A 72,089-nucleotide genomic window follows, 5' to 3' on the forward strand; every position below is an offset into this window, starting at 1 on the left:
CAGTGTAATCAATTATGGTGGCAGGCCTTTGGGTGATATATGTCTGAGAAGGAGGCCGGTCCCCTGAAAATCTTCCATTCAATACTCACAATCCCAGTGTGGTTAGAAGGGAGACTAGGTGGGAGCCTTGGGTATTGTTACGCCTTTAGGTCAGAACTACCTGCTGTGGAATGTTCCATACTTCGTTTTGTGATGTGACGTTTTCATCTATGGTGTACATATGAAAAAGATTTAGGTTAAAGTCCCCTGTAATTAGCATACGGTAAGTATTGAGGTCCTTCATCAGGTTGTTCATGACTATTTCAAGTTTTGAGATAACAGCAATTTTTTCCCCTGAATGCTGGGTTTATGTATATATTAATCAGAATACATGGCCATATATCTCCAGTGTGCTTAATTTGTAAAAATGTAAGTGCCAGGGCCCTTGTCAGGCGGCCATTGGCACATGCACTACCCATTACGCCTACCAGTGCTTCCAAAGACAGCACCAATACAACTTCTAAATATCACACCCTACAGTTGTGACAATTCAGACGATTCCGGGTACCCAAACCTAAGCAATGGCTTGGGTGGCAGATAATAGTCATTTTTAGGTCGCGCCTGTAACAGCGCGCATGCGTTGTTCTGGCGAAGACTTCATGTAGGGGCTTTGGAAAGGCCTGACTTGCTAGTGCTCTCGTCTTTTCTGCTGAGGATCCAGTTACAGTAAGACTGGCCTCTCTCTTTTGAAAAATAACTTGCCATGGACCCAGTAGACTCTGTCTGAGAATCCGTACTGCACGAGCAGATGCTGGCTTTGCGGGAGTAGCACTGTGATTGCCTTGCAGTTAAACATTCCTTGATTTTAGGAGATGTCTGACAGAGTTTTAATTGCATTTTCTTTAGACATACTAAGAAATGGTCATTAACGTCTTTCAGCTATATATTGTTTGTTTTAAAGAGCCTTAGCATTCATAGAACAGCCAGTATTAGTGGCTTATACCGTTTGAGGCACGTTTGTGCTTAGCATTGCTCAGGCAGATGAGATCCGTGTACATCCTGAAATTCACACGTCTAAGCTGGGCCGACTCAGCCTTTCATTCTTACAGATCAATAAAATGCGTCCAGTTTACAAAACTACGGTAATACGCTCTGTATAAAAACATATTATTTGTGCTTTAATCGAACAAACATGATTTGTCACTTCAAGGAAGTGGTTTTGCATTTTTCATTTGTGTAGGTTCTCTATTTGGTGCTACATTTCGAGATAACCTCCTGAAAGATGCCCATGCTAATAATGTTTACTGAAATATGCCTCAGTGTGGAGAGAGATATTTACAGTCATGTACCGTTCAACACTAGTTTCATGGTTACACAGATAAATGCATTACAAAACAAACATTTGAAGAAGTGTACGTCAATGGTGATTGTGAGGCGAAGGGCAGCAGGGTGGCACTGGTGTGGATAAAAATGCCACTTGTTTTTAAAGTCTGTTTTAATAGCCCGCTACCAATGGCTTTACCGGTCGTTTAATGCCATGAACCCGAGTTATAGGCCCAAGCAGTCTGGCATGGAGTGTGAGTTCAGCCTGATGCACAGCATTAACATAGTTTTTACGTTCTTTTTCGCCCCTCTGGTGATGTTTAATTTAATTGAAATCCTACTTAGATTTTTTTCGGAGGCTCCTGAACTGAATATAACAGGGTTCCAAATGATGTCGAGGCCTTATACGGTTTCATTGTTTCAAACCCTGGATTCCCCCCTCCCCTGCAAACCATGAATCATCTGTCACACTTGTCTTTTGAATAAAGCATGTAAGAATAAACGAATTGAAGATAATCGGAGTTGTGAGCAGTGTACCAGTTCTTGAAGGTTGTGAGGACCATTACCCCAATATGCTTTGTGCTTAATGCAAAGTGTTTAGAATTAGATCCTTGATTGCATGCAATCTATGCACATCCTGGCTTTGAGGTTTTTCATCCTTAGCAGGCTGGAAATTAGTGTTTTGGGATAGCAAGCGTATATTGTGTTCCAGCGGCCCAGTTGGGTCGTTAAAAGCACTTGTCTGTTTATTTCCATGGTCAGTTTGAAGGGGTGGGATTATTTTCCAAAGGAAATGCAAAGAGCAATGCAGACAATCTTGAATTGAGTGCACCATGTTGCCTGCATTGTAACTGTATAGAAAACAAGCATTGGCATAGCCAATAGGTCTCGCCTTTGGGACTTTATAAGTATTTAGACATGCAACAGTTCATGTTGTTGCACTAAGGATATTGTGCTGCATAACTAAATACTTATAAGTTCCCAAAAGCGAGACCTATTGGCTATGCTAATGCTTGTTAATATATGTTGTATTAAAGTGTACTTGTGCTCTTCTCTAATTAGACCAACAGTGCCATTTGGCAGAGTGTCATAAGTGCTGCCGTTGTTGTCAATTAAGTGCCAGTGCTCAGCACCGGAAACCACTGGGTCAATTTAAGCATTGTATACCTCCATGTATGCAGTTATCTACTTTAAGGACCTGCAGCTAAGGCTCCTCAAAGTGTAGCTGTCCTACCTTGGCATTCAGGAGTGCTGAGATGTTGGTCGTAAGGCCTCCTTTTGGTCTGCCACTGGAGCTGGTTCTAGTCGCTTGGTTGATGTATTCCAAATATCCCATTAGGGGGACAGAGTTCTCGGCCCAAGTTTCCTGCAAGGTAATAATGTGGAACTTCCTCAAGTATTACTAGTTTCTATGTTGGACATTTTGTTTTGAATGCCTGGGATGTTTCACAAGCAAATTCCCATCATACTCAACGGTGTAGTTTCTGTGCTTGGTCTGTTGGACTTCTAATTTATTTGTCAAGGTGAGGTCTCTCCGGGCACTAATCATGCATCAGTGTGAGGACAACAGGAAGCCAAGATCAACCAGGGTTTGTTGGAGCAGATTGGCTTCATGACTTTATTGAGTCGCTGATTCCCGTGACTAAAGTTGTGGAATTGCTTTTGCTAGTATTCGTGGTGCCACTGACATTTTTCAAGATAGAATATACAGAGCGGATTGGAGTCCTCTTTTCTGACTGGTTATCTTGTATAAATGGTTTTGTTATTCTTTCATTACCTGATGCTCCTAAATAGTGATCTTTTCTAAGTGGTGATGGCGAATGCAGAGACCTCATATAGATTTTCCAAGTGATTTGATCTTGTGCCGCAGATGTGAATAAAGATTGATAGCCTTATCCTGAAAAGAAGAAATTTTGGTATCTGATTTCCAAAAGATTTCTTTATTAGCCAAGACCTTTTGGGCCAAATCAGGAGTCACTAATGATAACAAGGAGGGTTTGGACACTTGTGCTCTCTTACACATAGATTCATCAAGCATTTGTGCGAGCGCAAACGGTGCGAATCGCAAAATTCGGTCGTTTGCGCCCGCAAAAATGGCATTAGAGATTCATCAATGGGCCATGTACTCGCAATTTGAAAAATCGCAAATAATTGCGATTTTTCAAATTGCGATCGCAATTAAGGAATCTCAATTAGAGATTCCTTAAATGCTATTCATGATCCATTTCTGAATTGCGAATTCGCTATTTTTGGCCGCTATTTACCGCGAAGTCTGACTTCGTGATAAATAGCGAAAACTTAGAAAAATGCACTTTAGTGCATTTTTCTAAGTAGGATGTTACACACACACATGTCCTTTGGACATGTGTGTGCGCAACATCAGTCTACATTTTTATTTCAGGGGTGCTACAGGGTGTCCTTTGGACACCCCTGGCACACTTGAAATCGCATCCTCATTTGCGATTAGCAAATTGCTAATCGCAAATAAGGAATAACTCCCCATTCATTCCTACGGGCCAGGATGTTACACACACACATGTCCTTTGGACATGTGTGTGCGCAACATCAGTCTACATTTTCATTTCAGGGGTGCTACAGGGTGTCCTTTGGACACCCCTGGCACCCTTGAAATCGCATCCTTATTTGCGATTAGCAAATTGCTAATCGCAAATAAGGAATAACTCCCCATTCATTCCTATGGGCCTTTAGGCCCATAGGAATGAATGGGGAGTTATTCCTTATTTGCGATTAGCAATTTGCTAATCGCAAATAAGGAACAAGTAGAAATCGCAATTTTTTTGTGATTTCTACATGAATGCCGTTTTGCGAGTCTTTAATAGCGATTCCTTAATAATCGCTATTAAGGACTCGCAAAACGGGACATTAATGAATCTAGGGGCAAGTTTTAAGAAGGCCACTGAAATGATGTCTGAGGAGTAGATACTTTCCAGATTTTCACAGATCTTAAAAAGTTTCATCAAGTTTCTCGATTTAGGAAACCATGCGGCCTCTTAGATGTGCATTGTGGTACAATCAAGAGTTTGCTAGTTAAGGAGGAGCTCTATGATTGTAACGTTGACACCTGGAGGGGGGCAAGTTATGGGCACTTTATAATTCTATTTCTTTATTTTATGTTGCGTCAACTCGACTCAAAGGTATCAGAGCGCTTTACATGAGCACCAGTTGTGCTACAGATGGACACATTCATTTTGTTAAGCACAGGGAGATTAAATGATTTGCCCAGAATCACAGGATGTTGAGCATCCCTGCAGAGACTTTAACCCGGTTCCCCAGCTTTGAGGTCGACCGCTCTAGCCGTTAGGCCACATTGTTACAAGCTGTTAGTTGTGCTGCAGCTTCGAGTGGGATACCATTTAGTGCTCGACTTGCAATGATGGCTACCTTTGGGTCGTTTGTGTGTTCTTGCATCTTGTCTTTGTGTTAAGGCGTCCTGCATAGTCGAATTTACTATTCATGTTGGTGTTTTTCATTCCTTCCTTTGCATAACCTTTTATGTTCCCTCTTAGGCAATGTCTCGTCTTTTCATTTTTATGTTATTGTTCTGGAGTGTGCTCCAGTTTCACCCTGCGATAATTCCCCCAGGCCTTGGGATGTCTGCTCTTATGTGGTTACTAGCATGGTTTCGTCCATCTCACAGGGTGCGCGGGTCACGCCCGAACAGTTTGAGTGTGTGCATCTTCAGGATTCCTTTTATAGGATGCTGTATTGGAGAAGGAGTCTGTTGAGTTATCTGAGACTTGATCTCGCTTAGAGAGAGCCTAGGGTGAGGCGGTTTATTCTGAATTCCAGATGATGAAGGCCTAGATTCGATTTGGGTAGACTTAATGGAGGAGATGGCACTCAATATGCACGACGTTACCTCTGCATAAGTTGTTACAAAGTTGAATTTATTTTGGGAGCCACAGATTCTAGGTTGCTGTACTTGAAGGCCTGTCAATCTGGGAGATAGTCCTCTTTTTTCTGGATGTCATATGGCCATTTTGTTGGTGCGTTTCTCCATTTCTATCCCTAGGTGACTTAGAACTTGAGATAAAATGCTCAGCTTCTGAAGGATTTGTGAGCAATGGCATGTGTTGTAGTCTACATCCAGATTTTTCTGGAACCTTAGTATAAGATTGTTTAGGGCCTCCAAGTTAGCATTGATTCCGGAGATGAATACGGCAAAGGTGTTTAACCCCTTCGGTGCTGATGATGGCTCCCGGCCGTCATGAGTTACGGTGGGCGTGTGCTGATGACGGCGGGGAGCCGTCATGACCACGCCCGCGATCGGAATGTCCCGCACAGGCGCGGATTTCCGGCCGCGGCCAGGGGGTTAATAGGTCGACCTGGATGCCTATTTTGGAAGAATGGAGGTTCATAGTGACAACTGTAACCTGTAACATATTCAAGAGGTTTGCCCAATACGATGTAGGGGTTATTTGTGCCCTCTTTAGAGGGGATGCACTAACTGCTGAGTTTGGTTCTGGGCCTGGAGTCTGCCTAGTTTAGGAGAATCCAAGGATAGTACCATTATGAACACTTAAAATGTGTAAAGATTTGTTCAGCACAACTCGAGGGGTTGAGGCGGTCTCCATATGTGCTTTAATCCTTGTTATTATCACTACAAAGTGTCTTGCCTTGCAAGCCACTTCTAAGTGAAGATTGCGTCATCAGGGTGGAAGGGCTTTCGGGATCGGAGGTCAAACTCTGCTGATGATAGGGTGAAATTTAAGTTTCGGATAAATCTGGATGATGATGGACTTGAGCCATATAGGTTATTATGCGCAGTGCATCATTTTGTGTATGGTCAACCTTACTCGCAGTGTATAAGGGACAGGGAGCCTCCGGGTGAAATAGGGCTTGGATGTCCAAACTGACCCCTACGTCAGATTGACTAGGATACCTTACTAGCTCCTAAGTGCATAGTGTATTATGGTCTGTTGGGGGTGCGCCATGTATCATTGGAGCTGATAGATTGAAAGCTTCAAAACATTCTAAAGCCACCCCTGCTGATGTATCTGATGGGGTTCTTCTTTTCATGGAGGTGGTTTTAAAAAGGAGAACACCGAGGGGAGGTTAGAGCTTCTGAATTTCCATAATCTTGTTTCCAGGTCAAAGGCATGTCTGAGCCTGACTTGAATGATTTACTTCAGCTTGCGGATTTTCACTTTCTTAGTGAAGCTCCAGTTGGGGCAGACCTTATTCTCCTGGACCTCATGAAGCGGGATCTCTGTGGTGGGTGGAGGAGAAGCAGAGTAAGGTGGCAAAAGAGAGTGTGATGGACGCAAGCCGCACCAGTAGCTATACCAGCCGCTTCCGTGATTCAGGTCCTCTACCCCAACACTCAAATGCCTATTGAAAATGGGCTCGGGACCTGCCCACTAAGACAAGTGCTCCTTAGGCCTATCCTCTCAGATTCTGCAAGGCTGTCCAAGGCTGGCAGCAGACTAGCGATGGACTGAACAGCTCCTCAGCGGCAAGAGCTTTTCTCCAGGACACGCAGTTCCTGCTGTTTGGCCGTGCTGGATCTACTAGACTGAGCAAGGCAGGGCTTGTTTTCGTTCTCCGCTCCCAGTTCTGGTCGGGCTTCTTTGCACATCTCCTCCACCTAGGCTCTGCTGCGCAGCTCTCCTCTCCTGCACACAGCCCTCCTCTGTCTACTTTGTTGCCACTCCTTGAGACAAGATGCTGGACTGACCTCACCAGCTCAGCCTCTTTAGGATCCCAAGTGGCTCACAGTTCAGGAACTAAGCTCCAGTCCACCACACAAGGCCAAATGTCAGCACCAGATGGAGCGGGGGGCAGGGCAAGTGGGCTGTGCAGGTAGTAAGGGCGATGTGATTGAACCGGCTGTGCTGGCTTGGTGGCAAAATGGCTGTCCGGCAGCAGGCGGGGTGAGCCAGTCAGGCAAGAGATCCATTTGAATGCCAACCAGGGCTCGATAACACCATGCTCCAGTGGCCGTGATGCCATGAAGCCGGTCTGGCCCTCCCTTCCTACACGAGCCAAGCAAGCACCCTCTGGCCTGGCGGCTTTCTCACAGTGCCTAGCCTGAGCCCCTGAGCTCTGCGTCTGTCATACTCAAGAACGTGCAAACAAGAGACCTGTCAGTACGGCCATTCCTCTACTCTTTCACTATTCCATCCATCGACCATTCAATCTAACCTTTCACCTTTCTATCGTTCATCTTTTCATCTTTCCATCATCTATCCTTTCACCACTCCATTCATTCATCTGTTCACACATTCATCTATTCTTTCACCCACCCATCCATCATTCATCTATCCTTACACTATTCTATCAATTATTTCACCCATCAATTCTTTCAGCCTTTCATCCCTCTATTTATCCATCTTTTTATCCTTCCATCTTTTGACACTTACGTCTTTCTTTTCGCCTTACCTTACTTTCACCCTTCTTTTTCACCTTCCTCCTTTCCTCATACCATACGCCGATCTTTCATTCGTTTATCCCCTCCTTTTTCTTACCTTTTGGGCCTCCTGTTTGCTCTGTTTCCATCACTCTTTACTAATTTCCAAACTTCACTCAATCATTTCCATTTCTCTGTCCCCTTCACTATACTTCGTTAAATTAGCAGCCCTTGAAGGCCATCTCTCAGCCCATGCCCTAGTATTCCTTATGATTGTTATTTACGAACTATAAGCAGACAGAAGAAGTCCACAAAGAACTAAACAATGCTTTAGTGGGATTAACCTTACCAGCCATCTGGACTTAGTGCAACCCTAACCCATCTCTCCACCCTTCCTGCTGTAGCTGATAAAGTGGGGGGTTCACAACACCACTGGCTTGCCGTCTCTGCTTCCTTTAATGTTCCATACAAGACCCCCATAGACTTTCTTCAGAAACAGTAAGGAGCTGGCAAGGGGCATATTTTGGAGCTACAGTGTGCCGGTGGCATGGAACCAGATGCCCCTAGGAAAGCTAGATACACCTCCAGTTAAATCTCCACTAGCTCTTCTCTGCCCGTATAGTTTTAAGTCTTAGTAATATGTGTTGCTTTTGTCCCTCATTAATAGTTTCTTCTGTCCTAATGCAATGTTCAAGAAGCAAGCAATTAATAGTTCTTCGTTCTGCAGTGCCTGAAAAAAACAAATTACCACTAGACCTACATTTTCTTTTCTTTTTAATAAATGTTTTTATTTATTATTTGCAATATAAACATGTAATCAAAAAAATCATGAACACACGATATACATTGGATGGTGCACAATGACATGTGGTACAGAATAAACAATCCAGCACTGCACTCATGAAATGATAGCAAGAGATAAGACATCAATTTCAAAGATGAACATAGGTTGATAATCACATCAAGATTGACTAGGCCTACATTTTTATTAACTTCACTGAGGTTGGCGAATCAGTGGACTAATGTGTCCAGGTTCCCGTGCCAGGTCCCCATCACTGCTGTGACTTCGCTCCAGCCTTGTTTTGCACACTGTGGTTTGCGTTGTCTTGGTGCTGTTTTTGCTTTTGCCGTTTGTTTTCCGCTGTGGCTGCCTTTCTATTATTTTTTTCTTTTCCCTCTGTTTTAACCGACACTCCGCCTGCCCACCTTCCCACCCTTTTTTGTTTCCCTGCTTTATTCCTCCTGCTTCTTGCTGCTAGGAGAGCCCCGCACACTGTCTAGGTCCTACTTATGGAGGCTACAATGCTGCCCTCTGCGGGCACACCACTGGCGCACCAAAGACGCACCAAAGGCAAGCCCGTCTGCGCCTGTCTGCACCTGGACCACGCCCAGTGACAGGAACACTGGTTCTTCCATCCTGCGCAGCTACACCGCTGCTGACCTCTGAGCCCTGGATCTCAGACGCATCAAAAAGAACTACTGCTGCCGGTCATCTCCACGCATCACCAGAAGACAGTACTCCGGCCAACACTGCTGCTTCACCTGCAGCACCGAAGCAACCAACAACACCTGAGACACCACAAACATGACTGCGCCCACCACACCGACCGAGACCGCCACAGCACAACTCCAGTGCATTCTACTCAACTCTCGATCGCTCTGCAAAAGCCACGGATATCAGGGACACAATCTCATCCCTCACCCCTGATGACATCTTCCTCACAGAGACCTGGCTGAAACAGGCTGAACCTCGTCTCTGCGCCAAACATCACCATCGCCATCCCTAAAAGATACAAAATAACACACCAGGACTGAACCAACAAACACGGAGGTGGAATTGTCATAATCTACAAGGACACCATTAGTAGACGTGTGGCGCACACCCCATCCACGTGTCCAGGACTACTCGTACTTCTCTGCGTTGCACGATCTGCACGTTCGATTGGATGCAGTTCGATTGGATGCAGTTCTATGCTCCACACTGCCCTCCATACTACACACTGAATACCTCACCAGGACATTGTCTGATCACAACCCACTGCTGTTTACGGTGCACTGGATGATGGCACAGTCTGCCATCCCCACATGGCGACTACGCCCTGAAACATTAGATGACCCAATTTTCTAGAGGGAACTGGAGGAAGGGATAACACATTACTTTACTGAAAATGCGGGGACGGCGTCCACAAGAGCCGTGGAATGGGATGCCTTTAAAGTGTTAATACGGGGGCTTTGCATTAGTAAACATGTCGGAGTGAGGAAGGTGTTACTACAAGATGTAGACCGTGCTGAGAGCAGGCTGAGAACGGCGGAATTAGCAAGGCCCGGACATCCTGAGAAGCAAGCAGAGGTGGCGGTAGCTAAGGAAGGGGTGGCGGTGGAAGTAGAGCGACTGCGCTGCTTTGACCATAAAACTTACATCACGAAAGCGCACGCTGAGTGAGATAAGGCAGGGACATTACTGGCTTGGATGGCTAATCCGCTGAAGAGGGGCCTACCAATATTGGCACTAGAAGATGAAGATGGGGAGGTGATGTTCACCCAGAGTGAGATATTGAATCGATTCTTGCAATACTATAAAGCATTTTATAGCAGCTCGTTTGTGGCGGAGACCACTGAGATAGACTCCTTCCTGGACGGGATTTTACTTCCGGAGTTGGAAGAGGAGCAAGGGCAATGCTTGGGCCGGGATATAACGATAGAGGAAATTAGAAGTGCTATCAAGCATATGGCCCGTAATAAAACACCGGCAGTAGATGGATTGCCTGTAGAATTCTACTGGCGATATGTAGATTTATTGGCTCCCAGGTTATTAGAGATATATAGGGAGGCGAAGGAAGTAGGTCAACTCCCTGGTCCAATGCGAGAAGCGCTTGTGATCCCACTATTAAAGCCCGGCCGGGAAGGGACAGATACAGCCTCCTACCACCCGCTATCCATGCTGACCACAGATTACAAGATTTTGAGCAGAGTACTGGCGACTCGCCTCTTGATACACATGACTACTTTGATACATGAAGATCAGGCTGGGTTCATCCCATCACGGAACTCAGCCTCTAATGTGAGGAGATTGGTAAGGATATTAGAAGAGGAGCAACCAGGTGCGCTGAAGCCAATGGTTGTTTCGGTGGACATAGAGAAAGCCTTTGATAGTTTGGAATGGTTGTATTTATATAAGATGCTAGGACGCTTCGGAGTGGTAGAGGACTTTGTGGCTTGGACAAAGGTGCTCTACACGACTGCAGTAGCTAGAGTGAAGGTTGGAGCATTGATATCACCACAATACCCAGTAGCCCGTGGGACGAGACAGGGATGCTCGCTCTCCCCTTTATTGTTTGTCCTGGCAATAGAGCAGCTAGCGGCAAAAGCTAGATTGGGAGGGAGTTATGGTGGCCCATCGTATAGGGGGATTCAGCAATATATTTCGCTGTATGCGGATGACTTGTTGATGTTTCTAGGTAATGCGGGGAGTGCACTGGAGGGGGCGGCAGACTTGCTCTCAGAGTTTGGAGATATATACGGGTGAATTGGACCAAGACATGTCTGTTTCCAGTGAAACCCGGGGAGCCACCACCCACCACACCTAGGGAAGTGCGTTGGGAACCGAACTGCCTGGCGTATCTGGGTGTACATATATATCATAGGGCCAATGATATGCTGGAAGGAAACGTAGGGAGGTGCATTAGAGCATTAAAGGGCAGCATGGCCTTTTGGGCTACTCTCCCGTTATCCGTCACAGGTCGAATAGCTTTATAAAAAATGGTAGCACTACCTAGGTTATTATATTTTTTAGAACGTTACCGATATGGATACCGTGGTCGACCTTTAAGTCCTTGATATCCTTGGAATTCCTCTGGGGATCTAGTAGGCGAAGAGTGGCCCAAGCAACAATAATACGACCAAAGGCGGAGGGCGGGCTAGCCGCCCCTGATTTCGAATTGTATTATCTGGCGGCCCAGCTACAGGTATTGACGCAGGCAGTGGCGAGGGAATTCAGAGGCCCTGAACACCTGAGAGGTGAGGGAATACCACGCCATGTTATATCCTACATAGTCATGCAACAAAAACTAGATCTTAAAGATCTATCCACGGAGGAGAAGACACTGAGACTGTGCTGGAATCGCTCACAGTGTAGAGCGGGTGTTCTACATCCCTATGCGCCTGAAATTCCGTTGGGGATGGCTACAGCGCTACCCCATGGAGGAGATTGGACACCTTTACAGAACTGGAAACTAGCGGGGATCCAAGACATTGGGGATTTATATGAAGACGGGGAGTTGTTAACCTACCAAGCATTGCAAGAGAGGTACGATCTGCCTGGTCACACTAGTTCATGCACTACGGATACACTGGAGGGAAGGGATCATCGAACGTAAAGCGACGAAGGCATGCCAATATGTAATGATGGCGGCAGGGACATTTAAAGCGGTCACCTGTCTTTATTCTAGAATGCTGAATGAAGGGCTAGAACCACTAGATACATTGAGAGGCAAATGGGAGCTGGGCATTGGGAAACCCATACCGGAGAAGGCATGGGAACAGATTATACGTAGGGCTTGGAAAAGCACAAGGAATGCGAGATTTCAGCTGGTACATTTCTATATCCTGCACCCAGCATATTTAACACTTGGTAGAGTGAAGAAATATTTTAAGGTGGAGGAAGCAGCGTGTCCCCGATGCGCGAGAGAGGGGGTGGAACTGGAACATATGTTATGGGAATGCCCTAATCTAGGGGGCTACTGGGAAGAGGTGGGCGACACGTTGGCTCTGGCCACGGAGCGACAATTAACTTTTGACATTGCAACATGCATACTGCACTGGTTCCCTCACACGCCTAAGACAAAGGTGACAAACAAATTTGTGGATATGGGGCTACTGCTAGCGAAAAGGGAAATCACCAGGCATTGGAAATCGAAAGACTGGCCTAATAGTAAGAGATGGAAAGCTGAGTTCCTAAAGTGGGCAGCAGGCAGCGAGAGCACCCTTAGGTATCAGCAGGCACGCCGGCTCAATAATGAAAAAGCCCTGGATTCAGCAAATGCATGGGAGGCACTGGTACAATCCTTATCGGATCACCAAGACGAGGAAGAGTAGGCAAGGTGGCCAGGGTACCACACAGTCCTCTCGCAGTCACAGTTACATTATAAGATGCGGTTAGAAGTAGATCCATCACGACAAGAATATGGCACAGACGTCACAAGAATACACACCGGGGGGAGGGTGGGGGAGGGTGGCTAGTTGGGGTTAGGGAGGTGTTTAAGGTTGGACTTAGTAACTGGAGGCCAAGAACTATAGCATGTTTAAGCTTGATTCGTCACTGTACCATCATAATGCTTCCATATATTTTGGGTACTTACATTTGTGATACAATGGGGGAGGGATAGTGGGACACTAGTCATAAGTTGATGCTGAATAGTTGTAACTACTGATTCTTGCACGTCCTAAACCAATAAAATATGTGTTAAAAAAAATCATCTACACGGACACCATCCGCTTCACGACCACCCCAGATGACTCTACCCTGATAATAGAGCATCTCAACTTTCAACTCCACACAGATGGAAAAAGCACCATCAGAGCCACCCTCTACTACAGACCACCAGGACCACGCCTCAGCTTCTGCAACACCATCCATGACCTCATCGCCCGATCACCATCGACTCTGAGCACTACATCTTCCTAGAGGATTTATCTTTCATCTTGATGACCCTAGAGACACCAAAACAACTGACCTCCTGGAAAACATGAGCAACATTGGCCTCAACCAACTTGTGACCAAACCTACTCACATCATAGGACACACGCTCAACCCCATTTTCATGTCCAGCGACAGAGTCAAGTCACACAGCTCACCTGGACTGACCACTACTTAATCCAATTCACCATCTCCGGACCTATCATCACTGGCACAGTGCCCCCCAGACCCATGCCCAGAGACTGGAAAAAGATATCAGAAGAGCAGTGGAACAACGCTTTCATCTCCCACCTCCCACACACAAGATTTAACCCAGAACAGGCTGCAAAGAATTTCTCCCAGTGGATCACAAAATGCGCCAACATAATCGCCCCTGCCAAGTCAGCCAAATCCAAAGGACGTTCCAGAACAGCCAGCTGGTTCACCACGGAGCTGAAATCCCCAAAAGCAACTGTCAGCAACTGGCAAGGAAGTGGCGCGCCAGCTAAGAAATAGGAGACAATACCACCTTCAAGACAGTATTCAACCAGTAGCACAACCTCCTAAAAGAAACACAGAAGAATGCACTAGCAGACCACATAGAAACCAGCACAAACTGCAGCAAGGAGCTCCAACCCCACAGCCACCAAGAAAGACATCACCCCCTCTCAAGAAGTATGTGATACCCTGGTGGACTTTTTCCACTACAAGATCTCAGTCACCTACAATAACTTCAAACCACAACGCCCCACTGCCGACAGCATCAACCTGCTCACACCCACGAACACAAAACTCAAACACCTGCACACCCACTGGGACCCTCTCACAACCCACGGCACAGTCTCCATCATGAATATACAACAAGTACTGGGCACACGTATGGTCAATAGTTCTGATAATACAGTAATCAAAGACAAAAGCGATTGACACCGGTGATGTGGTAAAACCAGCATGTTAGCTTCATGTAGTTCTTTTCTTTCAGATTTTACAAACGCCAGCCGACACGTGTTTCATCAACAGGGCGATACCTGTGACTCATCAGGGCTGTACATGGCGTGGCTCAGAATTCCAAGACCGGTGATATTTCCGACCCAGTCAAGGGTAGTTGTCGCGTCGTGGGTACGTAACAAAAAGTATCAGGAAGGAAACGCGAGGCTGTGGTGCAGATCCATCCGCACCACAGCCTCGCCGTGGCCCGTTACTCTGAGGTTGCCGCTACACAGTCATACCCAACTGCGTTTCCTTCCTGATACTTTTTGTTATGTACCCACAACCCGACAACTACCCTTGACTGGGTTGGAAATATCACCGGTCTTTGGATTCTGAGCCACGCCATGTACAGCCCTGATGAGTCACAGGTATCGCCCTGTTGATGAAACACGTGTCTGCTGGCGTTTGTAAAATCTGAAGGAAAAGAACTACATAAAGCTAACGTGCTGGTTTTACCACATCACCGGTGTCAATCGCTTTTGTCTTTGACTACTGTATTATCAGAACTATTGACCATACGTGTGCCCAGTACTTGTTGTATATTTGTATGGTGCCAAGGCCTCTGGCGCGTGTAGAGGTTTTAGGGTTCTCCTCTATACTGGCAGCACCGTCTTATCATTATACAATCTTATCCATCACACCGTACTATAAACCGTACTGCTTGAGCGCCCCATTCCTGCATACCTCAAAACCCACAGCTGACCGCAAATCTCCATCATGAACCCCGTGTACTCACAAGCACCCATGAACCTCTGCCACTCGACGTATTCAACTTCGGGAGCAAGACGATTGGCGGTGAGCTCAAGAAAGTCCTGAACACCTCCATCATTTTAGCCTCCTTCCCTGAGGACTAGAAACATGCTAAAGTAAGGGCCCTCCTGGAGACACTGTCCGCCAATCCAGTAGTACTGAAGAACTACCGTCCCATCTCTCTGCTCCCATTTCCAGCAATGGTTCTCGAGAAGGCAATCAACCAGCAACTCACTGAACACCTGGAACACAACAACCTCCTGGACCCCTCACAATACAGGTTTCAGGCCAATCACAGCACAGAGACAGCCCTAATCGCAGCTACCTAAATCAGGGCTCTCCTGGAACGCTGCAAAATGGCAGCCCTTCTCATCCTGGATCTGTCAACTGCCTTTCACACTGTCTCCCATCACATCTTGATCAACAGACAAATTGGGAGATGAAAGAAAGGTTATGCAAATAGAGTGGAAGGGGGAAGTGTGAAGGGGGAGGGTGGAGAAAAAGACAGCAGGAGAGACGAAAGGAAGTCTGCCCAAAGACCAACAGGGTAGGTGACATCCGAAGAGGGAATCCACAGCCCATCAACCCCAATAGTTAAACAGGTAGCTCCATCGGGCATCAGTCAGATTGCTGGGTCTCAATTGACGAGGGAAAGTTACCAGAAGAAAGTCTGATTAGTCTTCAGCCCTTCCTCCCTATTCATAAAGTGCTAGACCTCTTTCAGTCTGGATTCAGTAGAATACGTTATACAGAAACCACCAGCACTCATGTATCTAGCTTAATAACCGGTGCCCATTACAAGCAGTTACCCACTGTTGTCACATTCTGCGACCTGTGTGGCATTTGATGCCATCAATCACAGCACTCTGATACCAATCTCTACCACCCTTGGAAATCTAGGCAATATCCCCGAATTATCTCCAACACCCAAGGGTCTGAAGTGATAGCTTGCTAAGATGGCAGGAAAAATCCCCCCCCCCCGATGACCCCCTACTGGAGGATGGCCAGAATCTAAAATTCTTACCTGGGTTTTGGATACCTCTGTTGTGGTAATCTCAATATCTGGAACCTGTGTTCCTTTAAGAATAGAATTGTGGCTCGAAGCCTTGCTGGAATTCGTAGTTTACTAATTTCCTCTTGAGGAATAGCTGTTGACAAAGTGGCTCCTTAATTTGCTGGCCTGACCAAAAACTCTGGATCCATAGATTTTTTTGTAAAGAAAATAGGACCTTGTCAATTAATGCGAAAGTGACCACATATTTGCTCAGCTCTTTTATGAAAGAATCACCAAATAGGAGGCAGTTTGCCTCTTAACCTGCTTCTTTAGTCGGCAAACCTCCTAGTTTGGAGGTCAGTCCTCAAATGCAGGCCCTTGTGGCATAGCCACATTTGCATTTCCTAACAAACATATATCACTCTTTGACCAAATTAGATTATATTGAAGCATCAACCTGCATGCCCCAGAGTCTTGCTTTCTGTGCAAATTCTAGAATCTTTGTAAGAGGACCTGTGAGGTCCAATAATCTGTCATATTTCTCCACGCTATAACCACCCCATTTTTGGATGCTTTCCAAATTTAGTAAAATATAATAACATATTAGCGCCAGTTACAGGGGTGGTAGTGATATTAGATAAAGAAGGGCGTGGGTGCTTCTGATTGGAATCTACTGGATGTTAGTTTATCCAAAGGCTGTCTCAGTCTGTGAGAGACATGATGAGCCACGTGATCAGAAGGCACCCACTCAGTAGAGTTAGGGTGATGAATCAAGGAGGGATCAAACATTTGTTCACCCAAAAAGTCCCATATATTATTATTGTTTTTAATTTAAGAATGAAAAGATTCTCCCATGTCACTTAGAGAAACTTCTAACCTTTTCTGTGGAGCTCAGGTCAGATGGCATCATTGGGATCATGGTCCTTTTTATCATACCCTACATCAGAATCACCCATGTCATTATCAGTATCACAAAGCTGTGTTACATAAATAGAAAGCTCAATTCTGTCAGCAAAATTTGAAAACTCTCAGCAGGAAGGGCCAAAATCAAGAGTCACTGGTGTTAGACTACTGCTCAACTTCTGAGATTCTGAGGAAAATCTTCTTCTCCATACCACCTGACCTACAGAAAACAGTGGTCTCGGCATTAGTTCTGTCAAGGTTAGACTACTGTAACAGTCTTCTGATTGGAATTAATAAAGCCCTCCTCGTCAAAACACAAGTCTTGCAGAATTCAGCCACCTGCCTGCTATTTAAACTATCAAAATATGCTTCTGCAAAGGCACCCTTAACTCTCTTCACTGGCTCCCGGTGGAAAAGAGGATCAAGTTCAAGGCTCGCTGCATCGCCTTTAGGACGCTGCACAACCAGGGCCCTACATATCTGATTGACCACTTTCGTTATACTCCTCCCAGAATGTTGAAGTCCTCTTCCCATCGGCTGGTGGAAGTTCCCAAGGCACGTCCCTCCAACTGGGGTGGCAAAAGCTTCCTATACATTACCACGAGATTGTGGAATCAATTGCCACTCTCACTGAAAAATTCACCAGACCTGATATCCTTCAGGAAGTGTTTGATGACGTGACTTTTTAAGGCCTAGTAATAAGCAGCCAGTAGTTTTCTTTTCTTTTCCCTTTTCTTTTTTTCTTCTCCCCCTTTTTCAGTCTTGGTTCCCCATGGCTGGCAGGAGGTTGAATGTCAGCGCCTACGTGCCTCTGGGTATTAGTTGTGCTATATAAATAAATATATAAATAAATAAATAAAACTAAAGCAAGCTAAGAATGCTGGCCATAAGCATGTTTGTTCTCCTATTGTGAACCAAGTGTTTATAAGGTTAGGTTTTTTTAGATACATTTTTTTGCATGGAAGCTTCAAGAGTCTTTAAAATATTGGTCAGGGAATGATTGACTGACTGTTGGACCGAGTCCTTGATAAAGGAAATTAAATTATCTGTAAAAATATGAGCTTCCTCTCCAAGGGAGGCACCTTCTGTATCCATAATTAATTATACAAACTGGTAAATCAAATTAACGTAATGAGGCAGGCTTGGGAAGCAGAACAAATAACTCTAAGAAAGAAAATAAATTCATTCAAATAATGTTTATAAATATCTTTTTTAAATAATAAAGATATATTTGTAAACAATTTTCTCCCAAATGATTTAACACCTTCCCTGCGGCAGGAATTCCAGCCCGGTGCTGGACCTTCCAATCGCTGTCGTTCGTCGTGACGGAACCCAGTCGTCATGCGCACAGGCCACCCGTGGTTTATGACGGCTGGGTTCTGTCATGAGCATCGAAGGGGTTAATATAAGTTTGAATATATGTATATTGATCTCGATCGCAGTCTCAGACTACTGATGCTGACTGTTTTGAGTCACCATGTTAGATCAGAGGTGTGGCCTTGGACGTATGCATGGCGCTGCCAAGGCTGGTCTAAAGAAAGAAGCCTGCCAGAAGTCGACTGTCCCAATGTCCTGAAAGGAAAACGCCTTCTGAAGGGCTGGCTGAAGAGCTCCTCTGCAGTTTTCCTAAGACGTACATTGGTGCTGAAGAGAAATGAACATGAGGATTCATGAGTGCACCGAAGAGCCAGAAGTGTGTGAGTGGAAATAATAGTTCCCTGGCATGCATGCTCAAATGGAGAAAGTCGGAAGAACCAACTTGAATGGAGTATTATTTATTTATTTACTTTTTTTTATAGAGCGCACTGTCACCTAACAGGCATCCTGGCGCTAGCAAACTCAGAGTGCATTATAAGGTGTACCCGAAGCAGACAACAAACTAGACTTTGGGAAACAACCACGTTTTTAATCTCCTTCTAAAAGGAAAGAGGTCACTGACTTGTCTCAGCTCCAATGGGAGTTCATTCTAAAGTTTAGCAGCTGCTACACCAAAGGATCTACCACCCTACTTAACTTTCCTGAACCTCGGTATCTTAACCAGTCTTGCCGATGAGGAACGGAGGCTTCTCGCAGGGACATACCACTCAAACTTTCTCTGCATAGAAGCAGGCCCCAGCCCATGCAGGCCTTTAAAAACTAAACAAAGGGACTCAAACTGAACTCTCTGTCTCAACGGGAGCCAATGCAGGACTGCCAAGGCCGAAGAGGAGGAGGACCTTCTAGACCACCCTAGGGCTAGCTTGGCTGCAGTTGACTGAATCCTCTGAAGTCTATCCAGACAAATTTCGGGGACTCAAGCAGAAGGGCATTGCAGTAGTCTAATCTGCTAAGAATGGTGCTATGTGCCACTAACGCACACGCAGGAGGGGGCAGCAGAGGAAAAACTTTCCGCAGTGATCTGATAATGGTGAAACAGCAGGCCACCGTTTCCATAACCTGAGCCTCCATAGTGAGTTTGTTGTCAAACATAATGCCCAGGTTACGGACCGTTTCAACAGGCCGAACAACGGTCGAAGTGTCGATGGGCCAGAAGTTACTAGGCTTCACAGAAGGAACCCTGTCCACTGGGCAGTAAAGCACCTAGGTCCTACCTGCGTTAAATTGCAGCGAGTTTTCCTTCAGCCAGAGTAGAACAACACAGCAAGGTAGTTGGAGTTAAACAAAACATTATACCATTCATGATCAGTATATTAAAAAGAAAATAACCACTCATTGATCAAGTAATAACTGTAAATGTGAAATATGATTTATCTTGTTATATGTTATGAAATACAGATTTCTAGAGCACACTGTCAACCCGAAGGGTATCATGGCTCTGAGCAGGTGTGAGTTGGGGCGCACCTAGGGCCTAGTGAGACTACTCAAAAAGCCAGGTCTTCAGCTTCTTGCAGAATTCAAGAAGCGAGGAGGTGGCTCTTATGTATAGCGGCAGGTTATTCCATGCTTTAGGAGAGATGTTGGAGAAGGCTCTACCATTGGATCTGGTGTTCCATATGCGTGGGATTTATGCAATTAGTAGTCCGGATGAGTTGAGGTGTATGGAAGGTTTGTGAAAGCAGATGTGATTGTTGAGCTGTGCTGGGCCAGTGCTTTGTAGTGCTTTGAAAGTGTGGCTGGGGAGTTTGAATTGTGATCCCCGCCTAGAGGATAGTCCCATAGTCCAACTTTGTTGTGACAAGGGCATGCATTGTGGATTGTGGGTTCCAGGTGCTGATTAGGAGCCATTTGAAAATCTTACTCATCATCTTCAGGGTTTGGTATCCTGAGGTGGTGACAGCATTGAGTTGGGTGGTCATGTTGAGTTTCCTGTTGATGATAATCCCGAGCCTTTGTGGCATGAATGGTGGAGTTGGGTGTCGGTCCTAGCTCTGTAGGTCACCAGATGGAGTACCGCAGTTATGTTCTCTTATCAGAGATTACAATTTCTATCCTAGTGGTGTTCAGCTTCATCCAGTGGTTAATATCACTCATGCAGGCATTGAACTCTATCCGGGTACTGGGCATCATGTCCATGAGGGAGAGAATGAGTTGTATATCTTCTGCATAGGGGAGGACGGGATTTATGATGTTACAACGCATACTTTTACCACGCATACTTTTACAACGCGGTTTCTACCACGCATACCTTTACAACGCATAGCGCTTAGAGGTGCTGGATAGTGGTAAGTATAATTTTCTATTCCAACTCCAGTCCCCGTGGACACTAGGGAAGGTGTTGGATAGAAAATTAAACTTATTCCCTATCCTAGAGCGCCCCCCAGCGCAATGCGTTGTAATGGTTTGCGTTGTAATGCCAGCGTTGTAATGGTATTGCGTGGTAAAAAATGCGTGGTAAAGTATGTATACCGGGAGGACGTTTATTATCATGAGAGCAGATTATGCTGGCTAAAGAGACCATGTATGAGTTGAAGTGGTTGAGCTCAGAAGAGTTCATTGCAGAACTCTGCAGATAAAGTCACACATCTGAGGTGTAAGGTGCCAGGCTGACTGACTGGGTCTTTCCAGTCAGGAATGAGCAAATCCATCGGAATATGTATCCTTCCATTCCGATGTCATGTAGGCATTGGTGAGGATGGACTGTGTCAAATATTGGCGAGATGTCCAGGAAGATGAGGACAATTGCGTGTTTCCAAGCATCTGGGAAAGTCATGGAAGAGGTGAGGTATTCAGAATGAGTGTAAGCATGGTGCTGATGGGTTGTAGTCATGGTGGGGCAGGGGTCCAATGGGGCACCTGATTGGACGAACTTCATGAAGGCAGTGGTTTCCTCTGAGGTGACGACAGACCATGTGATTAGCATTGGTCCTCTATATAAGACTGGGAGGCATTTGGTGAGGTCTGTTTGGGTCCAGTTGCTGGCTGAAGTTGCTGTAAATGACAGTGACTTTGTTACTGAAAAATTGAGAGAGATTGTTGCCGAAGTCCTATCAGCGTGTGATAACGTTGGAGGAGGCCAATGATGAGGTGATATCTTTCACAATAGCAAAGATTTCTTTGCTTTCATTGGTGCTGGCATCGATGTGGTCCACCAGAGTGGTGTGTTTTGTGGTATGGATCATTTGGTGGTAGCATCTCAAAGCAGAGTTGAACGTGCTCCTGTCTACATTGTCTTGGCTCGTTCATTTGCGGTCCAGTTAATTGCAGTGGCGTTTCATTGGTCTAAGTTCCTCCGTGTACCAACTGGCCTGGAGCCTGGTGTTAGAGGGGGACCAGAGAGGCGACACAGGAGGTGATTCAACTGTTTAAATCCTCAATGGCTACGGGGAGGCTGTTGCTGTGTTCGGCTTGGTGGGTGTTGAGAGCAGTGTTCCAGTGTGTGCCAGTGATGCTGCTCCAGTTTCTGCAGCCTGACGTGGCAACGGTGCATGTGCGTTGGACTGGGACTGGGACGGGGATGCTGAACTTCATGAGGGCGTGGCCTGTCCAGGGAACTGGTGTGGGCTGGTGGACTCAAATGTTGCTGAGGTTGGGGAAAATTGGGCCCAGGAAGTGTCCAGCAACAGGGGTAGGTCCCTTTACTCGTTGGGTGAGGCCCAGGCTTCCAAGGGCCTCAATGAGTGCTCTTGAGTTGGGGTTGGTGTGGTCTTTATTGTGGAAGTTTAGGTATCTGAGTAGAATGTAATTGCTAGTATTGAGGGCGAATGTGGTGCGAAGAAGTCCATGATGGTGCCGGCGAAGTTGGTGTGTGGTCCTGGTGGTATACAGATGAGAGTACCACTCGGGGTGAAGTTGGCTGTAATGTGAAGCCAGAATGACAGGTGTCCCATGTTGGAGGATGACACATCCATGGATATGGTGAAGCTGATGGTGTTCTTGTGAATAATGGTGATTCTACCTCTGTGCTTGCGAAGTCTGTTTTGCCTGGCAGTCTTGTAGCATGGGGAAGGCTGTGGAGATGCCAAGTGGTGATGCAGGGTTAGCCAGGTTTCTGTGAGAAAAAGTAGGTCTGGGGCATTGTCATGCAGCAGGTCCCAAATCTTTGTGGCATGTTGGGTGAGTGAGTGTTGAGGAACATAAATGTGAGTGTGCATTGTTGTGTGGATTTTTGCTGGACTGTGTGAGTCTCAGAGAGTAGAGTGCTGGGTGCTGTCAGTGCAGTGAATTTTGGGTGTGGGTAAGTGCATGGAAACTTGCAAGTAGCAGAGAAGAATGCTCCATCTGTGTTGTGTGGTGTGGTGCGGTGCGGTGCGGTGCAGTGAGGCAGCAGCATGTGGAGCAGTGGCCGGGGTTGAGGATGTGAAGGGGCGCAGCATGGTAGGGGCGGGTGGACCGGGATTCCTGGCGCTAAGCGTGGTCCAGGTGTGGAGGGACACAGACAGGCTTGCCTTTGTTATGCCTTCAGCATACCAGCAGTGCACCCACTACACGTCCATGCAGTGGCAGCCATTAAGTAGGTCCTGGGAGGAGAGAGTAGTGATATCACTTCCTGAGCAGTTGGATGATAGGAAATCCAGTGATGTCACTTCCTGTGCAGATGAATGATGGGAAATCCAGTGATGTAATTTCTGTGCAGAAGGATGATGGAAAATCTAGTGATGTCACTTCTTGTGCAGCTGGATGATGAAATGGCGCATCTTACTGACTTCTGCTTTTAAAGACAATGTTGGCGGGAAACTAGTGATGTCACTTCCTGTGCAGATCGATGATGGGAAATCCAGTGATATTACTTTCTGTGCAGATGGATGATGGGAAATCTAGTGATGTCACTTTGTGCAGATGAATGATGAGAAAGCCAGTGATGTTACTTCCTGTGCAGGTGGATGATGAGAAAATCCAGTGATGTCACTACCTGTGCAGAGGGATTATGGATCTTGACTGCGAGCAGCAAACGAGGACTTGTTGCTCACAGTCAAGAGGTTTATAGGTTATCTTACTACTGATTAGTGACTAGCTTTGTGACATCATATTCTAATCCTTATCTCAATGTTTCTTGGAAACTGTAGTACCTTGTATCTTGGCTGCTGTGATATTAACAGCAAGAAAAGAATACATAATAAGAGCCTTCGGTCTGCAATCAAATTCTTTGTTCGAGCAAGTAACACTCGAAGAATTATATCAACATGCAAAATGGACCTCATTGACAACACCTCATACACTCAATGCATATCTAGCGGCACAGACTTCCTGCATTTGGCAGGGACTGTCCAGTTGTGGCGGGTACTGGTCTGCAGAGTGTGACACTGACTTTAGAATACAGTGGTGCCCACTGGTGGTGCTCCTCAGCTACACTGAGGATGTACCAGTCGGGGTTAGCCGCCTTACAACTATGTTGCTTATACTTCCGAAACAATGGGTGACGATGCATGGGGGACATGGAATACCTCCTTGAATCCGGGACTGCCTCAGGGACACTGCATACTGCCTTGAACAGCTTTAATATAACTGGGAACTCATGCTTAGTATATCACGCCCTAAGGACATATAGGGATGGTTGTGCATTACTTTTTGCTGCAGCAACGATGTGAGTCCCAATCATGGATTGCGATTCATGTAGAGGAAGCACCCACATAGGCTCCTCGCCACTGGTACTGCGCCTCCCTGGATGTTGAGAAACATGATGCAACGCACCCCTATAGTGAGACAGGATGCTACCCATTTTGACGCCCACCTGTGTGCTTGCCCCCCCCCCCGTGGTCAGCTATGTGTGTTCTGATTGGCAAGGAGATTGCTACTACTGCTACTGCCCAATGAAATTCTGTGTTGCCTTTCCGGTACTGTAGTGAATGTCACAATTACTAATGTAAGGTTATGCATTAATGTTCTGCCCTGATGATCCAGGCACACAGCGAAATTTCACCTTCTGTGCACTGTTGGTGAACGCTGTATAACCTGCTCGATAAAAAATTATAATATAACAAAAAAAAGGTGATATCATCAGCCAACATTGAGGTAGAGTCCCCACCCGAGCTCTACAGACTATCGTGTGCACAATAGTTAAGACCAACCACGCACATACTGTAAAATCTGCCAAATATATATATATATATATATATATATATATATATAATATATATATATATATATATATATATATATATATATATGTATCCCGATTCATAGAACTAACTTAAGACAAAATCCTAAACTTACTACCATTTTGGTATTCACAGAAGTTAGGAGTGCTAACTTTTTTTTTTTTTTTTTATCAATTTGTATTGAAATTTCTTGAACAAACAAGTTCATTGGTAGCGAGTCACACATCACAGTTAAAACACTTCCCTTCCTTGGCAACAAAACAGACATATTAGGTCCCCCCAGAGTGGTTTCTTTAAATTCCACATAACACATTGACATAGCAAGACTAGGGCCTTCAAGATGGTAGCAAGCCAACCCATTTGCCCCACACTTTACCGAACAGTTCCGGTCAGCCCCGGCCTCAAAGAGAGACTCCTCCTGTACCCCGCACAGATCTGCGCCCCTCCTCCATTTCCGCAGCGTTGGGGCCTCAGCTTGGGACCAACCAGCCGCTATGTCCCGCTTCGCCACTGCCACAGCCGTCCCCAGGAAACGCTTGTCGGCCCTAGAGCCATCTAGGCCATCGAACACCCCCAACAGCAAGTGCCTCGGGTCATGGGGGACCTCCCACCCCAGGCCCCGTGTGAGCTCGAGCTCCACCCCCCTCCAGAACAGCTCCAAGGCTGGACACAGCCATACCATGTGGTAGACGTCAGCTGGAGTACCGGCACAGTGTGCACAAGCCGTGGAGGCTCTCAGGCCTGCTCGGAAGAGACGCGCCGGGGTGAGGTACGCCGTGTGGAGATAGTAAAGCTGGACCAGGCGTAACTTAGATGATGTAGTTAGGGTTTTGGGTGCCATAAGGGCGTTTCGCCAGTCCGCCTCCTCCAAAGGACCCACCCACCCCTCCTACCGCTCCCTAAGCCGGTCAAGGGATGTAGGGCGATTATTTACCAGAGCTCGATATATACAGGACATCCCCCGCCCCTCCCCAGGTTCCCCATCATAAACTGGGCTTCGAGAGGACTAAATTCCGGGAGAGAGGTGGGTGTTGGGAGGTGTATGTGGAGAGCATGACGGAGTTGTAAATATTTGTAGAACTGGGAGTGAAGAAGGGCATGCCTGTGTTGTAGGTCAGAAAAGGAGCGCATGGGGTCCCCTACCCACACGTCCCCAAGTAGCGAAATCCCCACCAAGTCCCAGCGACGGAAACCCTCCAAGGATGAGACCTCCCTCAGCCATGCCATAACGGTGTTTGTCTAGTTAGCCTCCGATCCCATCTCGCAAGACGAAGGGCCACGCGCCAGGCCGTGAGCACCGTCCTGGTGACTGGGGGCAAGGCTTGCGGCACAGGGGAGCCTAAGAGGAATCCCTCGAGCTGCGCGAAGTCCAAGGTACTTAGCTTCACCCAGTAAGCTGGGTCGGACCAGCCGCCCGCAAACCAGTCGTGGATCACGATAAGCCTCGTGGCTAAATAGTAGAGATGGAGATTGGTGACTCCCATGCCGCCGTCAAAGGGGGGAATCCGTCAGTGAGACAGGGACATTCGCGATCGTCCACCTCCCCACAGAAACCGGGTGAGTGTGCCGTCCAGTTCCGGAAACCAGCCACCCGAAAGGTGGACTGTGGTGTTCTGCAGAATGTAAAGAAAGTGGGGGAGAATCATCATTTTAAAAAGGGCGCTCCTGCCCAGCGGGTTGAGGGGTAGGGATTGCCAGTTCCTAAGGTCGGTTTTCATACGAGCGACCAGGGGGGCAACGTTGAGGGCCCATTCTAGCTCTGGGAGGAGGGTTACCCACACGTCAAGGTATTTGAATGATTGCCTCCGGAGGGGAATCACCTCGTGCCAGTCAAAACACGCCCGAGAGGGGTGTAGGGGGACCAAGGTGGACGTCCCTTGCCGCCCCTCGCTTCCCGCCACCACCGCGGACCCCGCCCCTTTTTTTTCCTTCTGTTCCCTCCCCGCTCCCGCCTCCCAGCTGCTCCGCCCACCCGCGCACTTCGCCTTATATGGCGACCGTGTGAACGTGCAGCGTTAACGCGCAGCGGGCGCGCCGATTGTGCGCCGAAGGCGCGCCAAAGGTAAGCCCGTCTGCGCCCGTCCGCGCCTGGACCGCGCCCAGCGCCAGGACCCCTGGCCCTCGAAGACCTCGACCGACCCGCCTGACGTACTCCGCCGCCTCCCTCATCGCTCTCAACACCGGCGACTCCCAGATTGCCACCTAGCCACACCACGACGCACCCACGGACCTTTCTGCTGCCACGCCTGCAAATTCACCTGCATCCGGACCTGCCCCGCTCCAGCACCCGCCAAGTCGCCCTCCAACAGCACCCACCTCAAGTGCATCCTGCTCAACACCCGCTCCGTCCACAGGCACGCCGTCGAACTCTGGAACCTCCTAGACGCCACAGCACCTGACGTTGCCTTCCTCACGGAGACCTGGATGAACGCCTCTTCAGCTCCCGACATCGCCATCGCCATCCCAGAGGGCTACAAGATCGTCCGCAGGGACCGCAACGCCAACCAGATGGGAGGAGGCATCGCCATCATCCACAGGAACACCATCCGTCTCACGACCAGCACCGACAACTCCCTGACCACTGCGGAACACCTGCATTTCCAGATCCACACAGACCCGAAGACCACCCTCAGAGGCACCCTGATCTACCGACCCCCGGGACCACGCACACAATTCTGCGAGGACATCGCCGACTTCGTCAGCCCGCATGCCCTCCCCTCCGCCGACTACATCCTCCTGGGGGACCTCAACTTCCATCTGGAGAACAACAATGACCGCAACACCAGCACCCTGCTCGACAACCTCGCCAATCTTGGACTCAAGCAGCTGGTGTCCACCCCCACCCACCTCGCCGGACACACACTCGACGCAGTCTTCTCCTCCAGCACAGACATCGACTTCAGCCACGCCACAGAGCTGCAATGGACGGACCACAGCTGCGTCCACTTCACCTTCAAGAGAACGACGACCCACCACCACCAGCAACAGGCCGCCCGCAGAAGCTGGAACAAGATCACAGCAGACCAGCTCGCCACCTCCCTGAGCCAGCACCCTCCTGCCAGCTCAGCAAACCCCAGCCAGGCCGCCGACAACCTCACGAAGTGGATCAGCACCTGCGCGGACGAGCTCGCCCCGATGAGGACCCCGCCCAGCAGACCCGGCAGCAAGAAAGCCCCGTGGTTCACCGACGAACTCAAGAGCTCCAAGAAGAACTGCAGAGCCCTCGAGAAAGTCTGGAAAAGGGATCCTACACCAGACAACAGGACCACCTTCAAGCTGGCCACCCGGAAGCACCACCAGCTGATCCGCGCCGCCAAGAAAACTGCATTCAAGGACCGGCTGGACAACAACGCACACAACTGCAAGGAACTCTTCAACATCGTGAAAGAGCTATCCAACCCCAGCGCAGGAAACAACGACATCACCCCATCGCAAGACCTCTGCAACTCCCTCGCTTCATACTTCCACAACAATATCAAGGACATACACAACAGCTTCAACACCCAAACAACGCACACCAAGACCGAACAACCACCCCCCACCACCACCCTGCACGCCTGGACCCCGATCAGCACCGAAGACACCATCCGCACGATGAACTCCATCCACTCCGGATCACCGACCGACCCCTGCCCCCACCACGTCTTCAACAAGGCCGACGCCGTCATCGCACCCCACCTGCGAGACATCATCAACACATCCTTCGACACCACCACCTTCCCCGAGAGCTGGAAGCACGCCGAACTCACCGCTCTACTCAAGAAACCCACAGCGGACCCCACCGAACTCAAGAATTATCGCCCCATCTCGCTCCTCCCGTTTCCCGCCAAAGTCATCGAGAAGACCGTCAACAAGCAGATGACCGCCTTCCTCGAGACGAATGGATCCCTCGACCCCTCACAGTCCGGCTTCCGAGCCAATCACAGCACCGAGACCGCCCTCCTCGCCGCCACCGATGACATCCGAGCCCTGATGGACAACGGAGAAACAGCGGCCCTCATCCTCCTAGACCTCTCCGCAGCATTCGACACTGTCTGCCACCGCACCCTAGTGCAACGCCTCAGGAACGTCGGAATCCAGGAGAAGGCACTGGAATGGATCATCTCCTTCCTCGCTGGAAGAACACAGAGAGTCCGCCTACCACCGTACAAGTCAGAGGCCTCCGAAGTCATCTGCGGCGTCCCCCAAGGATCCTCGCTGAGCCCCACCCTCTTCAACGTCTACATGAGCCCCCTCGCGGCCATCGCACGCCAACACAACCTCAGCATAATCTCCTACGCCGACGACACCCAGCTGATCCTCTCCCTGACCAACGACCCCGCCGCCGCCAGAGCCAACCTGCACGAAGGGATGAAAGAAGTAGCCGAGTGGATGACGACCAGCCGCCTGAAACTGAACTTTGACAAGACGGAGGTCCTCATCCTGGGCTCTTCACCCTCCGCCTGGGACGACTCCTGGTGGCCTCCCGCCCTGGGCACCGCACCCAAACCGACAGACCATGCACGCAACCTGGGCTTCATCCTGGACTCCTCCCTCTCCATGACCAGACAAGTCAACGCCGTCTCCTCGTCATGCTTCAACATCCTGCGCATGCTACGGAAGATCTTCTGGTGGATCCCCACCGAGACCAGGAAGACCGTCACCCAGGCCCTCGTCACCAGCCGACTGGACTACGGCAACGCCCTCTACGCCGGTACCACCGCCAAGCTCCAGAAGAGACTCCAGCGGATCCAGAACGCCTCAGCCAGACTCATCCTCGACATCCCACGAACCAGCCACATCTCCGGACACCTGAGAGACCTCCACTGGCTCCCCGTCAACAAAAGAATCACCTTCCGCCTCCTCACCCACGCACACAAAGCCCTACACGACCAAGGCCCGAGCTACCTCAACAACCGGATCAACTTCTACGCTCCCAAACGCCACCTCCGATCAGCCAACCACGCCCTCGCCGCCGTCCCCCGCATCCGAAGAGCGACCACAGGAGGAAGGTCCTTCTCCTACCTGGCCGCCAAGACCTGGAACTCCCTCCCGACTGACCTGCGCCTGACCCGAGACCACCTCTCCTTCAGGAAGAAGCTGAAGACCTGGCTGTTCGAGCAGTAGCGGCACCCCCCCTCCCCCAGCGCCTTGAGACCCTACGGGTATGTAGCGCGCTATATAAATGTCATTGATTGATTGATTGATTGATTGACTTCGCCGGGTTAAGACAAAGACCCGAGACCTGCTCAAACGCCGAGAGGGCCGCTAGGGATCTAGGGCCGGAATGCTCCCGATCCGCCAAGTAGAGCAGAACGTCATCCGTGTATAAAGCAATTTTATCAACCTGGCTCTGATCCCAGGCCCAACCCTGGATAAGGGAGTTTTGCCGGAATAACGATGCCAGGTGCTCCATCACCAGCGCGAATAAGAGTGGTGAGAGTGGGCAACCCTGACAGGTGCCTCTCCGGATCGGAAATGGTTCGGAAAGCTCACCGTTAACAAGTACCCGGGCTCTAGGGCTATTATAAAGAACCCTGATCAGGCGGCAGAAGGGAAGACCGAATCCCATTCTCTCCAGAACATCACCCAAGTACCCCCAGTCCACCGTGTCAAAGGCTTTCTCAAAGTCCACGAGGAGCAACGCCAGATATGGGGACAGCCGATGACGATGGGCCAGCGCCAGGTGGAGGCGGCAAATACAGTGGCGGGTGCCCCTGGCAGGCATGAATCCACATTGATCAGGGTGGACCAGGTCTTGCAGGAGGGGCCGGAGTCTCTGAGCTATCGCAGTGGCGAAGATTTTGATTTCTGTGTTAATCAGCGAGATTGAGCTGTAGTCAGAGCAGTCTAGGGAGGGCGGCTGTGTCTTCGGGATGACCACAATGGTTGCCACATCAGATTCAGACGGGAAGGACCTGTCATCGACCACTTGGCGGAAAAGCTCCGTCAAATGGGGGACCAGGTCATCTCGGAATGTAGCGTAATATTCCTGGGGAACCCGTCGGGTCCAGGCGTCTTGCCAGAGTGCAGCAAGGTGATGGCCCCGTGAATTTCTTCCGGGGTGAGAGGGCCGTCCAGGGTATCAGCTGTTTCTCGGGGGAGACCTGGGAGGTGGGTTCCGGACTCCTCCAACAGTCCAGCGAGGGAGGCTCCGGGGGAACGCACTGTGTATAGGGCCGCGTAATAGTGCGCGAAAGTTTGCGCGATGGCCGACGATGCCACTAGACGGGTCCCTGTGACCGTTCGGATCTCCGGGATGATACGGTTGGCCCTGGGGTATGACACCAGGTTGTGGAGAAGTTTACCATTTTTGTCCCCCCAGCCGTAGATACGGGCCACCGAGGAGCGCCAGAGCATTTTGGCCGACTCCAGGGAGAGCCGCCGAATCGCGTCACGGACCAACGCCAGCTGCCTAGAGGAGTCGTTAGTACCATTGGTCAGCTGAGCGCGCTCTAGTTGGACAGCCCGGGACTCTAACTGCACCAGCTGGGCGACTTGGTCCGTGCGTTTGGCGTGGGCTAGCCCCCTGGCCACCCCTCGAACCACCGCCTTACCAGCCTCCCAGAGCGTTCCCTGCAAAGGGACCGAGCCTGTGTTAGTGGAGGAGTCCTAACTTTAGGACTCCTAAATGCCTTCTGTGATGCCGAAAGTCTTAAAGTTAGGATTTTTCTCAGTTTAGGAGTAGTAAAGTTAGGACTCCTAACTTTAGGACTCCTAAATGCCTTCTGCGAATACCGAAAGCCTTAAAGTTTTCACTTTTCTCAGTTTAGGAGTAGTAAAGTTAGGACTCCTAACTTTAGGACTCCTAAACTGAAAAAATCCTAACATTAAGACTTTCGGTATTCACAGAAGGCATTTAGGAGTCCTAAAGTTAGGAGTCCTAACTTCTGTGAATACCAAAATGAGTAAGTGCCTTCTGTAAATTCCAAAATGGTAGTAAGTTTAGGATTTTGTCTTAAGTTAGTTTTGTGAATCGGGCCCAGAGAGAGTAAAATTAGTATGACACCACCAAATGTAATGCGTCACTCAATTTATGATATAACGATGCGGGTAAACCAAACTCCTTTCCACAGCAACGAGTAATATGCAATAGTAAATCTCAATTTGCTTGAAGCCTAAACAACATATTAGTTGATTCATGCTTAAGCAGGAAGGAAGTGGAAGATAGCTAAAACATTATTTGTTTTTAGATCCTGAAATCGGAGTGTTGCTTCTAAAAGCTATCAATAACTCTGAGGCCAACCATGTCGCCCAGAATGACAGTGCTGGCCTGCACGCATCGTTTACAGGTCAGCTGCTGAAGAAACCCTAGTGGCATTGGCTGACACTGTGAGTGTTCACAGGGGGGGGGACTCACAAGCTGGCACCAGGAACCTGCTCTCTTTGCGCTCACTTTAAGAGATAGTCTTGATACCGTTTGACAAGTTCACCCGGCTATAATGATTTTTTTCATTTCACGGAGAGGGACATCTCTTCTCTCTATTAAAAGTGCCAGCTGACTTGGTGCCAACGGCGAGAGCGTTTTTTTAAGTCTCGCCTACAAAGACATTTTGCGAATGCTTTAGCTTTTCAGCCAAAAACATGCACACGTTCCATTGCCTTCATCGGCAACGCGTGCACGTGTGGCGATTCACTTGGGGGAGCGCGCGGCGCCATATGGTAGCAATTATCGCTCCTGGCGCTGCTCACTCTCGCAAGTGAAACGCTTTCACTCGCCCCACCTCTCACCCCTCCCCCTGCCGCCTCCTTTAAGCACGAGGAACGCGCTTGTTGACTATGCTATGCCCTTTTTTAGAATCTCTTAGTACCAGTTCTGAAACTATCCAGAATACATAAGGCTCCGGACGCATTTAAATTCTTGATAAGACAGGAGAATTGGAAAGCAGTTAATGTTCTTACAAAACTTTTGAAATAAATACAGTTTAACGATAAAGAGTAATTATCTGATATTGAATGTTCTTAAATTCAGATTATTTTAATGTTTACATGGACGTGTATGATAAAACATAAAAGTTAAGTTACAGCACCTCAATCATAAACCAATCAGACAGACAACTCAGAGAAAGTGCATGCTTACCCAACAAACAATTTGTTTATATAAGCACAGTGATACACACCTACATCAGTCACCCATTTAGATCAACATTTATTTCCCGCAAATAGTTAAGAGTTCAAAATCTGAAAAATCTGCTGATTCTTCTCTCTGAAAACTGAGTGAAGTTGATTGCTGAAATCGATGTGCAAGTTGCTATTTTCTAATTGATCCACGGCTGTTACAAAGACGTTATTTTTCCATCGATACGTATGATGTTTTTGTTCCAAATCCAGTTTTTCATGAATCGACTTGTTTTTCCACAAATCAATTTGTTTAAGAAACAAATTGATAAGTCTTGACCATTCAACATTTCTAGGCGGGATAGTGGTGAAGGTGACTTGTCAGTCACTGTAGTGTAGTTCCTATATTCCCAATAGGCTCTGCACATTGGAATAATATATCCTATAGATTTGACGTAGGACTTATGTCTACTAGGTCTCTATTGAATATACTAAACTTAATTGTGAGTGCCAGCTAGCTCAGAGGTCACTAGAAACTTTCTCGAATTCACAAGAAGGGATTCGTTTCTGACAACCGCATAAACATGACAACTTGGTTTCCCCAAGAATAAACTTATCTTCAGAGTCGTGGAAACAATAGATAAATATTTTACTCAGTCAATCGTGCATGCTTCGTTTCATCAGAGGTGCAGAGTAATAGAGAGACAGGATTTATTGAACAGTCTTCTTTCTCAAGCATGTAAAGTGAACTGCTACAATCGTAATGCAGGCTGCAAAGTATAATGCGTACAGCGAGAATAGAATTATAAAATAATACTGTAAAAGCACTGTATGGTTTCTAAACCATATTTAAATACATACATAAATAACAAAGGCTAAAAGTACTCAACTGGTGCTTCTAAAATACGCCTACCCCAATGTACCTAACCTGAGTCTAGTACGAGGGAAGAAGTAAGTGTTTGTGTAGCATTGGTTTAGTTTTCTTTGCCAAGAATCTATCCATGATTTCTCTTAGGGTCTAATAAGCTCCATACCTTAGTTTAGAATTAGGGAGGACTGTTATCTCTATCTCGGGACTCGATTTCCCAAAACCCAGCGAGAGGAGCTTGGAAACACTGGAGCGCGATTCTCGCCGAGAGAAATGCAGCCTCTCGATCAGTGCGTCAGCTGGAGGGTAGGCTTCCTTCGGCACTTGCTGGAGCGAGCTGCGTCGGGCAAGGAGATAGTCGAACTGCTCCGAACCACCGTGTCTTGCTAAAGCAAGATAAGGCATATTTATACCTTGAAGGTGCCTAGTTTGACGTAAAGTCGGGCATAATAACGTCAGTAAAGAACCCCAAGGGAATGGTAGTTCTTTGTAAACTCCATGAGTTTTTGGACCAATCAATTTTCAAGCAAGGGGAGGTCCCTGACTGCTTAAGCCATTTTGCAAGAAATCGTTGTGACGTTTTGGTTCCAGTGGAAGTAGCCATGCCTGTATTTGGACTGCATGAGCTATGTCTAAATATGGGTATGATTTCAATGCCTATATTAGGGCAATGTGAATTGTGCCTATATAAGGACATGAATCGGGAAATTTCGCTTGGATCCTAAAACGCCATACAACACCCACTCCACTTTATTATGTTCCACATTACTAAATTCTAAGCATTTAAAACATATCTAAAGCATAATGTGTAAAAACCCCACCCAAAACACCTAAAATGCATTTGAAATGGTTGTACACGAAAATGAGTATTTGTGCTGTACGCATTTTAAAAGCAATGTTTTCATTCAAAGCATATAGTATGACATTGGAAATGCTATCCAAATGAATCATGAAAAAATACATTTATGAAATGGCTCTTAAGTACAGAAGAAAAAGTCGAGACCATTCCATGACAAAATATATAAATTGTCTTGGTTGTGGACAAGGTCAAATATTGTCTCTTGGAAGTATTTAAAGAATTCTTGTTCTCTAAGAATAGTTCTACTTTAAGCAGATTACTTTGTGCCCCCCCAAAAAAGTTAAATTTTGTAAAAAAAAGTCAAATCATGGAAAAACAGAGTTCCAAAGTTAGAAGTTTTGTTTTGAAAAGTGAAGGTCGAATGCAGAGTCCCATAGAACGCTGTGTGCGAACTTCAAAAGTCAATCTCATTGGTTGGAGAAAACATCAAATCTTCTAAGCTGGTAAAGAATTTGTGTACCACAGTAGGTGAAAGTTGTACCACTTCGTTAAGTAGACCGATTGCACAAAAATGGGAAGCATCCCCGTCAGCGTTAGCCGCATTAGCAATGTTCGAAGGAGATGGAGATGGTACCTGTGTGCCTGTCGATCCACGTATCTCACCGTCAGCTGTTTGTGTCTGTGAGACCTCAATGAATGCCATCATCAGGATTGGTAGCCGCTGGGGATAACACAATGCATGAGCCGTTACCGAACCAAGCAAAGTATCAACATCCGTTGGCAGGACTGATGGGAGTGTCAGACAGATGTCTAACACCCATTCTTCTCCACATAGCAGGCATCATAGAACAGGTAAGATGCAATCTTGCCAGATTGGTCGGAATGATAGAAACCATGTGGTATTCAGATCTCTTAAACGAGCCAAGCCCAGAATCTGTATCATGCGCTCCAGACACTTCATTGCCAGGAGAATGTTCTCTACGGTAATGTGGGTGTCGCTGGTGACTGGACTTGCCGTATCGGAGCAGAAGCAACAAAAATAGTATTCCTGATACGAGTCCCAAAATGAGAGGCAGGCCGCCGAACACAGTCGCGAAAAAACTGTCTTAAATACATGTATAATACCACTGGTATCAGACATGTTCAAGATACAACCTAACATTTCTGCGAAATGTATAGGACAGTTTGTCGATAAAACGGCATGTATCTCTGCAGAGGACCTTGCAACTTGCAGTTCATACGTCTCTTTGGACAGGTCAGTGGCACAGTTTTTTGTAAACGAATGGCTTTCATTCTGCTTAAAGTATCATTTTTCATTTCAAAAATCTTTATTTCGATCACAGATCATAAAAGATACAGAACAATATGTACAATTAAAAACTTATTAAACACGGTGTGATCCAAATTTAAGAAAATTAGTTTAAATATTGGGTAAGACAGTGGAAAAAACCACTGGTGGTGTCCATTATACCAGTCTTTTCATCATTCGGCTTCGGGTGAACCACAATGAAGTTAAAAATTTTGAAAGTGCAAAAACTACAGGAGGAGAGAGGTCTGATTTTAAGACTCTATAAGCGATTTGGTAAGATCTAAATCCCAAGTTCCTAAGCATCGGAACTAACCAATATTTCCTGCTCCGCTCGTAGCCCTTGCAGAAAAAGACCGCATGCATGTCGTCCTCCTTCGGATGTGCACACATTGGGCAAGATGCTACGGTCGAGCACGATGTCCAGGACGCTGTAAACGAAGCTAGAGGAAGGCATCCATAGCGCCATTGTAAAAACAATTTCCTTGTTAGTGCAGGGGCAATCTCATCTAAAGTTTTTTCGAGGGAGTAGGTGTCTTTCATTTTCAAGAATAAGCTTGTCAGGGACCCCTCTCGAGTGTCATTAGAGGCTCTAGTGAGCATCATGGCATAGTAGGCACTCGCGAGTACCTTTTTTGGGATCTTGGTACATGAGTTAGAAGGATCTGTCCATAGTTCCGGGAAACCCATTTCCTCGAGGTTTCCCTTGACGTAAGTCAGCCAAGGAATCCTCTTTATGTTCCGTAGTTCCAGAAATTCCTGTAGTTCCTCTCTATAAGTTACCAGATATGGGCTGCACCACAAACGCCTCCAGAATTTCAGGGGTTTGAGTCCTAACTCTTCTGATATGAGTTTAATTCCCAGGTCTAACCTGAGTGGTAATAATGGGGTGCTCTGGGGGAGGGCGGCTACCTGTCTCAAAAATTTGTTCTCAGTGGACTGTAGCTTGGAATGCTGGGTGTAACCCCACAACTCACCCCCATATGTAACCCCTGCCCTGGCTTGTGTTTTATATATGTGAATAATTGGGGTGAGTGGTCGATAACTTGATTTATTTGCCAGGCGCAAAGTGCCACCCGCCAACTGTGCCAGTTTGATGGTCACTTTGGCCTGGTGCGACGTCCAAGTTAAGTGTTCGTTTATAGTAATCCCCAGGTATTCAATATTATGCACTTGTTCTAATTGAACCGTGCCTAGCTTGGGGGGGGCTCTATTTCGGGAGTTGGGATTTAGAATCATGAATTTTGTTTTTGGAGGATTGACTTCCAGTCCCCGGTCAGAGCAGAAGTCTAGGAAGCCATCCAAGATGCGTTGGATCCCCATCGGGGATTTAGACAGCAACAGGGTGTCGTCTGCAAACATAATTGCAGGCACCCTGTTGCCAGTCAACTTTGGGGCGTCAGAATTGGCAATCCTGTTTAGGTGGGCAACAACCCCGTTCACAAAGATACAAAACAGGGTGGGTGCAATCACACAACCCTGTCTTACACCTCTGCGAACGGGGAACCTTTCGGTTAATTTGCCGCCTTTGCCACACCTTACGCGGGCGTAGTTGTTACAATGAAGCCTCATCAGGATTGCCAAGATATCTGCGGGGACATTCAGCTCTTCCATGACTCTCCACAACCTTGCTCTAGGCACCAAATCGAAGGCGGCGCGTAAGTCTACAAAGATGGTGTAAAGACTGCCGCCCTCGATTACCGCTGTTCTCCAATAGAGCAGGTGTAGCCTGAATATTTGATCTGTGGTGGATACACCCTCCCGGAATCCTGCCTGGTATGGGGACAGGATATCCATTTCTTGAATCCAGGCTTGCAAGCGATTTAAGATCAGTCTGCCAAAAAGTTTTTGGGATATGTCAATCAGACTGATAGGTCGATAGTTGGATGGGAGCAGGGGGGATCCCTTTTTGTAAATTGGGACTACCTCTGCTCCCCTCCAAGTATCGGGCACAGTCATTCCCCCCTGTATGGCATTAAATATTAATGTGAGGTACGGTGCCCAGATCCCTGGTTCCTGTTTAAACAGGTCCCCCGGGACCCCATCCAATCCCGGGGCTTTTCCAGCAGCTAGACCTTTAATGGCCCCCCTCACCTCTTTTTCAGTGAATGCGGCCCCTGAGAAGGTAGGTGTAATTAAAAGTCTCTCACTACCAAGATCCCCAACTCCCTCTGCATACAACGCTTCAAAGTGGGCCTGCCATACTGAGGGGGCTATGTTGGGCTCTATTGCTGAAGATAACTCAGCCGTGCCATTTGCTACTACACGCCAAAATTTACGTGAGTCTCTGGTTGACAGTGCTTTCACGAGGTTCTCCCAGTAGTCGTAATCCCACTCCGCCCTAGCATTCACTAGAAGGGATTTATACTTATTTCTCCTATCACGGATTTCTTCCCTGCTAAGGCGACCCTTAATGGCAGATAACAAATGGGCCTTGGCCTTCCTACACGTGGCGTTATACCAAGAGGTCTTTGGCTTGTAGCCCTTCCTTTTCATAGAGGTTGTGAATAAGTCTTGTTCAAGGGAGTCAATGATGTTTTTGTGTATTAGTGCTAGCTCTCCTCTGGTGACTTCATCTTGGTCTTTAGTGCCTAGATGGAAGGCGCTCTCCAATAATGGGATTAACCTTTCATAAAGGCAGGGTATTTTGTCCGTGCTGCTAGCCAGCTTCTCCCACTTGACTTTCCTACGATTATTTTCAAGTAGGAGGCCCGACTTATCATTACCAGATCCCTGTGATATTTCCTCGTTCCCGGGAAGGGAGTAAGTCAATTCCAGGGAGTTGTGATCACTATCCGATCTTGAGCAGACTTTAAAGTCGACTATTGCTGGCCACATGAAAGTTTTGACCATAATATAATCAAGTCTGGATTCACTACCAGGTTTGTTGTAAGTGGGGTTACTTGGTATATCCGAATTACAGCGGCCATTACATGCCCTGAGTCCAAGATTAAGAGTAAGGGCATTTATTTGTAGGGCTAGGGGGGTCCAAGCCCTAGGAGGTGGTGCCGCCGTCTCTGGTATGAGCCAGCAGGAATCTTCATCTAGGGAAGGACCATCACGTAATCCAGGCAGAGGTTCATAGTGGGAGTTAAAATCGCCCCCTACCAAACAGGCGAGATCACACGGAATGCCCTCTAAGAACCTAGCTAGCTCGTCTATAGTGGGCGACTCTTTGTGCATTTGGGTCGGCCTAGAGTAAATATTAATGACTAGTAGCTTCGATGAGTCAGGCCATTCTAGTAGGACAGCCAACAGATCGTCGGAAGCGGTCTCCAAGTTGGAGGCTTGGCAGCCTAGATCCGTTGCTACCCCTGTCATTAATCCCCCAGACGGTCTCCCCTTTCCCCCCCACTTAGCTGTTTTGGAGAAAGAGGCAAAACCAGGTAAATCTATTGTTTCTCGCGCCCAGGTTTCTTGTAGGAGTATTACGTTTTTGGAACTAATATAGGAGCCCCACTCTAAGCAGTCTAATTTATTAGAGAGCCCTGCCACATTCCACGAAATTACTGTTATGTGTAATGATTGGGCACATAGCGGGCTCACAACGATGTCGATGGGCTCGGGGTGGGCCCTGTGGTTTGGAGAGGGATGTGTCAAGCCCAATGGACTTATAGCAGTGGGTAAGGAAGGGTTCATCATGCCTGAAATCTGGCTCGGTTCACCTGAGCTTACTGTCGATGAATCCGCCAGTATAGATGAATTCATGTCAAATCTGGGAACTGTAGGTGTTTTGCTAGCAGTTGGGGAGGTTGCGGAGGCAACATTCCCCTTTCCAGCCACCTGTCAATCTACCATATCTAAATTACTATATCGATTTTGTATTGGTAGAAAGGCAGGGTAGTGAGTTCTGTATGGCCCGGGAATTCCCCTCCTATAGCCACCACCCCCCCTCCTCCTCCTAGTGACGGTTTCCCACCCAGCCTCATCCCCGTAACCGGAGAAGTACTCAGTTGGTCTTCCCCTGTGTGAAGGATAGTTGTTAGTCTCTCTGGGGCGAGTTTCCCAACCCTCCAATAACTCTTGGTGGTGTCCCCACCTGTGATCCTCTGAGTTATATAAATTGGAGGGGTAGAAAAATGAGAGGGGAAGTATTTGGATGGTGTTACCAAAGTCCTCATCAGCAGCACTTGAGCAGATATATGCAGCTGTGTTGGGGTCTCTGAAGGAGACCAGAATACAGTCTCCTCTGATGGATTTCCTAGTGTGCCCCACCCATGCTACTCTCTTGGTCGTGGAAATATCACTCGCTGTTCCTCTCGGAAGTGGTCTATTTACCGAGAGCCAGTTTATCACTTTATTCTTGAGTGAAGTGTATGATTCAAATGTGGGGGGGTCGAGTTCAGGGACCCCAACCAAAACTACGGTGTAAGGGGCGGCTTCTGGTGGGAGGTTAACGAACTGTAATTTTCGTTTGGTATGTGGTTTCTCTCCCTCGAGTGGGGGGTCGTGCTTAGTTTTTGTCGATGACGTAGGATTTGATTTTAATAAGGGGGCAGGTTTAGGAGTAGCAGTATTTGGTTGCTGTGTAGGTGTCGGGGCTTTGTGTGCAACTGTGGGTTGTGGTGCATTGATTTTTGCAGGTTGTGTGGATTTAGTTTTTGAGTCTAATGCTTTATTGTTTGTTACAACCTGTGAATTATTGCCTTTAACAGGTTTAAAGCCTGTACCCTCCTTTAATGTTTTGGTCTCACTATTGTCAGTTTTCCTAGCATCGGCAAGTTGCACAGTTGCCTTTTCAATACTCACTAATCTTGCTTCTATCTTAATCAGTCTCGCCTCAAGGGGACTTAATAGAGACCTGAGCAGTGAACCTATATCCTCCAAAGTGATGTCATCTGAGGAGGTATCTAATTGGGCGTTATTAGTAGATTGTGGAGGTGGGGTTAGTTTGGGTAGTCTGGAAGTGGTTGGCGTTCCCGATCTTTCCACCATGGAAGCAGGGGCGGTTAGTTTTTTCCCCTTACCTCTGGCTTGTTTGGATTTGGGAGTTTTGGACCTAGGTTCTTCTAAGTTTTGTGGCCCTTGCTTCTTTTTTGGAATAGCCCCCTCTCTGGCTCCCTTATTGTTATCGCTATTGGGTTCTGCAGTTAGAGCTATCTCTGTGTTCTGCAATGATATAGGCTGGGTGTTTTGGGTAGTGGGTAAAACCATAAGGCTCATGTCCTCTAGATCACTTGGAACATCAATAGTGAGTTCTGGACTGGTTGTTAAGGTGTCCGTGAGGTGGCATGGTACCTGATCAGAGCTATGCGTGATGGGCCTACCCGAGCTATTTTCTGGGGTTCTGGCTAGTGCCATGGGTCCCATAGATGATCTCCTTACCCAGTCTATTTCTTGTGATATTCTTCGCTCCAGGACCTGGATCTCCTCAATCAGTAGTGAGCCAGCCTTGGCAAAGTAAGTGTCAATAGGGCCTTTAACCGCTCCGGCTGCAGCAAGGGAAGATGTTTTACTTCTTGTTTCCCGTGTACACATTTCTCAAGGTGTCAATAGTCTTGGTGGGGCAGGCAAAGAGAATGGGCCCGGACCGGACTCTCCCGTACTCGAACGGCCTCAAACGGCCCGCTCTTTGCCCGGTCTTCGCCCCAGCCTTAGCCCCGCGCGCGTCCCGCGTGCGCGTTGCTCTCACTGCCTATCAGGGGGAAGAGCGGAAGAAGGGGGCGGGAAGAGGACCAGCTGCGGCCGATCAGCGCCGCTAAGCACGCTGGTCCTCGCAGTCCCGCCTCTGTCCTTGGGGTCAGCTACAGTGTCCCTGGAAGCGCGTTGGTGCTCCTATGCACAGTGTAGACCCAGGAAGTGGCTCCTCAGCAAGGTCTCTTGCCTGCGAGCGGCACCCGCGAAGCGGGGGCCGCGAGGCATGGCAACATTTCACAGCCACAATGTGGCATGGCAACATTTCACAGCAGCTGTGATCATTCAACATAATATAACTTCCATTAGAAAGCTGCCTAAAATTTTTATCTATCACTGCAGCTGGGGAACCTTGCAGGTGGCAGGATAAGTTGGTCGAAGAACCATAAGTTAATACCCTGACATAAAAGTGTACCGCTTAATGCGCTTTTGCAGTTTGTACCACTAAGAAATACTTCTTTTCCCCCACTCCAACATCTGTGTGTATACGGTAATTCCCAGGTTGACTTGATGTATTCTTTACCCAACCTTTCATATACGCCAGCTGGTATACGTTTCAAACAATATTGAAAATGGAAAATTGTGACAGGCAGAGTGATTGTCCCGTGTATTAGCCATTCTGTTGCAGGTTTTTCTGAAACAGTTAATGGTAATCTTTCCAGTTTCTCAATGCTCAGCACCGTATAGTCTGCTCCTCTTTTTGCCAAAGTGATTTGTTTATCTGTAAGGTTAAATACAGAAAACAATGACGTGGTGTTGATTAGACACCATGGCACATATCCAGAACTAAGATTTTGCAACGTCCAGCCTAAAAGCATTATAGAATGCAATTGTGACTGTCCATGCTGTAGCATGAGTAAGTCCTGTTCCATTATGTCTACGGCAGAGGAGACTATGCTGTCCAAAGAAAAAATTCTGGATGACAGAGTCGTTAACCCATTGTCAACTACAGAGAGAGATTTCTCTAAATTAATACGATCAATTTCTCGTATTCGTTATGCAGTCTCTGCTTGTGTCGCTTTCCAAGCTTCATCATAAATGGCATATATTCCAGCGTATATAAAACGGTTATGACGCAGTTTAGTTGGTGCTTGTAAGAAGTCCCTTAAATCAACGCCATCTTTAAGTAAAGATAAGTGTTCTTTTACCTCTGTTAGTGTGGACTTTTGTAGCCAATCAAGGCACAGTTTTCCTACACTGTATGTTGTTACTATCCCTGGATGTTGTCTCTGGACATATCTTGGATCTGGTCTAGTGAATGTAAACCCTTGTGTCTTATTCAGGAATCTATCTTGACAGTTGTTTGTGTCTGTGGGCAAGATTAACCATTTCTTCCAATCAGGATCAGTTCTGTTTTTAAGTAAAATTGTTTTTACGTTGACCCCTCCTTCTGTAGTGTTTTTACGATCAGGTGTAGGTGTAGGTATGGATGGTTTGTTCAAATCTTTTATCTTAGCTAGGCCAAGACAGGATGTCTGTTGGACAGTGTTGTTCAAAAACATTATTTGTTTAGGGATAATGCAGGCTCGAAATAAGGCTCCTATTCCCTGCACCTGCCAGTCTTTTGTGCCCCTGACAGTTTTTATGTCAATGTTGTCTCCTAATGTGGACAGCTGAGCATAAAAAGCCGCAGAATAAATTTGCTTAGTATTAGTCAACATATTTTTCGTTCCTGTCTTATTAACATTTTTAATTTCTGCATTTGAGACATTAAAACCTGAGAAGTATGGACTTTTTCATAGAATGTTTTTGAGCTACCCTTCGGTGGCATTGGACAATGTTCCCATTGATAAAAAGTATAAACATTTTCTAGGGTTTGCAGATTTGTGCAAATAATGATGACCATAGTGATTATAACAGTATATTTGTTCATAATCTGATGAACCTGCTTAGTATTAGTCAACATACTTTTCGTTCCTGTCTTATTAACATTTTTAAAGTAAAATGTCTCTGGATTTGAGACATTAAAACCTGAGCAGTATGGACATTTTTTATAGAATGTTTTTGAGCTACCCTTCGGTGGCTTTGGACAATGTTCCCATTGATTAAAAGTATAAACATTTGTAGGGTTTGCAGATTTGTGCAAATAATGATGACCATAGTGATTATAACAGTATATTTGTTCATAATCTGATGAACCTTCTAAGTATTCATGTTTTGTAGATTTTGCAGACATTTCTAAGTCTGACATCATATTTTTGTTACAAGTCTGTTTTATTTTAGAACAAAACCCCAGAAGGGGCACAGATACACAGCGTTAAGCCCACAACCTCTATCCGAGGCCGGCCGCGAAGAATGTGCAACATAATTCGTTAAATCAGAGTAATGAACACAGCTCCGTGCCTACAACCCCGAGGGGCCGGCCGCGTGGCTAAGAAGAAGCTGTTGAAGTTGTCCAGCGCTAGAATAACCCCAATTACAGTTCAGGGGGAGATGATGAGAGAGCAACAAGCTCAGTAATTACTAACGACCCAACGGGGGTCCATGAGAACATAAGAGAGCTACAGAAGAGAGAGAGAAGATGAAAGCGGGGAGGAGGTAAGCCAGAGACAGAAAATAGAAGGGTGAGCACGCTAACAGGTGTGACGGGTAGGCCAGTGGCTGGGGAGCAGCGCTAAGTGGCAGGGGTCCGCCTCCGGAGCTCAGCTGGTATAGGAATCACCTACGGGAGCAACCTTGTAGGGTCTGTAGGGGAGATAGCATCCTCAAAGAGGTGTAGGGTCCTGAGTCTAGTGGGCATGTGTCATGCATGCTCTGTGGAGCACAGATAGCGCACCAGGGGCTTCCAAACTGTTTCGAAGCGGGTGGGGCGCATCTGGAGTCTCGCCGTTAGGAGCTCCATTGCCAGGACGTGATACAGCCGCACAAACCAGGAAGCTATTGGAGGAGCGTCAGTCTTCTTCCAATACAAGGCTATGAGTTGCTTGGCCGCACCTAGCATCTGTAGTGTTACAATCCAGTCGCTATGGGTTAGGGCCTTAAGGTTTGATGGTCTAACACCCAGCAGAATCGTACCTATGGCTTCAGGCAAAGGGAATCCCAACACCCCCTTGATGTGGCTAAGGACCTCCTTCCAGAAGACAGTGAGGAGCGGGCATGCCCACCATATGTGCACGAAGTCCCCCGTCGCAGCCTGACACCTCCAGCACAGCGGCGAAGCATTGGGGAACATCTTGTGGAGTCGCAGGGGAGTGTAGTACCATTGAGTTAAAAGTTTGTAGGCATTCTCCCGTTGCGAGATGCTCCGATACACTTTAGGGATATCTCTCCACACCGCCTCCCACTGAGAAGGCGTAATATCCGCGTCGACCGTCTTCTGCCACTGACGCTGATACGTATGAATTTGAAGGTGTGTTGGGTGTTGTAGGACGTGGTAGATCTGGGAGACCACCCGTTTCAAGCCCCCTAGGGTGCGCGCCAAGCGTTCAAAGGGAGTGAAGGCGCACGTAGAAGCCCTGTACACACTATCACCAGAGGCCCAGTGTCGCAGTTGGACGTATTGTAGCCGCGCAGCAGGCTGCAGGTGAAACTCCTCACAGCAGTGGGCGAATGACTTAAAGGAACCCCCGTCAAACAGGTCACAAAGCACCCTACAGTCCCCCTGCACCCAGTTCTCAAAAGCCCGGGTGCGATGGGCCGGCGGGAAGTGAGGGTTTGCCGCAATGGGGGTATGCGGGGACGGGAACGTTGTTAGACCCCTGGAGACAGCGACGGCGTCCCAAATGTCCAATACCGTTTTCGTAGGCACTGCAAGGTGACATCATATTTTTAACAGTCTCAAAGTCCCAATCATCAGAAAATGTGCTGGGTGAAACAAAGTCACTCAAGGAAACATTGAATTGGTGTAGAATCTTCAACAGCTCTGCAGGACCAAAGATGTCATAATCAGTTCTGTCCCAAGCTATACCACCAGGTATAGGAACCGCTGTGATGTTCACTGATGCCAAGTCTCTTTGTTCACGATGAGGTGATTTGTGTGGCTTGAGGAGTAAGTTAATGTTCTTACTTGCTGTGGCCATTTTACTATATCTTCCATTTATCAGCATTCCCAAACGTAATACAAGAATTAGCCAAAGTAGGAGACAAAGTACGCCTAGCACAATCCAAAGTTCAACCCATGGTGAAACCAGATAAGTTTTTTCAAGTTGATGAAAAAGTTTTGTTGCTTGTTCTTTAAAAGTTTTATTTGCTGGTGTCGTTTCAGGCTCACTGGGATCCTCGGAAAATGTATTAAAGTTAATGAAATAGCCAGAGGCAGTTCTGTCAATGGCAGGTATTGCATCAGGATTACTTGAAATCTCTGGAGCTACTGAATCCTTTGTCATATTAGTATAGTCAGATGCTACATCATTGTAGACAGGTGTTTCTTGACAAACTGTTATTTGGGTTTCAGGAGGGCCAAGTTTCATGGCTTTATTGCTTAGTCCTTCTTTTCGCACTGGAGATTCTTCAAAGGTGATGATCTCTCAGTTTGAACCTCTTGGATAGTAGCCAGATTTCGTCATCTGCTACATCTTTGGAGTCCACTTGGCCTACTACTTATGATTGGCCACATGATGTGGTTTGACCAGGTCGATAGATACAAACCTGTTCTCCTTTCTTCCAGCAAGAGGCGGCAGTAACACTGTTCTTGATCCGTGGATTGCTAGCACAGGTACTGGTTGTCTGTAAGAAGGCCCAAATTCCTTCTTATCCGCGATCTTTTCTCTGACTAGATCCCCAATCTTTTGAATCCAGCCAGGCCTTGCTGGGACAGGTGGTTCCCCTTCAGTGATCGTTGGCTTCTGTAATGTGTTGCTTTGACTTCTTGTTTCATTTAAGTCCTGCAAAACAGCCAAACGGTCTTTGATATCAAAAGGTTTTTGTTCTACCACTGAAGTGTGACGATCAAGGTCCTGGACAATCATTCTAGTACCAAAAAGGATTTAAAATGGAGTGATTCCACAAAGAGAACTTCTTGGCAGATTATTTAGACTACGTTGGACACTTATTAGATGTTTGACCCACCAGTCACCCGAGCCTAATACCCTAGCTCAGGGGTCTCCAACCTTTTCTGTAGTGAGAGCTACTTCTGATCAGTGAAAATCATCGTGAGCTACTAAAGGCCGAGCAACTCGCAAATTGTTCCCAGAGTCCCCCCACACACAGCTTCATTGACTAAAGGGCCAGAACAGAGAAAAAGCTACCCATTTAATATATGCAAAGCACAACATGAAACCAAAAAACCTATTCCGGCTTTCCTGTTGAACAGATTGTGTGATCCTGGCCTCTGCAGTCACCAGCAAAGCACACTACAATCATAAAATTATAGGGACTTGCAGAGCTGTGTAAAGCTACTGATCCAGCGCGCCTATTAGAAAACTGTCTCAAAAACGCTACCTATCACCTCAATACTCACCATTAATCATGAAACACATATAAAGGCCCATACTACCAATGAGACAATTTCTGAGCAACTGAATCAGGTGGTCTAATTAACTAAACTACTCATATATTATTTACAAAATTATATACAACAGCTGTTTATCTATTTTCACCATGGTTTTTGAACTCTTATCAATCATTAATCAGGCCACTAAGGCGATTGAATCAACTGATGGTAACTAGATCATGAATAAACAAGACCAACTTGTCATTTCAAATCTAATTTTTATTAACTTTATTTTCATAAGGAAAAAGCATTTACGTTTTAAAAATCTTTATTTATTAAGCAATCAAGAAAGCAACATTTTAGTGAGGAAATGAATTAATAAACTGACATTTTTAAAGCAAGCTCAGAAACATGAATTATTAGCGAAATAACAGTTCCCATTCCCTAAATCTATTTCCCTGTCTGATTCTCTCTCCACCTAGAAAGGAAAAATCATTTAAAGTCTGCTGTCCTTAAGTGCGCCAGAAGTCCAACAGCATGTCACGTCAATCAGGAATCAGAAAGAAGAGAGTTTTTTTCCTGCTCCGAGTGTCAGGTTTTATACCTTTCTTTCTAACAAAGCTTTCTACATTTTACATTTTTCTGAGCGCTTCCGAGCTTTTCATTGGCTGTCCTGTGTCAGTCCACAATAAAACATTAGATCATGTCCGTTACTTGACCAGGCCCAGGCTTTTACATAAGCCCTATTGTCTCTCATTGCCACGTCTTCTAGCTTCCTCAGAAAGATACTTTTTCCACGAGTTTCAAACATTTACTTCCTAGCCTTGGCAGACATAACAAGTTCCTGTCCTTGAGCCTTTCTCCGACTGTACGTTCAACTCAGCTGAAGAACTGCTTTTCCAAATTATATTATGATTGTGCAGTAAAAGTCTTCACAGCTACGCATGTGCAAGGCATCACTCTGGACAAGTTTTCATCTGCAACTCTGTCTGCCATATTTTCTGAATCACTTCTAGGCCTCACTTCGGAAACTATTATTAAACAAACACAAGACATCAATTAATTAAAGAATTGAAACCCATTCTGTTACCCACCCCCTTTACTAATAAATCCTGTTAATTATGTTACCTAGCTGAAGCACAAATATGCAGCATTATATTTACCATTCCTTTAGGAACTGCAGGAACTCTTTTATACATTTTGTCACAGAAAAGACATAACATAAGCACACAAAATAAGCACATGCCATTAGTTAAACAGCCACATTTAATACTGACAAAGACAATAGACAAGGTTAGTTTATTATTTCTTCTTTGCGTTCGCAACATGAAGCACATTAGTTTATCCCGCGCGTACTAATGCAAGAATTTCTTAAACTATGTTGATTAGTAATTTCACCACAAGCATATTAATTTGATTATGGTTATGAGAGGTTAACTTCACAGGTCAGAACAAAATTTGGTTCTGCACCTTGCTTCATCAACTCCCTCATCTGGTGATTTTAAAATCACCAAACTATACCCAAAATGTATACATTTTCAACCCTTGAACATGTTTTGGACTTTCTTAATGTTAGTATTTCTAAACTTTAGATTCATCTGTTTTTCTGCATTTTTCATATTGTGTTCTTCGAAACTCTTCTAATTCTATTTCTTTTTCTTTCTCCTTTCTAAGTTTGCAAATTCTTTTCTTTTCAACTACATATTTTCTTCTCTTGTGTATCATGCAACTAATTTAGTATCACTATAGCTATGACTATTAAAGGAAAAACTATTTTACCTATAATTGAACTACCAATCTCTTGAAACCAGTGTTTAATAGCTGCAAATCTTTTACTTAAGCACTCTGAAAAACTATCATCTTCTAAGGGTTCCACTTCATCATGTAATTCAGTTATGTTTCTAATGTACATTTCTATATTCTGACTCTTGTCTGGGATATAAGTACAGCAATGTTGGACATGCAAAATTCCACAGACTCCACCCTCTTTTGCTAGCAAAATGTCTAAAGCAAGATGATTTTGCATTACCATAGTCCTCATGGCAATAAGCTCTGTATTCAGTCATTGAAACCCACTTGCAGTATCAGTTGACAATCTATCAACAATTGTAGACATTTTTCTGATCTTAATTGCATTCAGGGTTATACCTACCATAGGTATTACTGCACCAAATATATCTCCCAATATTTCTGAAAAACTTTCCCTTCTAAATCTACTCCGATGATTACTAATTTCAAATGAACCTTTTGCATTTCTATCAACATGGAAAATTTTGGGAAAAACTAAACCTACATAACATGTTCCATACCAGTGATCTGGGAGATTGTAATAAGCTTTGTTCCCACACACAAAATAAATTCCAGGAAAAATTGGATCTTTGCCTCCTTTAAATCCCCAACCCCCTATTATACGATAAGTATCTTCACATTGACTTGCACCAACAAAATAATTATCAAATAAAGTATTATCTCGTCTTATACAAAATTTTCCACTAACAGGTTTATCTATGTGAATTGCAACATTTTCATTTCTACCATTGAGCTTTTCATCTTCCATTTGCCCAAATTTTGACTTAGCATGTTTCATCATCTCATTTCGCTTGTAAATTGCCCTTCTCTCTTCCACCAAATTTAAGAACGACTTTTCTTCTGCTCTCAATTTACATGTTAAATTATTTCTAAAAGCATACTCATAAGTGAGTTCATTAGTTACTAGGAAAAATTCCCTCATCTGTTTAGCATATTTCACTTTATTCAAGCTATCTACAACTTTTAAATTTGCAAACATTTCATCATAATTAGAATAATAATACTCCAAACGTCCAGTTTGATAAAACAAACTAGCTATTACACGACATGTAATGCCATAAGTAAGAGGAAGCATATTATAAGTGACACCTTCAGACACAGAAGTAGGTAATTTTACACACATGTAGCAATCTTTTACATCCATCACCTTAACATATTCAGATAAAAGTCTTGAAAAGGTATTACTATAAAAATCCCCTACAGATCTATCTTGATGAATTTCTGGTTTGTGTACAATGATTTTATTAGTCTTATCAATTTTATCATGATTAACCACAACTTTGCTAGTCATGTTAGTTTTATACATCTCTTTATCTATTCCAAAAGGAAAAATGACATCTAAAATTAACCAAACTAAAATTATCAAGATTACACATATTGAAGACAATTTGCAGCATCTTTTGAAAATTGAGCATCTCGAATTATTATTAGTTCAAGGCATCTTTTTTTACAAACAAGAACCCTAAAAATAAAAAGATCAATTAAAAATGACTCAATATACTCCCCTCTTTTTTTTTAACAAATAATTTTATTTTCTAACAGCTTTTCTTCGACCTTATGTCATACATCAATGTGTTTTCCAGCTAACACAATTTCTTCGACCTTGTGTCTCCTAACACAATTTCTTCAACCTTGTGTCACCTAATGAATGAATCATTATCACTTGCATCATCAAAATTTCTTTCACTACTATTTACTCCTACCACTGGTGGAATAATTATGTAAGTCCACTCCGGTGACTTGTACTTCTGATTTGGCTTTATTACTCTTTTTGCTCTGCTGTTTATCACTTCTATTTTCTTTCTCTTATTTGAGTCTTCTTCTTTTTGACTTGTGATTTCGTTAACCTGCTTTTTTGCTTTAGTCACTAATTTATATTTTAGCCCTATGTTTTCATTTGGCCAATTATCTCCTTTTCTTGATAATTTTCTTTTCGGTTCTGTCAAATTATATTCCACTCTCCAAGCTCTTTTCCTTGATCTTTTCACTTTTGATTCATCTCCACTTTCATCTGTTTCATTTTCTGTGTTATCAGCTGGTTCATTGATAATCAGTTCTTTTTCAGATTCAGGAACTTCTTTACTCGGCAGTTTCACTCGCTTAGGAACATCATCCTTATAGCTGGTACTTGGAATTTCTTCTTCTACTTCTTCAATTACTTCAAATTTTCCAGTTTCAGAATTTTCGTTCCTGCTTCCAGAGCTTCGAATCTGCTTTTCAATACTCTCCTGATCTTGATCTTGAATCACTACTTCTTCATTTTCTGCTTCTTGATCTAGCAGATCTTCATCATTTTCATTTTCTTCAGAATCCTGTATCACGATTTCTTCATTTTCTTCATTCAATGCCTCATTCGCAATTGAATTTTCCAGATGTCGACTTTCTTGTCAATCTTCAGGATCTGGATTTCTTTCAGGTTCCTCTTCTGAATCTGAATCAGCAGTTGTTTCACCTTCGTCAGGATTCTCAGGTGTTGGCACTTGTATGGTATGGCTAGCATGAATCCATCTCTTCAATCCCCTACACTTAACTGCATTGGTTGTGACTAATATCACCTGTCTTGCCTTCTGCCACCTTGGTACTAGGCAGTTTCTTCTTTGGTGAACTTTTGTCCTCACCCAGTCTCTAAGTAACAGATCATGAGCTTGTTCCTTCTCTTTTGTAATTACTTCAGTTCCCACCTGATGGAACACAGAAGTCACCACATCAGATAGATTTTTGCAGTAGTCCATAATGATACTATCATTAATGCTCAACAGTTTATTAACTGGAACAAATGCTTGCCTCATGACCCTACCCATTAAAATCTCATGAGGGCTCAAACCTGTTTTTCTATCTGGAATGCTTCTCAAAGACATCAAAACAAGTGGAAGTGCGTCTGTCCACTTCATTCCTGTTGCTAAACACATTTTGCTATTCTGTTTTTTATTGTACCATTCATTTGCTCAACAACACCTGATGCTTCTGGTCTGGCAGCACAATGCAGTTTTTGCTTTATGTCCAGAGCTTCACAAACCAATTGTAATCTGTTTTCAAAATGTGTGCCACGATCTGTCTCGACCGTCACAGGAAATCCATACCTTGGTATGATTTCTCTCAAAAGCAATTTTGCCACAGTAATCGAATCATTGCGGCGTGTTGGGAATGCTTCTACCCATCTTGAAAACAAACAGACTATCACCCAAACATATCTGAGTTTGTTGTGAGGTGGCATGTCAATGAAGTCAAGCTGTAATCTGGTAAATGGATCACCCTCCCGTCCTATGGTTCCCATGCTCACCACAGTTTTTCTGTTTGGGTTGATCTGTTGGCAGATAAGACACCTCTGACAAAGAGATTCTGCAATTATTCTGAATTTTGGATTGTACCATGTTTGTCTAAATAATCTAATCATTGAATCTCTGCCAATATGTCCTGGACCATGGTACATGTGTGCCATGTCAGAAATCATACTGTCTGGCATTACTACTCTGTCATCTTTGTAAACCCAAATTTCATCTTCTTCTCTCTGCCTGCAACCTGCTTTTAGCCATGTGTTTTTCTCTTCATCATCTGCCTCATCTTGCAACTGTTTCACTCCCTGCCAAGTCTCAACTACAGATATTAGCATAAGTGAGTTCAAAACATGTTCATTTGCTTTTTCCTGATTAATTGACACATTATTTTTTGCACCGAATTTTGCTACTTCGTCAAGATATAAATTTCCTTTTGTTATGTAATACTCACCCTTTTTATGTGCTGTGCACTTTATAACTGCAATTTTTTCTGGTAGCTGAATTCCATTGATCAGTCTTTTAATCAATTCTGTGTTTCTGATTGATGATCCCGCTGAAGTTAAATAACCTCTTTGAGACCAGAGCTGGCCATAGTCATGGACTACGCCATAACCATATTGACTATCAGTCACTATGGTAATTTTTTGCTCTTTTCCCAATTCACATGCACAAATCAAAGCAACCAATTCTGCTATTTGAGCTGAACGAATTCCTTTGAGACAGGAGGCTTCAATCACATCTGCAACTGTGCATACTAAATATACTGCACTCAGAACACCTTCATTTGTTCTCAAGCATGAACCATCAACAAAATAAACATAATCTGATTCAGCTAATGGGACTTCTTTTATGTCCTGTCTTGGTTTAGTGCAATATTCTAATACATCCAGGTATTCATGATCAACAGCCTCATCTCTGATTTCTGTTTCAGAACTGTCAGGTAATAATGTGGAAGGATTTAAATTCACACATCTCGCAATTGAAACATTGTCTGAACCAAGGATAACCTTTTCATATTTCGTTAGCCTACTGTTTGTCAAATGTTGTGTTCTGCTTCTTGTCAGGAGAATATCAACTGAGTGTGGTACATATACTTTTACTGGAAATCCCATTATTATTCCTTCACTTTGTTCCAAACTTACACTGGTTGCAGCTACTGCTTTTAAGCAACCTGGTAATGCTTTTGCAACTGGGTCAAGAACAGCTGAGAAATATGCTATTGACTTTCTCATTCTTCCGTGTCTCTGAATCAGAACTGATAATGCACATCCTTCTCTTTCACTGCAATACAGCTCAAACTCTTTTTCATAGTCAGGCATTCCCAATGCTGGAGCTTCACACAAACTTCTTTTTAACTGTTCAAAAGCTTGTAACTCAGTTTCTGTTAGGCTAATCGGGTCTTTGATGTCTGCTTTTGTCAGTCTCTGCAGTGGCTTTGCAATTACTGAAAATCCATTAATCCATTGGCGACAATAACCAACCATTCCTAGAAACATTCTAACCTGTCTCTCTGTTTTTGGAGGTTGCATTGCTTGAATCATTTTTATTCTTTCTGTTGTCACTTGTCTGACTCCCTTTGCAATTCTGTGACCAAGATACTTTACTTCTTGTTTGCAAAACTGTAATTTTACAGGAGATACTTTATGTCCCTCATCTGCCAGATGATTTAAAAGAGTAATGGTATCTGTTACACAATTATCTCTTGTTTTTGCAGCCACAAGGAGATCATCAATATACTGCATTAACGTAGATTTTCCAGGTAAATCTAGATTTTCCAATGATTTCTTTAGCAACTGATTAAAAATAGATGAACTTTCGGTGTACCCTTGAGGGATTCGACACCATGCTAGGATACGCTCTTTGAACCTGAACGCAAAAATTTGTTGGCTTTCTAGATGCAATGGAACAGTAAAGAATGCATTACACAAATCTATAACAGTGTACCATTCTGCGTCATGCGGAATTTGATATAAAATTACTGCTGGGTTTGGTACAACTGGGCAACATGGAACAACAATTTTGTTAACCTTTCTCAGGTCTTGAAAAATCCTGAAAGTACCGTTTGGCTTTTTAATTCCCATAATCGGTGAATTACATGGGCTGCTCTCAATTTCTTTTAGAACACCTTGTTTAATGAATTTGTCTATTACAGGAATTACTCCTTCAATCACTTCTGCTTTCATTTTATACTGTGGAATGTTTGGATAATCTGCTCCTTGTTTTACTGATATTTTTACTGGGTCTACATTTTTCATCAAACCCATTTCATCTCCAGTGAAATCATAAATTTTAACATTCACTGTGTCTTTTAATTCTTCAGGTAGATTATTCTTATCAAACACAGGAAATAGTTTACTTTCCTCTGCCTCAATCATTGACATTGTTAATTTGTAAAGCCCATCTTCTTCTGGAGTTTGTAGCTCATTACCATCCGGTGAGCAATAGATTGCGCAATTCATCTTACAAAGGATATCCCTACCTAAAAGATTTACAGGACTGCTATCACAAACTACTAATCTATGCTTATCCTTAAATTTACCTATTTCAACTTCAACTGGTTCAGTTAGATCTGTTTTTATTTGCTGATTAGCTACACCTACTACTTGGATTTTGTCCCCAGAGAGAGGTAGGTTTTCTATTTCCACTGATCTAACAGTAGAACGGGTAGCACCTGTATCCACTAGGAAAGTAATTTCTACATCATTCACTTTACCATTTACAAATAGAGCAGACTGATCTACCTCAAGAGTGGCTCCAAGCACACACTCCTCCTCCTCTCTCAGGCACCGTCAGAAGTAATCATCAGATTCACTCCCACCATCTTCTTTCAACCAATATTGTTGTGACACATTTGACACATTCACTCTTGGTGATCTGTTTACCTGTTCACCTCCGCTGAATCCTGTTTCTGCACTGTATCTCTGCACATTTACACAGTTTGAAAGTGGCGGTTGTGGTATCTGACTTTGCTGATTCACTACCTGTCGCTGTAGCTGTTGCTGCTGATTTATCTCATTCTGCATCTGTGGATTTAACAATGCATTTTTTAAATAATTACTGGGCGGATTCTTGCACTCACGCTTCCAGTGTCCAATTTCGCCACAATTAAAACATGGGAGTTTCTGTTTTAGCTCTTCTATATTTCCCATCAATTTTGGTTTATTATAATTACCTTTAAATTTTCCTTGATTTTGGTCAACATTTTTATTTCCCAGATTTGCCATTTGTTGTTCAGCCACTTTTACCTGTGCCCACATAGCTTTTTCTTGTAGCTTCTTTTGTTTAGCATCTATTTCATCACTACAGTATTTTGCTTTTCTCAAGATTTCATCTACTGTGTTTGACTGCCAACCAACTATTCTAGTTCTTATCATTTCACCAATTTCAGGTCGCAAGCCATATACAAATCTGTATATAAAATGACTCATGTCCTTTTCACTTAAATTCTCATAACCACTGTATTGTTTGAATACCAGAAGTAGTCTTTCATAAAATGAATGTACTGATTCTTTTGGCTCTTGGGTTGTTCTATCTATTTTAACCCAATCTATCTCTTTTGGGGAAATCTTGTTTTTCAAAAACACAATTACCTGATCGTACTTTCTCATTACTTCTGGTGAAGGAGCACCTGTTACCTTATGTCGAGGGTATTCTTCTCTAGGCCAATCTATATAAATTTTACATTCTGCCCAAAGATCTGATGGGACAACTATATCATAGAATCCATCAAGATCGATCCACAAAACTTTTGAAACTTTCACAAATCTGTCTACCTTTTCTCCTAATCAAGGAAAATCATTGTAAACATTAAAATGTCCTGTCTTGTCCACGGGACATGAACATACCCTCCTCCCGGTATTTCTCTCATTGGTAACTCATTTACTACTTCCACTTCCTCTTTCTTTTCTTGTTCTGTCTTCATCTCTTTTCTTTGTCCATTTCACTCTCCATTTACTTAATTCGCCCCATTTTCTCAATATCACAATTAAATCTTTTATATGATGATTCTTCCTGTGGTATTCAAATTTTCAATATCCTTTTCAGAGAAATCCACCCTGTAATGTTTCTTCAAATTCTTTTGCTTACTCAAATCTACTTCTAATTCAGCAGCCATCTCCTCTAATTGATCATATTTATTTTTCGTTTTCCAAGTTATGCTTTTGCAAATAAACAATAATTCATCATCCTGATATGCCTTCAAACTGTCAGTTCCAATTGTTCCAATTATTAATTCCTCTATATCTGCTTTCAATTTTGCAACATCAAGTAATTTACATTCAGGGGTTTGTGTTAAATCTATTTTATTCAGACTCTTTTCCGGAGTTCCAGAGTCAGATTCTGCACCAGATGGAGTTTTTCTTGACAAACTTTGATTAAAAGTTAAGTCAGGCATCATTATTCTCTCTCGATGAATTTCAGACAAATCTGAATAAAATTTTTCAGTCACCTTCTGTATTTCTGAATTTAGTGGAACAGTCAAAGTTTGCGCGATGGCTGACGATGCCACTAGACGGGTCCCTGTGACCGTTTGGATCTCCGGGATGATACGGTTGGCCCTGGGGTATGACACCAGGTTGTGGAGAAGTTTACCATTTTTGTCCCCCGAGCCGTAGATACGGGCCACCGAGGAGCGCCAGAGCATTTTGCCGACTCCAGGGAGAGCCGCCGAATCGCGTCACGGACCAACGCCAGCTGCCTAGAGGAGTCGTTAGTACCATTGGTCAGCTGAGCGCGCTCCAGTTGGACAGCCCGGGACTCTAACTGCACCAGCTGGGCGACTTGGTCCGTGCGTTTGGCGTGGACTAGCCCCCTGGCCACCCTTCGAACCACCGCCTTACCAGCCTCCCAGAGCGTTCCCTGCAAAGGGACCGAGCCTGTGTTAGTGGAGGAGTCCTAACTTTAGGACTCCTAAATGCCTTCTGTGATGCCGAAAGTCTTAAAGTTAGGATTTTTCTCAGTTTAGGAGTAGTAAAGTTAGGACTCCTAACTTTAGGACTCCTAAATGCCTTCTGCGAATACCGAAAGCCTTCAAGTTTTGACTTTTCTCAGTTTAGGAGTAATAAAGTTAGGACTCCTAACTTTAGGACTCCTAAACTGAAAAAAATCCTAACATTAAGACTTTCGGTATTCACAGAAGGCATTTAGGAGTCCTAAAGTTAGGAGTCCTAACTTCTGTGAATACCGAAATGAGTAAGTGCCTTCTGTGAATTCCAAAATGATAGTAAGTTTAGGATTTTGTCTTAAGTTAGTTTTGTGAATCGGGCCCAGAGAGAGTAAAATTAGTATGACACCACCAAATGTAATGCGTCACTCAATTTATGATATAACGATGCGGGTAAACCAAACTCCTTTCCACAGCAACGAGTAATATGCAAGAGTAAATCTCAATTTGCTTGAAGCCTAAACAACATATTAGTTGATTCATGCTTAAGCAGGAAGGAAGTGGAAGATAGCTAAAACATTATTTGTTTTTAGATCCTGAAATCGGAGTGTAGCTTCTAAAAGCTATCAATAACTCTGAGGCCAACCATGTCGCCCAGAATGACAGTGCTGGCCTGCACCCATCGTTTACAGGTCAGCTGCTGAAGAAACCCTAGTGGCTTTGGCTGACACTGTGAGTGTTCACGGGGGGGGGGGACTCACAAGCTGGCACCAGGAACCTGCTCTCTTTGCGCTCACTTTAAGAGATAGTCTTGATACCGTTTGACAAGTTCACCCGGCTATAATGATTTTTTTCATTTCACGGAGAGGGACATCTCTTCTCTCTATTAAAAGTGGCAGCTGACTTGGTGCCAACGGCGAGAGCGTTTTTTTAGGTCTCGCCTACAAAGACCTTTTGCGAATGCTTTAGCTTTTCAGCCAAAAACATGCACACGTTCCATTGCCTTCAACGGCAACGCGTGCACGTGTGGCGATTCACTTGGGGGAGCGCGCGGCGCCATATGGTAGCAATTATCGCTCCTGGTGCTGCTCACTCTCGCAAGTGAAACGCTTTCACTCGCCCCCACCTCTCACCCCTCCCCCTGCCGCCTCCTTTAAGCACGAGGAACGCGCTTGTTGACTATGCTATGCCCTTTTTTAGAATCTCTTAGTACCAGTTCTGAAACTATCCAGAATACATAAGGCTCCGGACGCATTTAAATTCTTGATAAGACAGGAGAATTGGAAAGCAGTTAATGTTCTTACAAAACTTTTGAAATAAATACAGTTTAACGATAAAGAGTAATTATCTGATATTGAATGTTCTTAAATTCAGATTATTTTAATGTTTACATGGACGTGTATGATAAAACATAAAAGTTAAGTTACAGCACCTCAATCATAAACCAATCAGACAGACAACTCAGAGAAAGTGCATGCTTACCCAACAAACAATTTGTTTATATAAGCACAGTGATACACACCTACATCAGTCACCCATTTAGATCAACATTTATTTCCCGCAAATAGTTAAGAGTTCAAAATCTGAAAAATCTGCTGATTCTTCTCTCTGAAAACTGAGTGAAGTTGATTGCTGAAATCGATGTGCAAGTTGCTATTTTCTAATTGATCCACGGCTGTTACAAAGACGTTATTTTTCCATCGATACGTATGATGTTTTTGTTCCAAATCCAGTTTTTCATGAATCGACTTGTTTTTCCACAAATCAATTTGTTTAAGAAACAAATTGATAAGTCTTGACCATTCAACATTTCTAGGCGGGATAGTGGTGAAGGTGACTTGTCAGTCACTGTAGTGTAGTTCCTATATTCCCAATAGGCTTTGCACATTGGAATAATATATCCTATAGATTTGACGTAGGACTTATGTCTACTAGGTCTCTATTGAATATACTAAACTTAATTGTGAGTGCCAGCTAGCTCAGAGGTCACTAGAAACTTTCTCGAATTCACAAGAAGGGATTCGTTTCTGACAACCGCATAAACATGACAACTTGGTTTCCCTAAGAATAAACTTATCTTCAGAGTCGTGGAAACAATAGATACATATTTTACTCAGTCAATCGTGCATGCTTCGTTTCATCAGAGGTGCAGAGTAATAGAGGGACAGGATTTATTGAACAGTCTTCTTTCTCAAGCATGTAAAGTGAACTGCTACAATCGTAATGCAGGCTGCAAAGTATAATGCGTACAGCGAGAATAGAATTATAAAATAATACTGTAAAAGCACTGTATGGTTTCTAAACCATATTTAAATACATACATAAATAACAAAGGCTAAAAGTACTCAACTGGTGCTTCTAAAATACGCCTACCCCAATGTACCTAACCTGAGTCTAGTACGAGGGAAGAAGTAAGTGTTTGTGTAGCATTGGTTTAGTTTTCTTTGCCAAGAATCTATCCATGATTTCTCTTAGGGTCTAATAAGCTCCATACCTTAGTTTAGAATTAGGGAGGACTGTTATCTCTATCTCGGGACTCGATTTCCCAAAACCCCGCGAGGGGAGCTTGGAAACACTGGAGATGGATTCTCGTCGAGAGAAATGCAGCCTCTGGATCAGTGCGTCAGCTGGAGGGTAGGCTTCCTTCGGCACTTGCTGGAGCGAGCTGCGTCGGGCAAGTAGATAGTCGAACTGCTCCGAACCACCGTGTCTTGCTAGAGCAAGATAAGGCATATTTATACCTTGAAGGTGCCTAGTTTGACGTAAAGTCGGGCATAATAACGTCAGTAAAGAACCCCAAGGGAATGGTAGTTCTTTTTAAACTCCATGAGTTTTTGGACAAATCAATTTTCAAGCAAGGGGAGGTCCCTGACTGCTTAAGCCGATTTTCCAAGAAATCGTTGTGACGTTTTGGTACCAGTGGAAGTAGCCATGCCTGTATTTGGACTGCATGAGCTATGTCTAAATATGGGTATGATTTCAATGCCTATATTAGGGCAATGTGAATTGTGCCTATATAAGGACATGAATCGGGAAATTTCGCTTGGATCCTAAAACGCCATACAACACCCACTCCACTTTATTATGTTCCACATTACTAAATTCTAAGCATTTAAAACATATCTAATGCATAATGTGTAAAAACCCCACCCAAAACACCTAAAATGCATTTGAAATGGTTGTACACGAAAATGAGTATTTGTACTGTACGCATTTTAAAAGCAATGTTTTCATTCAAAGCATATAGTATGACATTAGAAATGCTATCCAAATGAATCATGAAAAAATACATTTATGAAATGGCTCTTAAATACAGAAGAAAAAGTCGAGACCATTCCATGACAAAATATATAAATTGTCTTGGTTGTGGACAAGGTCAAATATTGTCTCTTGGAAGTATTTAAAGAATTCTTGTTCTCTAAGAATAGTTCTACTTTAAGCAGATTACTTTGTGCCCCCCCAAAAAAGTTAAATTTTGTAAAAAAAAGTCAAATCATGGAAAAACAGAGTTCCAAAGTTAGAAGTTTTGTTTTGAAAAGTGATGGTCGAATGCAGAGTCCCATAGAACGCTGTGTGCGAACTTCAAAAGTCAATCTCATTGGTTGGAGAAAACATCAAATCTTCTAAGCTGGTAAAAAATTTGTCTACCACAGTAGGTGAAAGTTGGACCACTTCGTTAAGTAGACCGATTGCACAAAAATGGGAAGCATCCCCGTCAGCGTTAGCCGCATTAGCAATGTTCGAAGGAGATGGAGATGGTACCTGTGTGCCTGTCGATCCACGTATCTCACCGTCAGCTGTTTGTGTCTGTGAGACCTCAATGAATGCCATCATCAGGATTGGTAGCCGCTGGGGAAAACACAATGCATGAGCCGTTACCGAACCAAGCAAAGTATCAACATCCGTTGGCAGGACTGATGAGAGTGTCAGACAGATGTCTAACACGCATTCTTCTTCACATAGCAGGCATCATAGAACAGGTAAGATGCAATCTTGCCAGATTGGTCGGAATGATAGAAACCACGTGGTATTCAGATCTCTTAAACGAGCCAAGCCCAGAATCTGTATCATGCGCTCCAGACACTTCATTGCCAGGAGAATGTTCTCTAAGGTAATGTGGGTGTCGCTGGTGACTGGACTTGCCGTATCGGAGCAGAAGCAACAAAAATAGTATTCCTGATACGAGTCCCAAAATGAGAGGCAGGCCGCCGAACACAGTCTCGAAAAAACTGTCTTAAATACATGTATAATACCACTAGTATCAGACATGTTCAAGATACGACCTAACATTTCTGCGAAATGTATAGGACAGTTTGTCGATAAAACGGCATGTATCTCTGCAGAGGACCTTGCAACTTGCAGTTCATACGTCTCTTTGGACAGGTCAGTGGCACAGTTTTTTGTAAACGAATGGCTTTCATTCTGCTTAAAGTATCAATTCGTATAGAAGAGATGTTCAGTGAAAGCCATAACGGCGACTCCCCGTCTGTCTTAGTTTTAGGAAACAATACTTGCATACAGCAAGTGACCCTGGCTGACACAGTTACGAGATAGGCTATTCCTGGCAACATTTCACAGCAGCTGTGATCATTCAACATAATATAACTTCCATTAGAAAGCTGCCTAAAAATTGTATCTATCACTGGAGCTGGGGAACCTTGCAGGTGGCAGGATAAGTTGGTCGAAGAACCATAAGTTAATACCCTGACATAAAAGTGTACCGCTTAATGCACTTTTGCAGTTTGTACCACTAAGAAATACTTCTTTTCCCCCACTCCAACATCTGTGTGTATACGGTAATTCCCAGGTTGACTTGATGTATTCTTTACCCAACCTTTCATATACGCCAGCTGGTAAACGTTTCAAACAATATTGAAAATGGAAAATTGTGACAGGCAGAGTGATTATCCCGTGTATTAGCCATTCTGTTGCAGGTTTTTCTGAAACAGTTAATGGTAATCTTTCCAGTTTCTCAATGCTCAGCACCGTATAGTCTGCTCCTCTTTTTGCCAAAGTGATTTGTTTATCTGTATGGTTAAATACAGAAAACAATGACGTGGTGTTGATTAGACACCATGGCACATATCCAGAACTAAGATTTTGCAACGTCCAGCCTAAAAGCATTATAGAACGCAATTGTGACTGTCCATGCTGTAGCATGAGCAAGTCCTGTTCCATTATGTCTACGGCAGAGGATACTATGCTGTCCAAAGAAAAAATTCTGGATGGCAGAGTCGTTAACCCATTGTCAACTACAGAGAGAGATTTCTCTAAAGTAATACGATCAATTTCTCGTATTCGTTATGCAGTCTCTGCTTGTGTCGCTTTCCAAGCTTCATCATAAATGGCATATATTCCAGCGTATATAAAACGGTTATGACGCAGTTTAGTTGGTCCTTGTAAGAAGTCCCTTAAATCAACGCCATCTTTAAGTAAAGATAAGTGTTCTTTTACCTCTGTTAGTGTGGACTTTTGTAGCCAATCAAGGCACAGTTTTCCTACACTGTATGTTGTTACTATCCCTGGATGTTGTCTCTGGACATATCTTGGATCTGGTCTAGTGAATGTAAACCCTTGTGTCTTATTCAGGAATCTATCTTGACAGTTGTTTGTGTCTGTGGGCAAGATTAACCATTTCTTCCAATCAGGATCAGTTCTGTTTTTAAGTAAAATTGTTTTTACGTTGACCCCTCCTTCTGTAGTGTTTTTACGATCAGGTGTAGGTGTAGGTATGGATGGTTTGTTCAAATCTTTTATCTTAGCTAGGCCAAGACAGGATGTCTGTTGGACAGTGTTGTTCAAAAACATTATTTGTTTAGGGATAATGCAGGTTCGAAATAAGGCTCCTATTCCCTGCACCTGCCAGTCTTTTGTGCCCCTGACAGTTTTTATGTCAATGTTGTCTCCTAATGTGGACAGCTGAGCATAAAAAGCCGCAGAATAAATTTGCTTAGTATTAGTCAACATATTTTTCGTTCCTGTCTTATTAACATTTTTAATTTCTGGATTTGAGACATTAAAACCTGAGAAGTATGGACTTTTTCATAGAATGTTTTTGAGCTACCCTTCGGTGGCATTGGACAATGTTCCCATTGATTAAAAGTATAAACATTTTCTAGGGTTTGCAGATTTGTGCAAATAATGATGACCATAGTGATTATAACAGTATATTTGTTCATAATCTGATGAACCTGCTTAGTATTAGTCAACATACTTTTCGTTCCTGTCTTATTAACATTTTTAAAGTAAAATGTCTCTGGATTTGAGACATTAAAACCTGAGAAGTATGGACATTTTTTATAGAATGTTTTTGAGCTACCCATCGGTGGCTTTGGACAATGTTCCCATTGATTAAAAGTATAAACATTTGTAGGGTTTGCAGATTTGTGCAAATAATGATGACCATAGTGATTATAACAGTATATTTGTTCATTATCTGATGAACCTTCTAAGTATTCATGTTTTGTAGATTTTGCAGACATTTCTAAGTCTGACATCATATTTTTGTTACAAGTCTGTTTTATTTTAGAACAAAACCCCAGAAGGGGCACAGATACACAGCGTTAAGCCCACAACCTCTATCCGAGGCCGGCCGCGAAGAATGTGCAACATAATTCGTTAAATCAGAGTAATGAACACAGCGCCGTGCCTACAACCCCGAGGGGCCGGCCGCGTTGCTAAGAAGAAGCTGTTGAAGTTGTCCAGCGCTAGAATAACCCCAATTACAGTTCAGGGGGAGATGATGAGAGAGCAACAAGCTCAGTAATTACTAACGACCCAACGGGGGTCCATGAGAACATAAGAGAGCTACAGAAGAGAGAGAGAAGATGAAAGCGGGGAGGAGGTAAGCCAGAGACAGAAAATAGAAGGGTGAGCACGCTAACAGGTGTGACGGGTAGGCCAGTGGCTGGGGAGCAGCGCTAAGTGGCAGGGGTCCGCCTCCGGAGCTCAGCTGGTATAGGAATCACCTACGGGAGCAACCTTGTAGGGTCTGTAGGGGAGATAGCATCCTCAAAGAGGTGTAGGGTCCTGAGTCTAGTGGGCATGTGTCATGCATGCTCTGTGGAGCACAGATAGCGCACCAGGGGCTTCCAAACTGTTTCGAAGCGGGTGGGGCGCATCTGGAGTCTCGCCGTTAGGAGCTCCATTGCCAGGACGTGATACAGCCGCACAAACCAGGAAGCTATTGGAGGAGCGTCAGTCTTCTTCCAATACAAGGCTATGAGTTGCTTGGCCGCACCTAGCATCTGTAGTGTTACAATCCAGTCGCTATGGGTTAGGGCCTTAAGGTTTGATGGTCTAACACCCAGCAGAATCGTACCTATGGCTTCAGGCAAAGGGAATCCCAACACCCCCTTGATGTGGCTAAGGACCTCCTTCCAGAAGACAGTGAGGAGCGGGCATGCCCACCATATGTGCACGAAGTCCCCCGTCGCAGCCTGACACCTCCAGCACAGCGGCGAAGCATTGGGGAACATCTTGTGGAGTCGCAGGGGAGTGTAGTACCATTGAGTTAAAAGTTTGTAGGCATTCTCCCGTTGCGAGATGCTCCGATACACTTTAGGGATATCTCTCCACACCGCCTCCCACTGAGAAGGCGTAATATCCGCGTCGACCGTCTTCTGCCACTGACGCTGATACGTATGAATTTGAAGGTGTGTTGGGTGTTGTAGGACGTGGTAGATCTGGGAGACCACCCGTTTCAAGCCCCCTAGGGTGCGCGCCAAGCGTTCAAAGGGAGTGAAGGCGCACGTAGAAGCCCTGTACACACTATCACCAGAGGCCCAGTGTCGCAGTTGGACGTATTGTAGCCGCGCAGCAGGCTGCAGGTGAAACTCCTCACAGCAGTGGGCGAATGACTTAAAGGAACCCCCGTCAAACAGGTCACAAAGCACCCTACAGTCCCCCTGCACCCAGTTCTCAAAAGCCCGGGTGCGATGGGCCGGCGGGAAGTGAGGGTTTGCCGCAATGGGGGTATGCGGGGACGGGAACGTTGTTAGACCCCTGGAGACAGCGACGGCGTCCCAGATGTCCAATACCGTTTTCGTAGGCACTGCAAGGTGACATCATATTTTTAACAGTCTCAAAGTCCCAATCATCAGAAAATGTGCTGGGTGAAACAAAGTCACTCAAGGAAACATTGAATTGGTGTAGAATCTTCAACAGCTCTGCAGGACCAAAGATGTCATAATCAGTTCTGTCCCAAGCTATACCACCAGGTATAGGAACCGCTGTGATGTTCACTGATGCCAAGTCTCTTTGTTCACGATGAGGTGATTTGTGTGGCTTGAGGAGTAAGTTAATGTTCTTACTTGCTGTGGCCATTTTACTATATCTTCCATTTATCAGCATTCCCAAACGTAATACAAGAATTAGCCAAAGTAGGATACAAAGTACGCCTAGCACAATCCAAAGTTCAACCCATGGTGAAACCAGATAAGTTTTTTCAAGTTGATGAAAAAGTTTTGTTGCTTGTTCTTTAAAAGTTTTATTTGCTGGTGTCGTTTCAGGCTCACTGGGATCCTCGGAAAATGTATTAAAGTTAATGAAATAGCCAGAGGCAGTTCTGTCAATGGCAGGTATTGCATCAGGATTACTTGAAATCTCTGGAGCTACTGAATCCTTTGTCATATTAGTATAGTCAGATGCTACATCATTGTAGACAGGTGTTTCTTGACAAACTGTTATTTGGGTTTCAGGAGGGCCAAGTTTCATGGCTTTATTGCTTAGTCCTTCTTTTCGCACTGGAGATTCTTCAAAGGTGATGATCTCTCAGTTTGAACCTCTTGGATAGTAGCCAGATTTCGTCATCTGCTACATCTTTGGAGTCCACTTGGCCTACTACTTATGATTGGCCACATGATGTGGTTTGACCAGGTCGATAGATACGAACCTGTTCTCCTTTCTTCCAGCAAGAGGCGGCAGTAACACTGTTCTTGATCCGTGGATTGCTAGCACAGGTACTGGTTGTCTGTAAGAAGGCCCAAATTCCTTCTTATCCGCGATCTTTTCTCTGACTAGATCCCCAATCTTTTGAATCCAGCCAGGCCTTGCTGGGACAGGTGGTTCCCCTTCAGTGATCGTTGGCTTCTGTAATGTGTTGCTTTGACTTCTTGTTTCATTTAAGTCCTGCAAAACAGCCAAACGGTCTTTGATATCAAAAGGTTTTTGTTCTACCACTGAAGTGTGACGATCAAGGTCCTGGACAATCATTCTAGTACCAAAAAGGATTTAAAATGGAGTGATTCCACAAAGAGAACTTCTTGGCAGATTATTTAGACTACGTTGGACACTTATTAGATGTTTGACCCACCAGTCACCCGAGCCTAATACCCTAGCTCAGGGGTCTCCAACCTTTTCTGTAGTGAGAGCTACTTCTGATCAGTGAAAATCATCGTGAGCTACTAAAGGCCGAGCAACTCGCAAATTGTTCCCAGAGTCCCCCCACACACAGCTTCATTGACTAAAGGGCCAGAACAGAGAAAAAGCTACCCATTTAATATATGCAAAGCACAACATGAAACCAAAAAACCTATACCGGCTTTCCTGTTGAACAGATTGTGTGATCCTGGCCTCTGCAGTCACCAGCAAAACACACTACAATCATAAAATTATAGGGACTTGCAGAGCTGTGTAAAGCTACTGATCCAGCGCGCCTATTAGAAAACTGTCTCAAAAACGCTACCTATCACCTCAATACTCACCATTAATCATAAAAACACATATAAAGGCCCATACTACCAATGAGACAATTTCTGAGCAACTGAATCAGGTGGTCTAATTAACTAAACTACTCATATATTATTTACAAAATTATATACAACAGCTGTTTATCTATTTTCACCATGGTTTTTGAACTCTTATCAATCATTAATCAGGCCACTAAGGCGATTGAATCAACTGATGGTAACTAGATCATGAATAAACAAGACCAACTTGTCATTTCAAATCTAATTTTTATTAACTTTATTTTCATAAGGAACAAGCATTTACGTTTTAAAAATCTTTATTTATTAAGCAATCAAGAAAGCAACATTTTAGTGAGGAAATGAATTAATAAACTGACATTTTTAAAGCAAGCTCAGAAACATGAATTATTAGCGAAATAACAGTTCCCATTCCCTAAATCTATTTCCCTGTCTGATTCTCTCTCCACCTAGAAAGGAAAAATCATTTAAAGTCTGCTGTCCTTAAGTGCGCCAGAAGTCCAACAGCATGTCACGTCAATCAGGAATCAGAAAGAAGAGAGTTTTTTTCCTGCTCCGAGTGTCAGGTTTTATACCTTTCTTTCTAACAAAGCTTTCTACATTTTACATTTTTCTGAGCGCTTCCGAGCTTTTCATTGGCTGTCCTGTGTCAGTCCACAATAAAACATTAGATCATGTCCGTTACTTGACCAGGCCCAGGCTTTTACATAAGCCCTATTGTCTCTCATTGCCACGTCTTCTAGCTTCCTCAGAAAGATACTTTTTCCACGAGTTTCAAACATTTACTTCCTAGCCTTGGCAGACATAACAAGTTCCTGTCCTTGAGCCTTTCTCCGACTGTACGTTCAACTCAGCTGAAGAACTGCTTTTCCAAATTATATTATGATTGTGCAGTAAAAGTCTTCACAGCTACGCATGTGCAAGGCATCACTCTGGACAAGTTTTCATCTGCAACTCTGTCTGCCATATTTTCTGAATCACTTCTAGGCCTCACTTCGGAAACTATTATTAAACAAACACAAGACATCAATTAATTAAAGAATTGAAACCCATTCTGTTACCCACCCCCTTTACTAATAAATCCTGTTAATTATGTTACCTAGCTGAAGCACAAATATGCAGCATTATATTTACCATTCCTTTAGGAACTGCAGGAACTCTTTTATACATTTTGTCACAGAAAAGACATAACATAAGCACACAAAATAAGCACATGCCATTAGTTAAACAGCCGCATTTAATACTGACAAAGACAATAGACAAGGTTAGTTTATTATTTCTTCTTTGCGTTCGCAACATGAAGCACATTAGTTTATCCCGCGCGTACTAATGCAAGAATTTCTTAAACTATGTTGATTAGTAATTTCACCACAAGCATATTAATTTGATTATGGTTATGAGAGGTTAACTTCACAGGTCAGAACAAAATTTGGTTCTGCACCTTGCTTCATCAACTCCCTCATCTGGTGATTTTAAAATCACCAAACTATACCCAAAATTTATATATTTTCAACCCTTGAACATGTTTTGGACTTTCTTAATGTTAGTATTTCTAAACTTTAGATTCATCTGTTTTTCTGCATTTTTCATATTGTGTTCTTCGAAACTCTTCTAATTCTATTTCTTTTTCTTTCTCCTTTCTAAGTTTGCAAATTCTTTTCTTTTCAACTACATATTTTCTTCTCTTGTGTATCATGCAACTAATTTAGTATCACTATAGCTATGACTATTAAAGGAAAAACTATTTTACCTATAATTGAACTACCAATCTCTTGAAACCAGTGTTTAATAGCTGCAAATCTTTTACTTAAGCACTCTGAAAAACTATCATCTTCTAAGGGTTCCACTTCATCATGTAATTCAGTTATGTTTCTAATGTACATTTCTATATTCTGACTCTTGTCTGGGATATAAGTACAGCAATGTTGGACATGCAAAATTCCACAGACTCCACCCTCTTTTGCTAGCAAAATGTCTAAAGCAAGATGATTTTGCATTACCATAGTCCTCATGGCAATAAGCTCTGTATTCAGTAATTGAAACCCACTTGCAGTATCAGTTGACAATCTATCAACAATTGTAGACATTTTTCTGATCTTAATTGCATTCAGGGTTATACCTACCATAGGTATTACTGCACCAAATATATCTCCCAATATTTCTGAAAAACTTTCCCTTCTAAATCTACTCCGATGATTACTAATTTCAAATGAACCTTTTGCATTTCTATCAACATGGAAAATTTTGGGAAAAACTAAACCTACATAACATGTTCCATACCAGTGATCTGGGAGATTGTAATAAGCTTTGTTCCCACACACAAAATAAATTCCAGGAAAAATTGGATCTTTGCCTCCTTTAAATCCCCAACCCCCTATTATACGATAAGTATCTTCACATTGACTTGCACCAACAAAATAATTATCAAATAAAGTATTATCTCGTCTTATACAAAATTTTCCACTAACAGGTTTATCTATGTGAATTGCAACATTTTCATTTCTACCATTGAGCTTTTCATCTTCCATTTGCCCAAATTTTGACTTAGCATGTTTCATCATCTCATTTCGCTTGTAAATTGCCCTTCTCTCTTCCACCAAATTTAAGAACGACTTTTCTTCTGCTCTCAATTTACATGTTAAATTATTTCTAAAAGCATACTCATAAGTGAGTTCATTAGTTACTAGGAAAAATTCCCTCATCTGTTTAGCATATTTCACTTTATTCAAGCTATCTACAACTTTTAAATTTGCAAACATTTCATCATAATTAGAATAATAATACTCCAAACGTCCAGTTTGATAAAACAAACTAGCTATTACACTACATGTAATGCCATAAGTAAGAGGAAGCATATTATAAGTGACACCTTCAGACACAGAAGTAGGTAATTTTACACACATGTAGCAATCTTTTACATCCATCACCTTAACATATTCAGATAAAAGTCTTGAAAAGGTATTACTAGAAAAATTCCCTACAGATCTATCTTGATGAATTTCTGGTTTGTGTACAATGATTTTATTAGTCTTATCAATTTTATCATGATTAACCACAACTTTGCTAGTCATGTTAGTTTTATACATCTCTTTATCTATTCCAAAAGGAAAAATTACATCTAAAATTAACCAAACTAAAATTATCAAGATTACACATATTGAAGACAATTTGCAGCATCTTTTGAAAATTGAGCATCTCGAATTATTATTAGTTCAAGGCATCTTTTTTTACAAACAAGAACCCTAAAAATAAAAAGAACAATTAAAAATGACTCCATATACTCCCCTCTTTTTTTTTAACAAATAATTTTATTTTCTAACAGCTTTTCTTCGACCTTATGTCATACATCAATGTGTTTTCCAGCTAACACAATTTCTTCGACCTTGTGTCTCCTAACACAATTTCTTCAACCTTGTGTCACCTAATGAATGAATCATTATCACTTGCATCATCAAAATTTCTTTCACTACTATTTACTCCTACCACTGGTGGAATAATTATGTAAGTCCACTCCGGTGACTTGTACTTCTGATTTGGCTTTATTACTCTTTTTGCTCTGCTGTTTATCACTTCTATTTTCTTTCTCTTATTTGAGTCTTCTTCTTTTTGACTTGTGATTTCGTTAACCTGCTTTTTTGCTTTAGTCACTAATTTATATTTTAGCCCTATGTTTTCATTTGGCCAATTATCTCCTTTTCTTGATAATTTTCTTTTCGGTTCTGTCAAATTATATTCCACTCTCCAAGCTCTTTTCCTTGATCTTTTCACTTTTGATTCATCTCCACTTTCATCTGTTTCATTTTCTGTGTTATCAGCTGGTTCATTGATAATCAGTTCTTTTTCAGATTCAGGAACTTCTTTACTCGGCAGTTTCACTCGCTTAGGAACATCATCCTTATAGCTGGTACTTGGAATTTCTTCTTCTACTTCTTCAATTACTTCCAATTTTCCAGTTTCAGAATTTTCGTTCCTGCTTCCAGAGCTTCGAATCTGCTTTTCAATACTCTCCTGATCTTGATCTTGAATCACTACTTCTTCATTTTCTGCTTCTTGATCTAGCAGATCTTCATCATTTTCATTTTCTTCAGAATCCTGTATCACGATTTCTTCATTTTCTTCATTCAATGCCTCATTCGCAATTGAATTTTCCAGATGTCGACTTTCTTGTCAATCTTCAGGATCTGGATTTCTTTCAGGTTCCTCTTCTGAATCTGAATCAGCAGTTGTTTCACCTTCGTCAGGATTCTCAGGTGTTGGCACTTGTATGGTATGGCTAGCATGAATCCATCTCTTCAATCCCCTACACTTAACTGCATTGGTTGTGACTAATATCACCTGTCTTGCCTTCTGCCACCTTGGTACTAGGCAGTTTCTTCTTTGGTGAACTTTTGTCCTCACCCAGTCTCTAAGTAACAGATCATGAGCTTGTTCCTTCTCTTTTGTAATTACTTCAGTTCCCACCTGATGGAACACAGAAGTCACCACATCAGATAGTTTTTTGCAGTAGTCCATAATGATACTATCATTAATGCTCAACAGTTTATTAACTGGAACAAATGCTTGCCTCATGACCCTACCCATTAAAATCTCATGAGGGCTCAAACCTGTTTTTCTATCTGGAATGCTTCTCAAAGACATCAAAACAAGTGGAAGTGCGTCTGTCCACTTCATTCCTGTTGCTAAACACATTTTGCTATTCTGTTTTTTATTGTACCATTCATTTGCTCAACAACACCTGATGCTTCTGGTCTGGCAGCACAATGCAGTTTTTGCTTTATGTCCAGAGCTTCACAAACCAATTGTAATCTGTTTTCAAAATGTGTGCCACGATCTGTCTCGACCGTCACAGGAAATCCATACCTTGGTATGATTTCTCTCAAAAGCAATTTTGCCACAGTAATCGAATCATTGCGGCGTGTTGGGAATGCTTCTACCCATCTTGAAAACAAACAGACTATCACCCAAACATATCTGAGTTTGTTGTGAGGTGGCATGTCAATGAAGTCAAGCTGTAATCTGGTAAATGGATCACCCTCCCGTCCTATGGTTCCCATGCTCACCACAGTTTTTCTGTTTGGGTTGATCTGTTGGCAGATAAGACACCTCTGACAAAGAGATTCTGCAATTATTCTGAATTTTGGATTGTACCATGTTTGTCTAAATAATCTAATCATTGAATCTCTGCCAATATGTCCTGGACCATGGTACATGTGTGCCATGTCAGAAATCATACTGTCTGGCATTACTACTCTGTCATCTTTGTAAACCCAAATTTCATCTTCTTCTCTCTGCCTGCAACCTGCTTTTAGCCATGTGTTTTTCTCTTCATCATCTGCCTCATCTTGCAACTGTTTCACTCCCTGCCAAGTCTCAACTACAGATATTAGCATAAGTGAGTTCAAAACATGTTCATTTGCTTTTTCCCGATTAATTGACACATTATTTTTTGCACCGAATTTTGCTACTTCGTCAAGATATAAATTTCCTTTTGTTATGTAATACTCACCCTTTTTATGTGCTGTGCACTTTATAACTGCACTTTTTTCTGGTAGCTGAATTCCATTGATTAGTCTTTTAATCAATTCTGTGTTTCTGATTGGTGATCCCGCTGAAGTTAAATAACCTCTTTGAGACCAGAGCTGGCCATAGTCATGGACTACGCCATAACCATATTGACTATCAGTCACTATGGTAATTTTTTGCTCTTTTCCCAATTCAAATGCACAAATCAAAGCAACCAATTCTGCTATTTGAGCTGAACGAATTCCTTTGAGGCAGGAGGCTTCAATCACATCTGCAACTGTGCATACTAAATATACTGCACTCAGAACACCTTCATTTGTTCTCAAGCATGAACCATCAACAAAATAAACATAATCTGATTCAGCTAATGGGACTTCTTTTATGTCCTGTCTTGGTTTAGTGCAATATTCTAATACATCC

Source organism: Lissotriton helveticus, chromosome 7 (genome assembly GCF_964261635.1).
Source record: "Lissotriton helveticus chromosome 7, aLisHel1.1, whole genome shotgun sequence".
In the NCBI taxonomy this organism is placed as follows: domain Eukaryota; kingdom Metazoa; phylum Chordata; class Amphibia; order Caudata; family Salamandridae; genus Lissotriton; species Lissotriton helveticus.